A 72,089-nucleotide genomic window follows, 5' to 3' on the forward strand; every position below is an offset into this window, starting at 1 on the left:
TCTGATCAGGGGCCTGAGAAAGAACAGTGTACATACAGAGGGGCATATTTACAATGTCTGGCGCATCTCTGCAAATCAGCAGGGATGCGCCAGAATAGATGCGACACGCAATTCTCCCCTTCTGCCACCACGGATGCGTCGCATTTACAATGCGGCGCACCGTGGCACAAGGATAGGCAGATGCATTTTGCATCTTGTGGCGTAAGGGCGGCGCATTGCTGGAGTCGTGTCGCAAGCGCGACGCAACTCCAGCAATGAACAGGGGCCGCCCATACTTAACGTGGTGTGTCACTCATGCCTGCTTCAATCAGGCGTAAGGGTATGATGCAGCGGCGTCGCAAAACTGACTCAGTGAAATCTAGTAGATTTCACTGCATCACTTTTACGAGCCTTTCCTGCGACGGAACGCCCACCCTGCGACGGAACGCCGACATGAAACCTGACGCAGGTTTCATGTGGCGCAGTGCTTTACAACGTGACGCATCTGCCTAGATAGCCTAAATAAGTCGCAACATGGCGCATGGTTTATGCCGCCGCTGCGTCACAGAACTGATGCAACGGCGGGGCAAATGTGTCGCAAGGGGCTTGTAAATCTGCCCCAGACTGTGTGGTAGCGGTGGAAGTCCTTCAGGAATTTGAGGGCCAAGTGAGGGTGGTTTGTTGGCATGAAAGACTCAGACGTCCACACTCCTTCAAAAAGAATATGAATGTAAGTGATGGTTAATATGAGAAGGCTGCATGTGCCCTACAGTACTGCTTATGACTCCGCGTGGATCCCCTCAGACCCACAGTGGGAAACCAAACGCTAATAAAAGCAACAAATCCAGTACATAATCATGTTGAGGAATAGCTGTAAATAAACCCAGAGCTTGTGCATCTGCTATACAAAAGTCACCCTATGTCAACACTTCCCTCCGCACCAGGGCAAGTAGTACTGTTGCAAAGTACCCTATTAGTGCCTGGTACTACAGTAAGGCAGGCAATGTGTGTTCTATTTAGCAAAAATGAATGAATGAATACATAGTATTGGTAAAGCACAAACCTGTATGGTATCTTGAATAAAAGCTGAACCAAACACGAGATCAGGGAAGGGCCAAATGAAAGAACTGACAGGGTTTTCAGAGCTTTGTGAAAGGTAATAAGCTTAGTAAATGTCCCCAATATATTTAAGCAAAAAGTTCTAACTTTTTGCGTTGACATTGGAAGACCGGCGTCTCCCCAGTCTAACTCATCTGACACAAGGAAGTACGTGGGGAATTGTGCGCCTGAGTTCACACCATAAACTAATAAAAGGCGCTTCTTCTTTCAGATTCTGTCAGCAATATATTTTGTCGCCTGCAATATGGACAATAAACGCACAAGGAAACTGGGAGCAGCAGTGGGCATTAATCTCTCATAGCCTCATGAAGCGGCAATCTGGAATATGGTGGGAAATATGCTACGAAACATAGTCGATTCGACATTGAGTAATTTAAAAGAATAAAAAAATGAGTTAAAAGTAAGTGAAAAAATATTAAACATAATAATGGCTTTTTAAAAAAACAGGAAAAGAAATAGGTGAAATAATCCAACCAAATATGCAAAGACGAGTATTAAAGTAGGTTATGGAAAAGAAAAGGGGCGGGGGGGAGGGGCAGAGAAGATCTACATGAAAATGTCGGACAAAGAAATGGATCATTGAGGGGAACCATCTGTAGAAAGACAATAAAATAGACTGTAACAAAAGAGAAGGCATTCGAAGTCTCAAGAAGTAGATCAATATTATTGCTTCGAAAATACTTACAATTAAAGCTATTACTAAAAACAATGAAGGGGTACTCATAAGTATTGCAATGTTATCATACTTAAGATTGAAAAATGGATCTGGAAAACACATCTACAGCAGCTGCTAAAGCAAACAGCTACTAAAGAACAATATTTACCTCCATATTAGTGGCATGCTCTTCAAGCAGAATACGCATGGAAACCAGTATGTTAACTTTTAATCCTAGTGTTAACCCCTTCACTGCAAGGCCTCCCCCCCCTCGCTAAGCCTTTTTTGGGCTATTTGGGGTAGTTCACGCTTAGGCCCCTGTAACGTTTTGACCACATTAGGTATCCATGCCAAATTTGTGTCATTTTCATCCAGTTTTGGTATTTTACTGGGACATAGTCTATTTTTGCAACTTTTTGGGCTTTCAACCTTCTTCCAGTTAATGGTTTAAATGGGTATGAAAGCAATAATGAATCCTGGAAAGCTATATATTTTAGAAAAGTACACAAAATTCTGAATTCAGCAAGGGGTCATTTGTGTAGATCCTTCAAGGTTTCTTTATAGAAACTAACAGTTGAATTTAACAAAAATTGAAAATTAGTTGAAAAAAACATCTATTTGTGCCAACGTTTTCACCTTTACCTTCTTCTGATTATTACAGCTGTTTGAAAGCAATATAGCGTTACATCCGCTGGACCTTTCTGGCTGTGGGGATATAGGGATATATAGGACTTGTAGGTTTACCAAGAACCCGACGAACCCAGAGCCAATAACTGAGCAGCGTCTTGCAATGTTTTTGTATTATGTACCGGGTATATAGCAATTAATTTGGGAAAATATATACATGGAAAAATTGGTATGAAAGACACCTATGAATTTTTGAAATTGGAACAAAATATAGAGTTTAGAAACAGTAGATATTTGCACATTTCCAAAATTGTGAGTACCCATACTGGCATGAGAATTATAGCACAATTTTCAAAGTGCCTTCATTTTTACACATTGTCTTTCATTTAGAAGGCAGAAATGCATCGAACGTCAATAGGTAATAACAGTTGCTCTACAATTCTGTGTTACCCTAGATCTACCGATAAAAATGGTACCTCACTTGTGTGGTTAGGCCTAGTGACCGGGACAGGAAACGGCCCAAAATGCAACGTGGACACACCACATTTTCACAGTGAAAACTGACCTTTTTTACAAAGTGCCTACCTGTAGATTTTGAACCCTAGATCTGCCAGCACCTAGGGAAACCTAGCAAACCTATACATTTTTGATAACTAGAAACCCAGGGGAATTCAGGATGGGGTGACTTGTCTGGCTCTCACCAGGTTTTGTTACCCAGAATCCCTTGCACACCTCAAACTTTGTCAACAAAAAATCATTTTCCTCACATTTCTGTGGTGGAAAGTTCTGGAATCTACGTAAATACACAAATTGATTTTTTCAACAAAATATGAGGTTTGGAGGGGATTATGGGTAGGGAAATGTTGGAGGACCCACACAAACCATACGTTGCTGGACTCCCCCGGTTGTCTAGTTTTCAGAAATGTGTGGGTTTGGTATGTTTCCCTAGATGGCCACCGAGCCCAGGGCCAAAAACTCATGGGACCAGGTTGTTTTGTGATAGGTAATTTTGATGTCACCTCAATAAGTTTTGAGCCCTCGCCTGTCGCAGGTTCTTCACCCACCCACCCAAGTGAGGTACCATTTTTATCGAGAGACCTGCGGGAATGCTGGGTGGTAGGAAATTTGTGGATCCACGCAGATTCCAGAACTTTCCCACACAGAAATTTGAGAAAAAAGTGATTTTTTTCCATCTAAATGAGGTTTGCAGGGGATTCTGGGTAGGGAAATATTGGGGGACCCACACACACCATATCTTGCTTGACTCCCCAGAGTGTCTAGTTTTTAGAAATGTGTGGGTTTGGTAGATTTCCCTAGATGGCCACCGAGCCCGGGGCCAAAATCTCATGGGACCCCCTTGCAAAACGAGGTTGTTTTGTGATAGGTAATTTTGATGTCGCCTCAATGGGTTTTGGGCTCTTGCCTGTCACGGGTACTTGACCCACCCACACAAGTGAGGTACCATTTTTCTCGGAAGACTTTTGGGAATGTGTGGTGGGTGTAATTTTGTGGATACACACAGATTCCAGAACTTTCCACCACAGATATGTGAGGAAAATGTGTTTTTTTGGACAGATTTTGAGGTTTGCGAGGGAATCTGGGTAACAGAACCTGGTGAGAGCCAGACAAGTTACCTCATCCTAGATTCCCCTGGGTGTCTAGTTTTCAAAACTTTATAGGTTTGCACAGATTCCCTATGTACCGGCAGAGCTAGGGTTCAAAATCTACAGCTAGGCACTTTGCAAAAAAGGGGTCTGTTTTCACTGAGAAAATGTGTTGTGTCCACGTTGCGTTTTGGGCCTTTTCCTGTCGTGGGCACTAGGCCTACCCACACAAGTGAGGTACCATTTTTCTCAGAAGACTTTGGGGAATGTGGAGTGGGTGGAATTTTTTGGATCCACGCAGATTCCAGAACTTTCCACCACAGAAATCTGAGGAAAATGTGTTTTTTCCCCAAATTTTGAGGTTTGCAAGGGATTCTGGGTAACAGAATCTGGTGCGACCCAGACAAGTCACCCCATCCAGGATTTCCCTGGGTGTCTAGTTTTCAAAAATGTATAGGTTTTCAAGGTTTCCCTATGTGCCTCCAAAGCTAGGGTTCAAAATCTACAGCTAGGAACTTTGCAAAAAAAGGGTCAGTTTTCACTGAGAAAATGTGGTGTATTCTCGTTGTGTTTTGAGCCGTTTCCTGTCGCGGGCACAAGGCCTGCCCACACAAGTGAGGTACCATTTTTCTTGTAAGACTTTGGGGAATGCGGGATTCATGGAATTTTGTGGATCCACGCAGATTCCAGAACTTTCCACCACAGAAATGTGGAGAAAATGTGTTTTTTTACAGGTTTTGATGTTTGCAAGGGATTCTGGGTAACAGAACCTGGTGACAGCCAGACAAGTCACCCCATCCTGTATTCCCCCTGGGTTTCTAATTTTCAAAAATTTATCGGTTTGCTGGGTTTCCCTAGGTGCCGGCAGAGCTAGGGTTCAAAATCTACAGCTAGGCACTTTAAAAAAAAAAAGGGTCAGTTTTCACTGAGAAAATGTGGTGTGTCCAGGTTGCGTTTTGGGCTGTTTCCTGTCGTAGGCACAAGGCCTACCCACACAAGTTGGGTACCATTTTTCTCGGGAGACTTTAGGGAATGTGGAGTGGGTGGAATTTTTTGGATCCACGCAGATTCCAGAACTTTCCACCACAGAAATCTGAGGAAAATGTGTTTTTTCCCCAAATTTTGAGGTTTGCAAGGGTTTCTGGGTAACAGAACCTGGTGCGAGCCAGACAAGTCACCCCATCCAGGATTTCCCTGGGTGTCTAGTTTTCAAAAATGTATAGGTTTTCAAGGTTTCCCTATGTGCCCCCAAAGCTAGGGTTCAAAATCTACAGCTAGGCACTTTGCAAAAAAAGGGTCAGTTTTCACTGAGAAAATGTGGTGTGTTCTCGTTGTGTTTTGGGCCGTTTCCTGTCGCGGGCACAAGGCCTGCCCACACAAGTGAGGTACCATTTTTCTTGGAAGACTTTGGGGAATGCGGGATTCGTGGAATTTTGTGGATCCACGCAGATTCCAGAACTTTCCACCACAGAAATGTGGGGAAAATATGTTTTTTTACAGGTTTTGATGTTTGCAAGGGATTCTGGGTAACAGAATCTGGTGACAGCCAGACAAGTCACCCCATCCTGTATTCCCCCTGGGTGTCTAATTTTCAAAAATGTATCGGTTTGCTGGGTTTCCCTAGGTGCCGGCAGAGCTAGGGTTCAAAATCTACAGCTAGGCACTTTCCAAAAAAAAGGGTCAGTTTTCACTGAGAAAATGTGGTGTGTCCAGGTTGCGTTTTGGGCCGTTTCCTGTTGTAGGCACAAGGCCTACCCACACAAGTGGGGTACCATTTTTCTCAGAAGACTTTGGAGAAAGCGGGGTTGGTGGAATTTTGTGGATCCACGCAGATCCCTGAACTTTCCATCACAGAAATATGAGGAAAATGTGTTTTTTTAACTAAGTTTGAGGTTTGCAAGGGATTCTGGGGAACAGAACCTGGTGAGAGGCACACAAGTCACCCCATCCTGGATTCTCCATGGTGTGTAGCCTCTTGGCTCATTTCAGTATCGGTTTCACAGAAATGACGTCAGCCTGACGTGCGCGCTGATCGTCATTTCAGGGAAACCGGGGCGTGGGGCCCTCGGGAGCTGGGGAAGCTCTTCCCCAGCTCCCGATGCTGTTGGGGGTAAAGGGAGTTCCTCTGGGGCCCGCACCAGAGGGGTTCCTTGGGCCATGGCATCGGACCCACGGGAGCCGTCCGACGTATATGAGCACTTATTCGTCGGACGGCTCCCGTGCCTCCGAAGCATAGAAGGGGTTAAAGGGATCTAAGTGAGTTTTGAGACGTGCTGAAATCAGAAATGCTCAATGTTTAAAAAATATATATGTATATTAAAAAAACAACATACAAACACACAATAACACAGATGCAATGTGGTGTTGTAATTAACGCTCACAAATATTCATAATCAGGTAATCCGATCAACTAGAAAATGATCAAACGGTCAGTGGTGGAATCATCGTTTTCGTAGCTTCCCTTGTGTTCACACATCACACATCTATGTTAGCCAACAGTGCTGAAGGGGAATCGGCAAAAGAGGTCTATATGAACTACATTGATCCAGGGGTTTTCCCTTCTTATATATGACCACGATAGTCGCAAGACGCTGTGTCTCAGGTAGCACACCTTTCGTGACACACTCTTCGTTCATTCGCACGAGAAATGGGGCAATCATGGAAGCGTTGGCCTTGTAAAGGAAGGCAACTTGGGCCCATGGCTTTACCGGACTGCAAAGCGCCAATCGCTTTCGATATCTCCTCACCCGTCAGGGCGGCATCAAGATCCTCGACATCCTGTGGCTCCAAAACAGGCAGGGGCAGAGTAGTTAGTAGTTCCGCCGCCTCCACCTGAGTGGATGAAGTCGTAGTAGTATAAACCCTCCAAAATTAATCAGCGAACACACTCACAATCCCATATTTGTTGTGTATTGCCATCCCCTCATGGTCTGTGATTTGAGCTACCCATCTATTGGCCTTCTCCCTCCTATTAAGCCACGCTAACAATTTACTAGCCTTGTCAACTAAGTCATACACCCGATGTTGCATGGCTCGGTAATGGGCCCTCTCAGTCTCCTCCGCTATACCCCTATACTCTTTTTGATTAATTGCCAGTTTGTGCACGGTATCCGATGTGCTGGAGGTCGCCGTCAACCCACCACCCCGAATCACTGTCTTATATGCCTCCCAAAGTATTACATATAAGTCAACAGATCCATCATTTTCATCAAAGTAATTCTTGCTGGCCTCCGCCAGTTTATCTCTAATGGCCAGCACCTTGAGGCACCAAGGATTGAGCCTCATGTCTGGACAAGAAGGAGGGGGCACCCCCCCATAGTACGCCAAAATTGGGGAGTGATTGGAGATTCCCCTGGGAAGCAAGGAGATATCGCCAAAGATGGGCGGCCTTACCAAAGAAATAATCTATACGTGAGAGACTCCCATGCAATGTATAATGTAATGTTTGGTCGTGGGGTTACAGGTCCTCCAAACATCTATCAGTCCTCGCGCCCCCAGAAAATCTGCCAATAGTTTACCAGATGGCTCCCCCCATTTTGTAGATAAATGATCAAGATCACCATTTAAAGCTGTATTGCAATCGCCACCACCAATATGTCTCCCTCGGGTAGATTCAATATATGCGGGCCCAAGTCGGACAGTGTGGGAGATTGAAGTCTGGGGGGCACGTACAGGGACATCACATTAAGGGACCAGCCCTCCCACTGCCCGGTGACCGTTACAAACCTACCCAGTGGATCCCGCATGATTTTTGTGATAAGGAAAGGGAGGAAGTTACGTACCAGGATACCCACACCTTTGGACCACCTGGCCTAGTGTAGCCGGCGTGAGCCACCAATTTATAACCCCACCTATTAAGAGCACAATAGGAAACTCCCTGGATATGCGTTTCTTGGAGTAGTACAAGGTCAGGGGCATGTCGCTTCAAAAATTGCAGCACTATAACCCTTTTGATACGATCACCTAAACCATTCAAATTCCAAGAGATTAGTTTAAGGCGGCTCAACAGTGGAGTTGCACAGTAAAGAGCACTCATGTACGCAGGGGGTGAGAGATCCCTCCTCACAAGGGGCAACAAGGAAAAGATAACAGCGGCCCATCACTTTTCCCCCAGTGTACATTAGAACTTGAGACCATGTACGTGTGTGCAACAGGAAACTAACAATTGTATTGTTGACGACCCGAAATGCAGTAAAGAAAGCACCATCCAGTTGACTGTATAGAACATACTTAAAATAACAAAAATAAACGCCAATAAAACGCCCCGGAACCCACCCTCACCCTGTCTCCCTGCAACGTGGACTTAAAACTGCCCACCCCCCAATATTGCAGAGTGCCTGTAAACCCAAAACAAACTTACTGAGCAAGGGTGAACGCTACAAGGCCAAGCCACCCAAGAACAGGAACACATTCCCTCATGAGAACTAGCCTGTGAGCCCATTATATTGATAACAGTGCGCCCCATCTAACAAAGAGTCCGTAATTGGCAATCTTGTACAATGTCTACAGGTTACATCAGAAGACACAAATCCCAAATCATACATCATACAGTATAGTCACCCTCGCTCTCATGGAGACAATCTGTATTTGTAGTCACTGCAGCTGGGCAAGAGTTCTCGTTGAACAGAGGAAAAGTGACGAGTCACTGCCACAGGACCCAGTCATCTATTGTCTTCACCTCGATCGGCCCTTTCAAGATGGATGTCTAGCTGCTGCTGTTGGTTGGAGGGGGAACGTTCTCCATCGCCAGAGGAGCTCCAGCCCTCCAGCCACTCCCAAGCCTCCACTGGGGTCTGAAAAAAACATGATTTCCTCTCTGCCTGTACTCACAGTTTAGCCCGGAAGAGCATAGCATATTTTAGGTTTTGGTTCCGAAGGGCCAGTTTCAGTTCCAGGAAGGTTCTGCGTTTTTGTTGTACCTTATAGGTAAAGTCAGGAAAGAATGTAGTGGTAGAGTTTTCAAATTTGAGCAGTGGAGTGGTCCTTGCTGTCTGTAGGATGATGTCCCTGTCGCGAAAATTAAAAATCCTTGCCAAAATGTGTCGTGGAGGGGTGCCTGGTTTCGGGGGGCCCCCAGGCATTCTGTGAGCATGCTCCACCGAAAAGAATTGTGAGAGGGACTGGGGCTGCAGGTGATTTTGAATTAAGTCCTCCACAAAGTGGTCAGCGGTTTGCTCCTCCGCTCTTTCGGGCACCCCCAACTTTTGCATGTTATTTCTGCGTGCGCACCCTTCATAGTCTTCCAGTTTCACCTCGAAGTCCGATGTCTGAGCCAGCAAGAGCTTTACTGACGTTTCAAGAGACTTTGTGGAGGCCTGGAGTGTGGTAACAGAGTCCTCAGTCACCTTAACTCTGTCTCCCATGTTGCAGAGGTCTGCGCAGATAAGGGTAACTTCAGTCATGACCATATCGATCTTGTGTTCCAGCGCAGTCCAGACTCCATGGATTGCCTCCATAACGTCCGCTAATGTCGGGCCCCCTCTTCGCTATGCTGCTTCGCCTCTGGGTCGTCGTGCTTTTCCTCGGTGGCGTCCGACTTGTTATGCGCAAATTTCCCCAATTTTAATTGATGGGTCTGGCAGGAGCCTTTACCAGTGGCCATTGTATCAAGGGGAGGGGAACCAGTGCAGACCTCAGATAGAGAAAGTGGGGACAAAAACGACCAGAACTGCCGTCACCCAACGTCTGGATAAAGGTCCAGTGGGTCGCACCACGCTCCCAAGCGCTGGATTTCTTCTGCTTCAACAGGGGCCCCCAAGGACTGTCTATATCGCCAATGCTTCCACCATTCACTGCAAGGGCGGGTCAGTCGTATCCAAGAAGGAACAGCTGCACCCCCAGAGCAAGATTTTGCAGAGACACAGGGCCAATACGGGACATGGTGTAGTCCAATTATACAATACCCCTCCTCATAGGGGTCTCCAGCAGTGGCCACAAGATGCAGGGGCCCCCTGGCAGGGATTCCTTAATTCACACCCTCCAGATTGCAGCGTGACAATGGTGGCTCACCTCAGTCTGCTCTGCACGATGGGGGAGGGGTGCAGTGGCACGATGTAAAGCCTGCCGAGCAGGCAATGGGCAACAGTCCAAACAAGCGCACAGAGCCAGCCAGACGACACTTCAGCGGGGAGGGGAAATAGGAAGGTCCCGCGCCACCTCACTCACCGCCGGGATGCAGATGTCAGGCCCGGAGCAGAGTGTCCCAAGGAACCCCAGCACACCGGAGCCCACCCTGCACAGCACATCGATCGCCGTCCACGTGGTGTCCGCTGGGCGCCGAGGATGAGAGGCAGGTAGGATCAGGCAAGGGGGCCGAGAGTTGTGTCCAGTTTGGGGAGTGCGCAGCTCATCGCCAATGCCTACGGGACTGTTCCTGAGAACTCTGGAGTGTCATAGTAGACTGCCAGGTTGTGCCGCGGCCGAAACCCCACCTCCTCTCGGCCAGGCGTTACAGAGCCGATAACTCCGGCTCACGGTGTTGGATCTCTCCTCTCGGGGGATCGGGTGACTCCTGGGCACAGGGGGCTCCAAATTGTCACGTTTTGTGGGCTCACCGGATAAAAGTGACGGATGTTGGGAAGTTAAGATCTAGGTGGCGAGTGGAGCTCTAAGTGAGTGCGGCCATCCTGGGTGTTGGCTAGACACCCCACAGAAATTCTCAATGTTGAACTATTGGTAATGTTGGGAGTGGACCACTTGGAACACAGCTTTATCATAAACCAAAGTTTTAGACACCTAATTACACCACCAGTCCGAGGGGGAGATATTCTACTTTGCACTGTTGCTTGTAAGATTATGGGCCCGATTCACAGAACTAACTTAAGACAAAATCCTAAACTTACTACTTTTGGTATTCACAGAACAGACTTAAGACAGACTTAAGACAGACTTAAGACAAACTTGAGACAAAATCCTAACTTAAGTCTGTCTTAAGTTTGTCTTGAGACAAACTTAAGACAAAATCCTAACTTCTGTGAATACCAAAAGTAGTAAGTTTAGGATTTTGTCTTAAGTTAGTTCTGTGAATCAGGCCCTATGTCATTATTGTGATTAAGAAGGCATAAATTGGTCTTAATGAAGAGTGTCTTTTAGAGAGTGGACAATCCCCCGGGTGGATGAAGCACACATTACATAGATGCACTAAGGGCACACTGCTCACAAACAAACCACTTTGGTCATTGGTCCCTTAAAGACAGTAGAGTAGATGATGGCATAGCAGCTTCCATTCTGATCCTACGCGGCTGAGAATTTTGTGCATGCCATCTTGGCATGATGAATTTAGAACACAATTGCGTTCAAGTGCTTTGTTTCTGTCCTCAACCCTGTGGTGATTAGTATTCCTAATGAATCTAAGACAGTCTATGAAACGTTTTCTTTCTCTTCCAGATCTGCTTACACTCAGGGATTTTCAGGCCATAGTAGGAATGCAATGCATTAACCTTCATTGTGCCAGAGTGAGCAATTGTATTGTATTGTATTGTATTGTATATCGATTTGTATAGCGCGATTGCTGCCCCACGGGCGTCCAAGCGCTGAGGATGTAGACAGAGTTGGGAGGTACAGCAGAGGTTTAGGACAGGTTGGACCTAGCAAACAGAAGGGTCTTCAATTGTTTGCGAAAAGAGTACAAGTTGGGGTTGGACCGGAGTTGTAAAGGGAGTGAATTCCACAGTTTTGAGGCATTCAGAGTGAACATTCTGCCTCCAGTTCTAGCTCTCTTAACTTTCGGGACCACGGCCAAGAAGGCTTCCGTGGAGCGTAGATTCCTGTTTGGGTGATAGCGGGTGACTAGATTGTCATTTATTGCTGGACCTGTTTTCCAGAAGGCACGATGTGAGATACATAATGCCTTAAAAGCCACTCTCTGCTTCACCGGCAGCCAGTGTAGACTTTTTAGTCCAGGTCTAGCTGACTGCGTACGTGTAATCTTGAGCAGGGTACGGGCTGCGCAGTTCTGCACAACCTGTAGCTTCCGTAGAGTCAGCTCTGGGGCTCCCACGTAGAGAGCGTTATTAAAATCCAGCCGGGACTGTATCAGGCCTTGTACTGCCCCCTGTTTGGCCTCCATTGGTAAAAGGGGCAGAACTTTTCTGAGTGTTCTGAGCAGGCCGAAACATGTGGCAGATAGCTTGGTGGCCTGGTGGGTAAATGTAAGACTTTTGTCCAACCAAATTCCCAGGCTCTTTACATTCTCTTTGGGGATAGGGGGAGTACCCAGACATGAGGGCCATTCACTCAACTGAAGATGCCAATGCTCATCTGTTGGAATTGCCTATTGAACATGATTGGCTTACTTTGTAAGCAAAGCACTGCTGCAATACACTTCACTGCCATCTAAAACACCCATAGCCTACATACCTTCCTTCTTAGGGATCGATTCCGATCTCGTCGGAAGGTCTCCAAATCAGATTTGGCTTTGCCTAAACCGATCCGGAGCCCTTGTTTCTGACCGAATCGTTCCTAGTTTCGAACAACCAAGTACAATGCTAGGAAACCCCTAGTGCTGAACGAATCAGTTCCGAAAGGCATTCGGAGAGATCGAGCCTTTCCGGAGCCGATGCAAACGGCTCTATGGACATGGTTTCCTGAGCAAGCATGTATGATGAACGATTCGGACAGGCTTTCCGATTCGGTTTACCCAGAACTAAAAGGCTGCCGGAATCAATCATTGGTGGCCCATAGCAGGCCCGACTTCACCCATGGCCCTATGGATCGGGCATGTGGGGGTACTCAAGGGACCCGCCTTTTCCAACCATGCACAATGTGGCAGGCACCATAGGGTGCCCTCCACATGGTGCAAGGTTTTCACGAGCCACCCCTTTCTTCAGTGGGAGCCTGTGTTCTCGTTCAGAACAACGGCCCCCAATGAAGCCAATGGGAGCCCGACCGAATCGTGTCTGGATGCATACAAAGGCATCTTACAGTTGGACTCCCCCGATCCGAGTTGTACGAAAAGCATTCCGGAACTGAGTCGTTCAGTATGCTTTCCAAATGAGATCGGAATCAGGGCCTTAGACTTAATTATAGAACTTTATAAAATTGACTCCCAAGTAGACTACGTCTAATGAGTATGTTTGCTTTTTTAATCCTCAATTTATTTGCCTAAACAATTACATGCTCTGTTACCCTTATGTGATTTGCCTGATCAGTTGGTAAATATGAATGGGGGAGCACAACAGGTTGCTGTGTTGTAGCTATGGAGCGGTAAGGCTATCAATGGCATGCAGGCTCTATGCATACTAAGGGGAACATTTCATGCTCACACCATGACGTAGGTGGGGATAGATTTGTACCTCATCCTGTCCCATGTTGTCACAGTGGTTTCACTGAATTTGTTTCTGCATGTGGTAAAATTACAGCTAGCATTCTGGCAACAGATAATTTTGGGTAAATGAAGACAAGGCTACTTGAAATCAGATGCAAAGCTATCCCTCTTAAGTGTTACCCGGCTTCTGAGCTCCTAATTGGGCCCTGAGGCAAATGTGGCCTGATGTCTCAAGGAGAATGGGAGTGAGGGCGACAATTTATGTACATTGCTAAAATAAAATTGTGGCCTATTTGCCAGGCAGGATAGGTGATAATCATCCTGCCCATCCACCCATAAAGACCTATATTTACCTGGTATTTAACCTGTGTCCCAAATGTACAGTACAGCCCTTTCTCGTGCTGTCACTAATTCATGATCTTAGCATATTATAGCCTTTTAGCCCGCTGAGGAGGGCTATACCGGTTGTTAAAGGCCCTGAATCCGAGTAATGGGCCTGAGCTGCTGGCAAGGGCTTATAATGAACGAGAGTGCCTTCAACAATGGGTAAAGCCCAAGGCAGAAGGCTATAAGGCTATAAGGCTATTAGTACATTCCACCCACTAAGGGGAGAATGTTCTAAATTTAAATGGGAGATCCATGAAGACAAACATTGGAATGTTAGAGCTCCGGACTTATACCAGCCATTATAAGCCCATAGCTACTCCATTTTCTTCAATGGAGCTCTCAACATTCCAATGTTCTTATATGCAGTATGATATTGAAAGTATATTAAGATTCACTGAAAAAATAATAGGTTTCAGGGACGCTATAGTTAGAAATTAGAATTTAAAAACCTTAGAAATTCACTGAAAAAACCACAGGTTTCAGGGACGTTATAGTTAGTTGGACATTTCACTCATACAAAACCAGAGAAATGCGGCTGTTATAGTTAGCTGAGCGAACTATAACTCACGCCCCCACAATGCACTGCTGATGACGTCACATATTGCATCACTCATGATATGGGCAGTGACATCACTTATGACATCTAAAATTACATCACTGATGAAATCACTGATGACATCATCCTGTGAGTGTTTCTAAAAAGTTTATATATATACCCCAAGGTGTATCCGAAGAATGAGTGGGTGAATGAGTGTCTGTATGGATGATTTGTTGGGTGTGTGACTGACTGTATGAGTGAGTGATTAAACATGTCAGTGAATGTATGGGTGAGTGACTAATCTGTGTAAATGTGTGTATCAGTCTGTCAGTTGGTGTGTAAATGGCTGCATGGGTTGGTGAGCAGGTAAAGGAGTGTCTATATGGGTTATTGATTAGTTGTCTGAGTACCTGTATTTGTGTATAAGTGTCTGGTTGGGTGGGTGAGGGAATGTGTGATATTGAAAGTATTTATATATAGTGCTTACTGTGAGTTGAATAACCTCTAGGTGCTTGCTTTTAAGTTCCTTTTTAGTGACAGTATCTAGTGCATAAAACCTGTGGATCATCGTTCAGTCTCCGGTAAGGAAAGTTCCGTAAGGTACTCTACTCTTGCTCTACATGGAGAGAATAGTGGCCCCTTGAAGTTAAGCAATCAATAAGCAAATGTTGAGATACTGAAACGATCATAACTAGGGATCCTGGTTTTGTGGTATTTATTTTTTTTAAATTTCCTTCTGTATTTATCCACATTTATTTTTTACTCATTTTATCTGTATTTTATCCATATTAGGTTTTGTGAAAAAATGAAGCTGAAATATGTATTTTTCGACATTTATTTAACTAGTTAATTTACACTCGTGCCTGAACGCCTTTCAGGTTTCAATGATTTAAAAACACTCAGATGAAAAACTGCTATTTAAGGCTTTAAACTTAAATTCTTTTTTTTTTTTTTTGCCCCTTTGCCTGTTTAATCCGCCCAACTATTGGACTTGCAGTCATGGTTGACAGCATTTAGAACTATTAAAAAACAAACAGTTTCTGTTTTCATCCACATTTGAATATAAATACATACAGGAATGTAAATGGGTTGCTATCTGTAGTAATGTAGAAAAATCAGCAAAGACGGAAAATAGGGAGCCTTAATCATAAATGACTTGAGATATTCTCTGTTTAGGGTGTCTAACTCTGAACGTGTAATCCTGGCAATGCTTGATACCTGCAAAAGGCCTTGCTGCGTGGCTGGATTGTCTGAAAAAAAAGAAATACCAAAATTTAGACTTTGGAAGAGTAAGGGTAAAAAGATAGAGCAAAAAGGTTTCTGGCTATGTATGTGTTTTGGAAATTACCCTAATCCCTAACTGTTGTCACTCTTTAATGCTAATCCTTTGTAACACCTGCAAAAAAACAATTGATGGGCGGAATGCTGAATATGTCATAAATTCACCTCTAATACAGAGATCTGGGCATAAATGCATCATTTTTTTACCCACCATGCCATTCCAGATTAAACCCAGCCATTTACAAATCTGTCTTGACCCTGATTCCCATGGTAACAGTCAAGCCCGAACTGTCAGGCCAGGTCGGCCCTGGACCGGAAAGCAAGCATCCTGTGACCAGTTTTGGGGTATCCCCGTCATCAACAAGGGTAGCTTGAATCCAGTGGCATGGTAAGCACCGGTTAAACGTCTGGGCATACCCGTTCCACTCGGGGTGACAAAAGGAAAAAGAACAATTGATGGACAGAATCCTGGGCAATGTCAAACATTCACCCCCATTACAGAGATCTAGGCCTAAATCCATTGGTTTTTGTTCTACACCATGCCATTCCAGTTTAAACCTAGCCATAATCAAATCAGTCTGGACCCTGATCCCCATGGGAACAGTCCAAGCCAAACAGCCATGGCACGTCCTCCCAGGACCGGAAACAAGCATACTAGGATAGATTTTGGGGTATAACCCATCATCAGCCAGGCAAGCTTGATTCCAGTGGCAAGGTTAGCACAGTACCCACTTCTGGGCATACCCTTTCCCAATCAAAGTGACAAATGCACAAAGAATAATTTATGGACGGAATGCTGAACAATGTCAAACATACACTTTCAGTACAGAGATCTGGGCCTCAATCCATAGTTTTTTTGCCCACCATGCCATTTCAGTTTTAACACAGTCATATACAAATCAGTCTTGACCCTGCTCCCCATGAGAACAGTCCAGCTAGAACTGATAGGCCAGGTCCTCCCTGGACCAGAAACAAGCATCTTGAACCTGTTTCGGGATATCACCCCTTATCAGCCAGGCTAGCTTGAATCTGGGGGCATGAAGAGCACGGGACCTACGTGTGGGCATAGCCGTCCCACTCATGGTGAAAAAGGCAAAAAGAACAATTGATGACAGAATGCTGAACAATGTCAAACATTCAACCTCAGTTTAGAGATCTGGGCCTAAATCGATAATTTATTTGCACACTGTGCAATTCCAGTTTAAACCTAGCCATATGCAAATCAGTCTTCTCCCTGATCCCATTGGAACAGTCCAGCCCGAACTGCCAGGCCTGGTTCTCCCTGGACTGAAAGCAAGCATCCTTAAACCGGTTTCAGGGTATCACCCACCATCAGTCAGGCTAGCTTGATTCCAGTGGTATGGTGAGCAAGGGACCCATGTCTGGGCATACCCCTCGCAATCGCAATCAGTTTGTACTATGGGATTCGTATACCTCTGTGGCGATGGTATTCTCTTAGTGCACAAGCCAGCGGTTCCGCCACCAACAAGTATATTATGAGGGATAGGGGGCACCCTTGTCACGTGCGTCTAGAAACACTTATAGGGTCAGTAACTAAATCACCGATTTTAACTCTCGCTGTAGGAGTGTTATATAAGACTGCAACCATTTGTAGAAAGATATCACTGTGTCAACACTTGTCTCATAAAAGGCCATTCAACAGAGTCAAAAGCCTTTTCCATATCTAAAAACACCGCTATGGCTTGTACATCCGGGAAGGTATTCTGCATTGCCCCGAACAGTGTTCTCAGATTATAGGACAAATTCCTACTAGGAACAAACCCAGCGTGTTCCGGAGCTACGAGTAGAGGGACCAAGGGCGCAAGACGAGTCGCCAGAATCTTGGCATAGATTTTGGCATCTAAATTTAGTAGCAACAATGGCCAGTAAGAGGAGCAGTCAGAAGGTGGTTTGTCCGGCTTCAAAATAGCATCAATAATCGCCTCTCTCATGGAGGGCGGCATAATGCCATCTGCATACATCTCCTCAAACAAACAGAATTGCAAGGTGAGGGACCAACATGTCTTTGAACTCTTTATAAAAACTAACTGTTAAACCATCTACACCAGGGGCGCTGCCAGATTTCATGTCCGCTAACGCTGAGGAGAGTTCCTCGAGCTCCAACGGTCGCATTAGGTACTCACAGTGTTCGTTAGTTAGCCAGGGCAACTTTATATGTGACAAATAGTCTAAAATCTCAGCTTCCCCGCTCACTTGTCGTGTGTCATATTATGTCGAAAAGTATTGCCGGAACCGAGCGGCTATCTCAGTCTCTTCGGTTATAGCCTCTCCTTCCACACCCTTGATCTAAGAGACTAGAGTGGCTTCCCTATGTTTCTTCAGCAGCGAGGCCAGGACAGCTCCCGGGCGCTCTCCCTCCCCATATGTACGTGCTGTTGCATATTTGCCCAAATGTTTGATTTCCGCATCCGCAGCATCATGGTACTCCTCTACTAATGTTTTAAACATTGCCATGTCAGTCTCTGTTGAGCCATCCACTAAGAAGAATTCAAGTGTTTTTAGCGACCCCTCCAAGTCAGATAATCTCTTGCGCATTGCCCGAAGCACCCCAGAGTGTTAAGACATAGCTATCCCACAAATATAGACTTTAAATGTTTCCCAGACAGTCACAAAAGAATCTACCGATCCAACATTACTAGTGAAAAAGGCATCTATGGCCTCAGCCAGTTCTGATTTAAAAACTGTATCTAACAATGAGTATGGGGGGGAAGCACCATGTGTAGGGTGGAACACGTTTCTGTGGAGTATCTACAACAAGAAGTATAGGGGAGTGTGTAGTGTAGTTCCTATTTCCCTTATAGGCTCTGCGCATTGGTATAATATACACTATAGTTCTGTGCATAGGACTGAGGTTAGTATGCTCCTATCGAGTATATTAAACTTAATTACTTGTGTGCCAGCTAACTCAGAGGTCACTAGACACTTCTTGAATGAACAAGAAGGGATTAGTTTCTGACAACCGTATCAACATGACAACTTTGTTTCCTTTCAGAATCGGAACGTGTCTCAGAATCGTTGAAACAATAGATAACAGTTTCACTCAGTCAATCATGCATGCTTAGTTTCTTCAGAGTTACACAGAAAATAGGAAGACGGGCGTTTTCAATAAAAAAGGATTTATTGAACAGTCTTAGTTCTCGTGTAAGAGATATGAGCTGTCACGATCATTAGACAGTAAGCAAGCTATAATATGCACAGCGTCAGCAGCAATAAGAAGTAAAACTGCAACAACATTGTCTTTTAGCTATGACCTATATCTATATACATACACATAAATACACAGGCTAAAAGTGGATACTCATCTGGTGCTTCTAAATAATCCAACCCCAGTGTACCTAACTTGAATGTATTGCGAGGTAGGAAGCATGTGCTGATTTAAGCTATAGTTGGTCTGAGCTTAAGTTAGTATTTTATATGAGATGCCAAGAATTTCCTTAGGTTCTAGTCAGCTCCATACCTTAGAATGAGAGAGGTGGGAATCTCTTTCCAGATCGCAAACTCTAACACCCAGCAAGGCGAGTTGGAACACTGGAAGCTGGAATCTCTGCATGCAGGGAAGACAGCGTCTGTTCAGTGCGTCAGGCGGGGACTCGAACTCCTTCAGGACTTGCTGTGGTGAGCCGTATAGCCGAGCTGTGCTGTGCCGTGAATTGCTAGGGCAAGTGAAGGTATATATATACCTGGAAGGTGTCTAGGAATGCTAGCATTGACGTAAAGTCGGGCAGAGGAAGACGTCATGAATGAACCCCTAAGGAATAGTAGTTCATGCATAATAGATGAGTTCTTGGAGAAATCAATAATCCCAGCAGGGAAAATCCCAACGGCTTAAGGGTCTGGTTTCTAAGAACTCGTTATGACGTGGTATGGACGGATGTAGGTGACCATGCCTGTATTTGGACCTGCATGGCCAATGCCTAAATAAGGGCTGGAATACTATGCCTAAATAAGGACAAGTTGAATTGTGCCTATATGTGTGTGGAAGTACACTGCAGTCTCGTACTTGGGGATAGATATTCTGAGAGGCCAGCCAATAGTCAATCCTGGTATGCAAATCATGGAACGCAGAGTAGTGTGTATATCTGCCTCCGTTTCGGTTTCACTGCCGCCAAACATCAATAAGTTCTAACTGTGTCAATGCATCTGTAATAGCACAGGCCGACGCAGTGACTCGCCGGTCTGGCCCACCAGACCTATCCGGCCGTGGGTTCAAGACGCAATTAAAGTCACCACCCCACAGCTGGGTACGTCCCTCATATCTCCACATCTTTTCTGTTAGTGAAGTGTAGAATGTCGGGTTGTCATAGTTAGGGCCATAGTTGTTGACCAGTATTAGGACCAAACCCTTCCCTGAGCATCTAGATATGGCATATCTACCCTCTCGGTCAGAGTCAAGCGGCTCGTGTTTGAGGGCTGATTAAGGATTCACCCAGGTGATCACTTCACGGGGGTGTGTGGTGAAGCCTGAGACATGAGTGCGCCCGTGTAAGCTTCTTCTACTAAGCATGTTGCTGTTCAAGGGCAGGTGTGTCTCCTGTAGGAGCGCAATGTCTATCTTATGTCTTAGCAAGTAGGCCATAACTTTCCTCAGTTTGCGATGATAATTGAGGCCCCGGACATTCCAGGTTAGGGCCCTAATCCTGCCGTGGGCTTCCGCGTCTGATGTATTACTGGTCAGTAACATTGGGTGTGCAGATTTATGTGTGAGCCAAGCTGTGAGGTTAAGTCTATTTTAAAGCTGCTCTTGTCCTGTCTAAGCATAATATCAAGAAGAACTGCATAGCGCGCAGTCTCAACCCCCCACCACCCCACTCCCACGCGAAGCTTCCCCCAACTGTGCAATGGCGAAATTTCCCTGTAAATCCCTGAAATATCATGATAAACTCACATCTAACAGTGGTGCTCTCACACTAATTGATTAAACCCCAAGTAGTGGTGCACACACGTGGGCGGATGTTGCCAACCTATACCATAGCTTAACTTATTAGGCTAAATACACATTACTGTCTGCCATCAAGTCTTTGTGTGCATTAGGAAACAATTCAGTTACTTGCTCCCTGTCCCAGAGTTCCCTCCGACGAGGTCCGCCCAGCCCTGTACAAATTAGGTAAACTGTCAATATCCACATCCCATTAGTATTTAACGAAGTCTACTTTAGACATTATCGTAATCGTGGCTGTAAAGATCGCAGAAGTGCAACTGAAAAATTATACAGTCCCAACATTCCCCTCTCAGGGTCCCTCCTTATCTGGCAGTCCGTAGGCAGGTGCGCTAATCCTGGTCATCAAGACTGCCTCCTGCGGCACCCTCCGAACAGTTCTGCTCCGGGCTTCTCTGCCGTTCCCTTGTCCATTGCTTAAGAACTTTCTGAAGCATTTTAGGGTCTGTAAAGATCTTGGATTTTCCCTGTCTGTTTACTCGTAGCCTTGCCGGGTACAGCATTGAATAGTCAACGTTCTGATCGTGGAGTTGACGCTTGAGTGGTGCAAACTGCCTACGTGCCTCCTGTACGTGAAGCGTAAAATCCGGATACAGTGAAATAGCTGACTCCTCAAGCTGCAATGTCTGCTTCTCACGCTCCACTCTCAGTGCTGAGTCTCGGTCGCTGTAGTTTAGGAGTTTAGCAATTATGGGCCACCGGTTTCAGGGTATTACCCGTCATAAGCCAGACTAGCTTGAATCCAGTGGCATGCTCAGCACGGGACCCACATCTGGGCATACCCGTTCCCTTTGGGGTGACAAATGGAAAAAGAACAATTGATGGATGGAATGCTGAACAATGTCAAACATTCGACCCCAGTACAGAGATCTGGGCCTACATCCAGTGGTGGCTCACACAGGTAACGCTGTGGGGTGGTGAGGCGGGGCTGGGTGGGGGATGGTGGAGTGTGATATACGACGGGAATGTGGAGGGTAAGGAAATAAATAAAAGCACTTACTTGGCGCTCGCAGCATCGCAGAGTTGGCGCGATGCTGCGAGCGCAAAGTAAGTGTTTTTATTTACTTATTTCCTTACTCTCCACATTCTTGTCATATGTCACACTCCACAACCTCCCCCACCCAGCCCCGTCCATTCCCTGCCTCACCACCCCACAGTGTTACATGTGTGAGCCGCCACTGCCTATATCCATCATTATTTTTGCCTGCCGGTCTATTCCAGTTTTAGCGCAGCCATATGCAAATCAGTCTTGACCCTGGTACCCATGGGAAAGTCCAGCCAGAATTGCCAGGCCAGGTCCTCCCTAAGCCCGGGAGTGAAACTCCACTCCTTTTGCATAGTTTGGCAACGCTGCGTTCCGCGGAGTAAGTGAGTTACGGTTAAACTAAGCACTCCGCAACAGAGGGGAGTTGTTTTAGGTTCACATGCTCTAAATGTTGTTCCGTGCACGCAGGATGACTTGCCGGGTGCTCGCGATCGACAGTGAGATTTTTAGGGCTGTTTGCCAGTCCTATGACATTTTCTTGCCGGCCGCATACTCCAGCGAGATTTTGTGGTCAACCTACATGTCTTGGAGGTGCACCAGCGACTTCTGGCGGATGTTTTCTGCTGTATACGATCCTGAACGCACAGGATGTACCTCGGCTGGAATCAGGAGAAGATTCTCTCCTCAAGAAGCATAAAAATCTTCCCAAACTGACAATTTGGAGTTAAAAACTTCCTCGAATTGACATTTGAGAGTGTTTTTTTTATTTGTTATTCTTTTTTCAACTGAAGGCAGTGCTCCAGGATCTCCAACACCCTGTCCCTATTGAACAGGTTCTTCCCAGTTCATTGTCCATCTCCTGGTCACTTCTAATTAGGATTTGGAACTGGAAGGATCACTCTTTGTGTCTGCTCCCTATCTCTTTGGATTTAAGGGCTTTTTGTATTTGAGATTTCACTAGTAAGTGGAAAAACTGGTGTTGTTTGTTTGATTTGGGCTATGCAACTGGATTTATTTGTCCTTTTAATGGATTTTTAAAATGTATTGTGGTGGGTGGCCAGCTGTTTCAGTAGGGCACTAGGGATCACTGATTTGTTTGCATTTTATGTTTCTTCTTTTCTGAAAGAAAAATGTTTCACAGTTCACTACATTTTCCCCTTTTTGTTTAATATATTGGCAATATTAATTTAACTCACTGTGTGGCCTAGTGTGTCAATTGGCCTTCCAGCCAGTAGGCCCAGTGCTAGTCATGGGTCATTGAAACAACTGTTTTGGTGGTGTCTGAAGCATTTAGGCCTTGGATGGATTTGGATTGAAATACAACATGTCTTGTTTATGGTATTTCATGTTTTATCATGCAAACAGTGTATAGGACTAGGTGGGGTAAGGCCTTTGAAGGATGTGTGTTGTTGTAAACATTTCTTTTAGCCCTGTTAATTATCGCTTTGGCATTTCTGAATGAATGCTGTAGTTTGAGGTAAAATACAGACACAAGAAATATAAAATAACTTAGTAAATTGGATAATGCAGGGATAACAAGATTTTCGAAACGGATAGAATGAAGAGGATTTGGGGAAAAAAATAAAATTAGGAAACGGGTAGAAATAATAGTTCAAAATAAGGAGTGGTAAAAGTTAGGGTTATATATATTATTATTAACAACAGGAGGACTTACTGGGGCCAGCAGAGCCATTGGCGGAGGGTCGTTCCCCTTGAATGACCTCTTGCCCCTGGATGCTGATGTAAGCCATATTTAAAGAGACAAAAATAATTGGTGGCAAATAAATAAACTCTCCAAAAAGATATTTGGACAGGAAACTGCAAATGCAATAATATTGAACTTTCCTAAATCCGATCAACCATTAGTAGACTAGTATCGCGGACAATCCTATCTATTTATCCACTTTTCCTAAAGCTACCTAGCCCGCCAATTCCGAATACTTTGGAATTACTAATACATTGTAACAAATGATGTTTGCTTCTAAGTTATAATCTCATTTGAAATTATTCTCAACCCCCATTGATGGGCCAAATCACTAAGTCTGCATTTAGTCTTTAAATGCATAAATTGAGGCATGCACACACCAAATTGGTTTGTTGCTTGTCACTGTATGAGCTACAAGAAAGGTTCTAGGAACTGAAGTGAGAGGGTGCGCACCGCTAAATTACTAATACAAACTACCACTATCTTGGTAACAAGACAAAGGAAAGGATTATCTCTCTAGTCTGCATTACTTAAGTTCTTACATAATTAGCCCAAGTGAGCACAAAGTCGCAAACAAGTATGATTAGGTAGGGCCGAGCACCTGTCTAGAATAAAGATAGCATAATATAAGATTTGTCAACGTAACTTACCTGCATGTGAGCAGCATGCTTGCTTTTTGGGAAAAAAATATTAGCAATAACATAGAACACACAAGTAATAATAATAATAATAATAATTAGATACTCACCAAGTCCCACAACCTAGATTCCTAGCAGGTCGAGCAGGTCCTGCTCTGAGTCCAGGATATCGGACCACTTGTGCGTCAGCTGATTGTGGGTGCGCTGGACCTCGGGGCAGCGATACACTGCCCTGCACACCCTTGCCAAGCGCTGCTGGCGCTCCCAGGGCCCATACCTGGACCCAGGCCTGCCGCCTGCTGCCAGTGTGGAGGGGAAGTGGCGCTGCAAAAAAAAACGAGCGATGTCACCTCCATCTCTGAAAACTGGGCCCAGAGCTGCACTCCTTCCAGGCACCACCTTCCACAAGGAAGGCAGCTCTTGGTTGCCTCCTTTTTTGGGTCACGCTTTGTTGCCATGATGCTGAGGGGGGAGGAAGGAAAATAAAATGTTAAACTAAAAAGAAGAACAGAAAGAAGAAGTAAGGAAGTAAAAAAATGAAGAGGGAAGTAAAAAGAAAACAGTGCAAAACTCACTAAAAGCACTAAAAAAGATAGAAATAAGTGCTAAATATATCATAGGAAGGACAGAAGGAAAGATGATAAAATAGATCTGAAAAAACGTTTTGGGTAACAAGGATTGAATGAATTACAAAGGATTCCAAAAGTAGGCCCTAGCACAATGACAGAGAAAGAACAAGATGTTCACACCCATGTGCAACCACATGGTGTAGTTTGTGTGCTATTTACCCCGTAAACGCAATCCGGGTTGCCGTATGGCGGCAATGTCACGCGAACGAGCAGGACAAGCAAGTTCGCGTAGCGTGGTGGAGTGTTTTGTAGTGTTTCACGGAGTTCTGTGTAGCGAGGATACGCAAACTCCACCCAGGCTTAATCTGCCCTAGATCGGAAACAACCATCCTTGGACACATTTAGGGGTATCACCCACCATAAGCCAGGCTGGCTTAAATCCAGTGGCATGGAGAGCAAAGGACCCACGTCTGGAATGACAATTGCAAAAAGAACAATTGATGGACGGAATGCTGAACAATGTCAAACATTCACCCCTAGTACAGAGATCTGGGCCTAAATCCATAATTTATTTTCCCCACCATGTAATTTCTGTTTGAACCCAGCCATATGCAAATCAGTTTTGACCCTGCTCCCCATTGGAACAGTACTGCTCAAACTGCCAGGCCAGGTCCTCCCTGGACCGGAAATAAGAATTGTGGTACCAGTTTTAGGGTATGACCTGTCATCAGCCAGGCTAGCTGCAATCGAGTGGCATGGTGAGCACGGGACTTATGCCTGGGCATACCCATCCCACTTGTGGTGACAAATGCAAAAAGAACAACTGATGGACGGAATGCTGTACAATGTCAAAACTTTCACCCCCAGAACAGAGATCTGGGCTAAATGCATTGTTATTTTTGCCCACCATGCCATTCTAGTTTAAACACAGCTGTATGCAAATCATTCTTGACCCTGCTCCCCATGGGAACAGTCAAGCCCAAACTGCCAGGCCAGGTGCTCCCTAGACTAGAAACAAGCATCCTGGGACAGGTTTCAGGGTATCACTTGACATCATTCAGGCTAACTTCAATCAAGTGGCATGGTGATCACGGTACCCACGGCTGGGTATACCCATCCCACTCGGGGAGACAAATGCAAAAAGAACACTTGAGGGGCAGAATGCTGCACAATTTGAAATACTCGGCCCCAGTACAGAGATCTAGGCCTAAATCAATTGTTTTTTTGCCCACCATGTCATTCTAATTTAAACCCAGCCATATACAAATCAGTCTTGACCCTTCTCCCTATGGGAACAGTCCAGCCCTAACTGCCAGGCCAGGTCCACCCTGAACTAAAAATAATCTCCCTGGACCGGTTTCAAAATTTCACCCATCATCAGCCAGGCCAACTTAAATCCAGTGGCATGGTGAGCACGGGATCCACGTCCGGGCATTGACTTCCCACTCGCGGTGTCAAATCAAAAGCAAAAAGAACAATTGATGGACGGAATTCTGAATAGTATCAAACATTCACACGCAGTACAGGGATCTGGGCCTAAATCCATCTTTTTTGCATACCAAGCCATTCCAGTTTAAACCCACCCATATGCAAATAAGTCTTGACCCTGCTCCCCATGGATGCATATGGGTGGGTCCAAACTGGGGTGGCATATTGAGGAACTACGGATTTAGCTCAGATGTTTTGATTGGGGATGAATATTTGATTCATTCAGCATTCCATCCATCATTTGTTGCCAAAGCACTTTCTCGTCCTAAGTGGGATGGGAATGCCCAGATGTGACTCCCTTGCTCGCTGTGCCACTGGATTCAAGCCAGGCCGGCTGATGAGGGGTGTTAGCCCGAAACCGATCCCAGGATGCTTGTTTCCAATCCGGGGAGGACTCGCCTAGGCAGTTCGGGCTGGACTGTTCCTATGAGAAGGAGGATCAAGACTGATTTGCATATTGCTGGGTTCAAACAGAGGTGGCCTCATGAGCAAAAGAACAATGGATTTAAATTAGATCTTTTGACTGGGGTGAATGTTTGATTCATTCAGCTTTCTGTCCATCATTTGTTGCCGCAGCACATTTTGCCTTAAGTGGGATGGGTATGCTCATAAGTGGGTCCCTTGCTCTTTGTGCCACTGGATTCAAGCTAGCCTGGCTGATGAGGGATGTTATCCCAAATCCAGTCCAGGATGCTTGCTTCTTGTCCAGGGAGGACTCAGCTTGGCAGTTCGTGCTGGACTGATCCCAAGAGCAGCAGGGTCAAGACTGATTTTCATATTGCTGGGTCCAAACTGGGGTGCTGTAGTAAGCAAATGAATGATTATTTTAACTCAGATCTTTTGAATGGGGGGTGAATGTTTGATTCATGCAGCATTCCACCCATCATTTGTTGCCACAGCACTTTTTACCCTATGTGGGATGGATATGCCCAGATGTGGGTCCCTTGCCTGCTGTGCCACTCGATGCAAGCTAGCCTAGCTGATGAGGGGTGCTACCCTGAAACCAGTCCCAGGATGCTTGTTTCCGATCTAGGGAGGACTCTGCTTTGCAGTCTGGGCTGAACAGTTCCCATGAGGAGCAGAGTCAAGATGGATTTGCATATGGCTGAGTCCAAACTGGTGTGGCGTACATAGAAAAAGAATGATGGATTTAACACACATCTTTTGACTGAGGGTGAATGTTTGTTTGATTGAGCATTCCGTCTATCATTTGTTGCCACAGCACCTTTCGCTGTAAGTGCGATGGGTATGCCCATACGTGGGTCCCTTGCTCGCTGTGCCACATGATTCAAGCTAGCCTGGCTGATGAGGGGTGTTATCCAATCAAGAGAGGGGGGAGCTAGAAGAGATAGTCATCCATTCATCTTCCAAAGCATATGTCGTAAATCAAGGGGGGAATGGATCACTTGTAACTAGAAGTAGGGGTTCATAAATCTTAATTTGAAATTTTCAACAACTGGATAGGTGTTAATGAGAACCCTCAATAGCGTATTTTAGAGTGGTATGGGCGGTTTATCTTGGTTCTCCGCCTTTAGAATACGCGTCAGCATTATCATTGGGTCTCTTGTTAGTCATGCTGCCTCCACCTGGAGGGAACCACTGCTTCTTAGTAGTGATCAGTAATAGTGGTGCAAAAGTGATGATAGTGAGGTTAAAAGTGTCGCGCCCACACTGCCTTCAAGAAATGACAATTTAATCTGGTGGGCGTGTGGGGAGACTTTTTAAAAAAGAGGTGGTGCTGAGGGTTAGATTATGTAACCAGAGCACTGTAGGTGTCCATATCAAAAGGTCGACATGTTTCTGCCCATTCAGTGCCCCAGGAGGGGGTCATGGGGCATTCTTCAGGACCTATTAGTAGTGTGAGCTGTTGTTGTACAGTTCTAGAAGTTGAAAAAATGCTGTCTTCAAACAATATGATAGATAGCTAAGTCTCAAAGTTATTGTTGCCTTCAGACGCGTCCGAGTTGCGGTTTTGCCTTGGCAGCGTTAGTGTCTTGCCTCAGTTGCGGGCAGAGCACGACTTGTGCTGACGCTGGCGGGCAGGGCTCGTGGAGGGGTGTTAAAAAAACCAGCCCAAGGATGCTTGTTTTTCCGGTCCAGGGAGAATTGGCTTGGCAATTTGGGCTGGACTCTTCCCATGAGGAACAGGGTCAAGACTGATGGGCATATTGCTGAGGCCAAACTAGGGTGGCGTAGTGAGCAAACAAATGATGGATTTAACTCAGATCTTTTGACTGGGTTGAATGTTTGACTCGTTCTGCATTCTGTCCATCATTTGTTGCTGCAGCACAATCCTTTGTAAAACATCGCTTGTATCTTCCATTATTCTAACTTTGACCACACACCTACACCTTATATAACCTTGATACCACTACTCACTAAAGGCATAACTTTACCTCAATCGTAAAACTAAACCTTACCCAAACCATAAAATGACCAGTTCACTTTTACCTTCCCTTACACTATCCCCTACTCTAAACCGGGCTCAAACTTAACTTTAAAGTTAATCTAAATCAATCCTTACTTGATTTAACCCCTAATTTCTATCCACAATTTCCTCAATGAGAAGCCTAAGCTATGCAGTGAACCTTACATCATCTCTTGTACAATAAATTACTCTAACAATAACCCTAATATCTCAACAAAGCTACACATCTCCAAATGCCCCTCTACGCCTAGCCCTTAACCAAATAATTAACCAAAGGTTTTTTCAACATTTGTTAATGAATTGCGTGTTCTACTTTCTTGTATTCTTGTTTTTATTCTTGTACTTCTTTTTACTTTACTTTTTAATTAATGTTTTTCACTGCTAACCAATGGCTGCAAGCCAATGGAGATCTAGCTCCAAAGCTAGAGCCCTTTCTGGGTTCTTTCCATGGATAACATTCTGGAGAGGACATTGGAGACAACTAAGAGGAAACTTTCCTAATGCTACCTTCAAACATCAACAGATGATGTGCTGGCCAGACGAGTATGATCCACCTCTCTACCAAGATCCACCTATGCCACAACCTATACCGTTTTACTAACCCAACCTCCCAAACCAGCATTTTTTAGGTTTCGGCAGACGACGAGGGAGAAGAGGCCGTAGAGGAGGATGGAGAGTTCAATGGAGCAACGACATAACAGAGGGGGCCAACACCAGGAGCCAAACCAGGGGGCAGGTACAACTGGGTCCAAGCAACCTGTGAATATGGTAGGTAATCTGTCCAGCAAATCCATTTCAGTAGATGAGCTTCTAGTTCTTAATATAAGACTAGTTTTTTGTCTCCACATCAGAAATGGATAATTTCAGGACCAGAAGTAAACTTGCAGAGTTTTCCAGGAAGATCTGAATTAAGGCTTCCTTCATGAACAACCCCCCAGCTCAAAAGGAAGAGGGATACACCGACCTCAAGAAAAAATACACTTTTACCCGTCCGCCATCCCTCCAGAAATACTGGTTTTTGAGGAGGCGGGCACAAAAGATATTGAACAGTACAGACCCAAACCAAATACAGTCCACAATCTCTGCAAACGTGAGACAGCCGCTCTTAACTCCCTCAGCGAAAAAGAAAACATTGTGATAAAACCAGCAGACAAAGGCGGAGCAATAGTAATCCAAAAGAAGGAAGATTACAGAATGGCATGCCATTCACTGCTACAAGATGACAGGAACTATACCATTCTCCGCACCGACCAGACAAGAAGAATTCAACACAAGATAAAACTGTTATTAGAAGAAGCAAGTGAGAAAGGATGGATTAACAAGGAGAGAGAATTCCTGACCACCACGGAACCCAGCACCCCGCGATTCTACATGATCCCCAAAATACATAAAGGACAGACCTCATCACCAGGCAGACCAATCGTCTCTGGCATTGTTTCGGTCTTAGAGCCTCTGTCAAAATGTGTTGACTGGTACCTGAGGCCTTTAGTCACCAAGGCCAAATCCTATTTCAAGGATAAGGACACCTCTTGACGATCCTCAGCGATGTGTTGTGTGATCCAGCGAAAGAAATACTTATATGCTTGGACGTAGAAGCACTTTACACCATCATCCCTCAAGAAGAGAGCCTGAAAGTGAATCAAGACCTTTTAAGAACTCAAGAATGTGAATGGAATGCCCCAAGAGACTGGTTCATGGAACTGGCCAGACTATCTCTTATGGAGAATTTTTTCAGCTATGAGGACAAGATCTACCTGCAATGCCACGGAACATCGATGAGCAGTACTTTTGCCCCCAGCGTGGCCTGCCTATACATGAGTTGGTTTAAGGATCACAAAATCTGGGCCAACAACCCATACAGTAACCAGATACATCTTTGGATTAGGTACATCGATGACATCCTGGTGATCTGGCAAACAAATAACATTACCATAGATTCCTTCAAGGATTGGATAAATGAAAGAAATCCCTTCCTGAAGTTCACGATGACACATAACAACATGCAGGTGTCCTTTTTGGATGTGAACATTACTGCTGAAGAAGGAAGACTATTTACTCCACTGTACACTAAATACACTGACCGCAACAGTCTTCTTCATTTTGAGAGAGCACACCCCAGAGCTCTCAGAGAAAATCTACTAGTAGGCAATTTATGCGCATAAGACGCAATTGCTCAAAAACAGAAGACTACAAAAAAGAAACACAAAAAAGAAGCCGAGAAACTGACTAAGAAGCTTTAGGACCAGATGTACCCAAACCCAAATAGTGAACAAAGCAAGAAAAAGAGTATGTAATATTTCCAGAGACAGCCTCCGCGAAAAAACCAACCAACCAGAAAATCAAAATATAAAATGCGTCACAACATACAACTCTGAGTCAAACTTAATAAAAAAAACAATCAATAACGATTGGCGCATACTTACATCCAATTAACTGGATTTTGAAAAACCTTTATTTTCATTTAGAAAAAACCGAAGCATTCAAGACAGACTGGTCCACAGCAACACCACCAGCAGAGCGACAAACAGACAGGACACACTCTGGGATTTACCTCCGGTGATGGGCAATATCCCAAGTGGAAACTGTGCAGCTTGTCCCCTGACGACACACACCAGAACCATCGATTTGGGACTCAGGACCCCATGGGAACAAAGAACCCATACAAACTGAAACAGCATGAACGTTGTATACATGGTCACCTGCCCTTGTGGCCTAGATTACATCAGCATGACCACCAGAAAGATAACAATCTGCATCAGCTAACACAGAAGCACAATTCGCTGTGAGAGGGCCATGACCAAACTTACTGCCCCATTTCTAAAATCGCATCATGTAGACAGTGATTTGAAATGGATGATCATAGAATAGTAAACCCACAGGATAGGGTTCAACAAACACTTCTTCTAAAAGAACAAATATGGGTGTGCCGATTACTGACACATATCAAGGGCCCCAAATGATGATGTTCCTTGGAACCAGTTGAATAATCTATATAGATAACCATCTAAGTTCAGTTTCAGGCTAGATACGTGTGTCCTGTAGACCAGTTGTTCTGGAGTTACTCTTGTTTACAACACATCATCCGACAACTCTATTCAGATGCGAACACAACACATTCTTATTACTCCATAGAGAACCTTTAATATCTTCGGGTTCTAAACGAGACCACCAATCACATCACTAGACTATATGAAACCAGAAAGATTCCAGTTTCCGCAGGTATATATAAAAAAATGATGTGATTATACCCGCTATTTACATTTAAGGCACAGGTGCTTTGCGTACGAACATGGTATCTTCTTGGAGTAGAAGTATTCAGACCTCCCAGATTTTCCAAATCGAGCCCCTTTCTAGCTGGCTGATTTAAAACCCTTGCTTTATGTACATCTCAACCACTTCATATAAGCTCTTAATAGCCCTTGATCACCTTGACAGCCCTCTTAACCATGTGTTCTCCACATGAGCATCAGCTTTCTTGACGGAATTCCGCACTTCCTGGAATTACACTGGTTATGCTGAGTAAAAGCCGACACACCAGCTACATACAGAAGGAGCACGGGGCGGACTACTCCGCAACACTTGCCTATTTACAACGCAGGAATTTGTCTTCCCATACTACGGACGAGTTTACCTTGACAGATCTATCTCCCTTTTATGTTCACATGAGAACCAGCCCTTATGGCAATATTCCACTCTCCTGTGATAGGCTGTACAATAACCTGACACACTAGCTACATTTTCAATACGTGACTCACTACCCCGCTACATGCGCAGAGGTTACGGTATGGAAGGTCTACCCCTCTGGTACCTCGTGAACTTGAATACGCCTGAGCTAAGTCACGGCCCCTCTGACACCAAGCCGAGCCCCAACGAACATCCTATCACAGTGCAGCTCCTGAGTTTCACCAGGGCGGGGCCAACTGCCCCAATGGTCCACTCGCGCCTGCGAAGTGGATATTTAATCTGTGGAGCTGCACTCACATACAGTCAAAGCAGGGGAGCGGAGCACACAGTAGGTCTCATACAGGGATGGAACTTTGACGAAGTAAGTGCCTATTTCCATTACCGCAAGATGCTTGGCATTCGAATACACCCCAATGGGATTGTCATTCGTTGTCTTCGGTGGCAGTTATCTTAACAATCCTCAACATTATGTCTTTATACAGCGTGTGACAACAAGGCCTCCCCCTCAAGCTGGGAACTGGTGCCCTGTGAAATTGGGGTGAGTACCCCAAAAAACGGCAGTGAAAATATATATAATACTAAGACTGTTCTGTGTGTATGTGTGACACTGTGTAGGAACACTAATTGCGAATAGCATGAATGAAGGAAATTATGCATGTATGTTTATTCCATAGTCCATATGGTTTTTGAACAACTGTGGTGGTGTTTCACTGGTATTAACTTCGTTTTTTGATCACCAGATCAGATCACTGTCCCATTCTGGTGTTCCCCACACAACAATACCAGGCACCTCCACGGCACCTACTTAAGCGGAACAACATCATGAAGCTTCACTGCAGCAATATGCCTCCCTCTGGCTTTACCGCACATATGTTACAAAGTGTGTTTTATATGTGTTTTTGTCCATTTTCTCATTTTCTTTTCCAGGTAATTCCCGTAGAAAACAGCTGCAAGTACTAGACGTGTTCCAAAACATTCTGCAGTGTGATACATGTAAATTGCATGCCCACTTTGCACTCACGTCTTTGGGGTAAGTGACGTTTTCGCATCCCACCCTGATGAAAGCCCAGGACCATCAATAGGCCAATAGCAAGGGCTGAAACATGTTGGTGTCTAGTTTAGGTTCATAGGACCATCACATCCTCCCACCTTACTATCGTATTTTTTAACCTTCCCTCCCTCCCACTTCACTAATAAAGGATACTTTAGGAGTGGGGGAGGAATCTTATCTTTAACGTTACGCCCCCATACACAATATCTTCATAAGTGCTCCCCGGAAATATGGTTGAGCCCACCCCGACCTTTAGGAGTTGGGTTGTGCCTGATGATGAAGCATGTCACTATTAGAGTGAGTGAGGGCTATAATAAGAAAAGGGTCTCTCTCCCTTCCCACCCTTAAATTGAGGGGTGATACTAGATTGGGTTGTTTGACCTCATACCGTGCCCTTTTATTTGGAACACCTCCTCCTCTAGTTGCCTCTCTCTCTCCCCCTTTCTCTCTGTAAGGAACCATCCTGGTTCTAGAACCATAGTCGTTGTTGCTAACATTCCATGTAGCCTGGTTCTCTTTCATTTTCTCCTGGATTATTATACTTTCATTCCCTGCTAATCAATGGCAGTATGAAGAACCCATTGTACTTAAGCGGCACATTGAGAAACCACCACAAGATATGTTAAATAACCTGTGTTACAATTCTCTTTGAAATTCAAGTACCTTGGCCAAAAACCTTTACAACTAAAGCTACTGTGCAATTAACAAATCACTCAGGTAGTGAAAAGCTAGTTTTCAGAGCTGAAACTAAATACATGCAGCGAACAGGCAGTTAAAATATATACTTAACTGCAACTTGCCTCAGTAATCTTTAGTTTCAATATTACAAAGAAGAATTCAGAAATAAAGCAACATTCTGGAAATACCAATCTAGGCGTTCCATGCAATCATTTTTGAAGTGCTTAGTGTGCAACGAACTTAATACAATTGGCACCTCTGAAGAAGTGAAGAAAACTGAAAGTGAGTACAATTAAACAAATCCCTTGAGAGCAGATGCTGAGGAGCTATAAGGAATATGTTGACTAGATGGCTTTAATTAGGTATGAGTTTACATTCTTGTTTGTGGCGTGGGCTCGGAGAGCTTTTACATGGATGGGATGGAGTTCATTTGAATGTATTGTCTGTCACAAATCATGTGACCCAGAAAAAAATAGCATTGAAAAATCTCGCAAAGAGTGCGAAGGCGAATGGCTGGCCCACAGAAGTGAGAATTGCCATTACCTGAGATTTCTAAAACGTAATTGATAATATGGAGTGTTTCTGTCTTAGTAGTGAGTTTTTAGCCCTGCTAGAGGATGCAGAAGTATACAAGATTTTGAAATGGGAGCCCGCAACATTTTTGAAGCTATTTTCATGAGATAAAATAAGGGTGATATGAGGTTATCTGAATCCATGAGTAGGGAAGTGCCTCTTTTTTCATGGTTGGCCACCACTTTTTGCCTGATGCCTGATGTAATTTCGAAATGTATGTGCATGGGTCCCTGCTAACCAGATTCATAGTGCCGGATCTCTCCCAAAATACGGCACCACGTTTGGCACACCTTTAGCTACCCCTGTAAGTCCCTAGTAAGTGGTACCCATGGTACCTAGGGCATGGGTACTAAAGAGGATCCTTTGGGGCAGCAGCACTGGTTTTGCTACCCCAGGGCCTTTTCACCAAGCTATGCACTCTACCATTGCAGTCTGCATGTCTTGGTGCAGGAAAATCCGAAGAGTAGACATGGAATACACCCCTGTGTACAATTCCACCTATACACTGCCTAAGATATGGGTAAGTCACCCCTACTGCAGACCTTTAGCTGCAAGGCAGGGTGCACTATATCCTATGTATGAGCATATGCCTCTACAATGTCCAGTCCATTATGTGATGTTGTAAGTGAACAGGAAAGCCATAAAGAGTGCAAGGGCTAGATACATGTCAATACGAGTTTCCTAGCTCCATGATGGCTTCACTGATTTCTAAGATTTTTGGTACCAAACATCTTGTCTTCATAAATCTTCACTAATGCCAGTGTTGGGTGTATTAATAACTTTACACAGGAGACCCTTTTAGATGGTCCCCTGAAACGTGACCAAACACTAGTGGCATCTTTGGCTGGTTTTCACCAGCCAGGCACCACCAGACATGTTTCTGACATCATGGGGTGAGAGCCAGCGCTCTCAGGGGACAGAAACAATACCTGCTATAGGCGGGGTGTTTCACACCTCCTCCAGGACATGATGGCCTTCCTGGGCGGGAAGCTTAAAAGGCAATGCCACCCTTGGAATCCAACCCAGGAACCTACATGTAGTGGAGGAGGCCAAGTCTCCTTTCCTGTTCCACTTTTGAAGGGAGGAAATTCAGGAAATGCACCACCCCTATGGGGCAGGTGAGGTGAAACCCTCTCCTGCTATTCCACCATCTTGAGAAGGGGAAAAAACCTCTAATCAGGAATAAGGTAGTGTCTCTTTCCACACGAAGTGGTCACTAGAGGGTGTAGACACCCTAAAGGTAAGTAGCTCATTGGCTTCTGCCTGTCTTCTCTTGTAACATCTCTAAATTCAGTATTTAGGTGGCTCCCAGAGACCTAAACCTCAAATTCATTAGAACAAAGAAGACCAGGACAAAGAAGACCCGCTGCACGAGAACTGAAGCCCTGCTGCAGAAGAAAAAGGCACCAAACCCTGCTAGCTGCTCCAAGGAGTCGACAATCGCTGCCTGCTGTGTTGTCCTGAACGTGCAACCTACAATCTTCGAGGAATCGCACAGAAGCTCCGTTGAAGTCAAGGTATCACTCGCCTGCACACCACAGGCAGCGATCCCATGAAGTCCTGTTTGTTGACTTGCTTCTCCCCGAAGACCTGAACGCAGCACAAAATCAATAAGAGGTACAACAGCTCCAGAGCGTCAGATCTGCCTCTCCACTAAGTTTGGAAGCACCAGGACCTACCGGGGCCGTGGAGTACCAATACACCGGACCGGACCCCCAACTGTAAAAATCACGAAGAAGTGTCCACACCGTACTCCCAAAGCACCAGAAGTAAGCACCCGTTGAGGGACATCGAGACACCCAAGCCTCACTTCCTGAGTGGCCCCACTGTCCCAAGATCGGCTCTCCAAGTTACCTGCTCCTGACCGCAAAGACCCGAAAGACACATGATGCCTGGCTGACCTAATCGGTCTGCACCCGGACCCAGCACCAACTAACCGGCTCTGATCCCATAGTCCACAAGCCCTTCCAACCTTCTCCCTCGAAGAAGACCCACCAGACTTACCTATAATTCCACCTGTGCAATGCATTTTCAAGTGGCCCTTTCTATCTTTGTGCACCAGTTTCTAAGAGTCTCAGCACTCTGCTCCGACCCCAGGATGCTCCCAAACTTCACCTGCTGAAACTTTCGACCTGGTCCCGATATTGACCTAACACAGGAAGGTGAAGTTTGTGAAAGCATTGCCTGATTTCATATGCATTTTTCTTCTTTTTCCTCATTGATTTCTATGCGCACAAACGTGATATGTTTTCCGAACTTTGAAAAATGGTATCATTGAAAGCACTTAACTTAGAACTGTGTTCTTGGTCTTAAAAAATACTTTAAAATGTACTTTATTTTTACAAATTGGTATCGGATTTATTATTGAGTGTGTGTCTCATTTATGGGCTCTGTGAGTACAACAAATGCTTATTACTACCCTCTGATAAGCCTAACTGCTCGCCCACACTACCACAAAATAAACATTAGAATTATCTACTGTTACCTCTATGTACCATTTGGGGATTCTCTGGACTCTCTGCACAGTGTACTTTTTTAGTACACTATACAGAGAGCCAGTTTCCTACATTTGGTGGTTCAGCGGTGGAATAGAAAACTTTGCATTTGATGTAACGGCTTTGTCAATATTTGACCACATAAGTAAATTAAAAAATTGTTTATAGCTTGTCAAACTTTTGATTGATCTATTTTTGCCAAATTTCTAAAATTAGCTGCTAGGGCCTTGGTTAACTCCCTGAATTAAATTATTTTGAAATTTTAAAATTGGAACTTGATTAGGACAAAGTATTTATTGTGTAGTTATTATATTTCACTTCATAAAAAGGTCCCAACGTTAGTAAAATAATGCCTGAAAATCAGCAGCCAGGATCAGGCGCTCGACCAGACCCCTTACATAGACGGAAATTGAAAGGTGGGGTGCTCTTCTGTGTGAGGCACTGGCGCCTCCTGAGTGTGCGTAATTCAGGATATGTCCCAATCGAGAGGTGCAAACCGTGAGGGAAAACACCCTGAGCCCTTTGAATGGACCTAACGGTCCAAAATAACAATGTTTGCACTAGCCTATGCACACGCTATTCTTATCTCTACTTGCAATAAGTATACAGTAAGTGGTACAAGTATAATTGAGAGACACAGTAATTCAAGCTCTTTCAAGTAATCACAGTCGTTCGGTGTTCTTTTGATCTTTTATTCAAAGGATTTGCCCAGCCTACATGTGTTTCGTTGTGTGGAATTACCCATTCGACTTCTTCAGGGCTAAAAAACATAATCATGTGTAAAGGATTAAAAGATCCGAAACTGTAATGATGTGACACATGATAACGATCAACATTTTCACCATAAGTGAACACCTTGTGATTGATGAAACTCAAAGATCACATTGCAGTGTAATTCTATCAATGCGATGCATGGTTTAAAAATCTGTGATGCCCTCTAGCATCGCGTCTTGGTGGGTTTAAGGCAACATACAGAATTATGACTATCCATGCAATGCATGGGTCAGAGTTAAGCATGCATTTTGAAATCAGTTATCATCTTCATAGTCTAAGGCCAGCATTTTTACAAATTCAGAGGCAAAACCCGATTGTTCGCTTGTTATAATACATGGATCACAGAAATGCCTGTATTTGAAATTCATTATTACATTCCTTGTTTGTGACCAACATAGTTACAGATTCAGAGGCAGAATCCTATAGTTTGCCTGTTACCAGAAAAGGGGAGAGGTATAGAGGATACCCAATGGATAAATAGGGGTTGAATAGAGGATGCAGACTGATTACTTGAAAGAGTTTGAATTACTGTCTCTCAATCATACTTTTACCACTTACTGTATACTTATTGCAAGTAGAAATAAGAATAGTGTGTGCATAGGCTAGCTCAAACCCTTACATAGACGTCAACCATGCTAGATGCAGGGCCCTTTGTAAAGGGTACGGAATCAAAACAGGCAAAAGTCCAAAAAAGGAATATCTTCAAAAGCTCAGTTTGAATAAGATCACCCAGACTTGGCAGACCAGTCTGAGGATGATGATAATGTCAATGAAGATAATACTGAGAATGGACATTAGTCAGTCCCCTCAGATACAGATGACACCCCCTCAGAGGAGGACCTCATGCTGGATGAGAATGTTGATCAGGAGACTTAACTTAAAAGCACAGTTCCTGGAAATAGAAAGACAAAGGAAAGAGATGGACCTCGGACCTATCACTTGGTGACAGCCTACAAATTAATATGGAGGGTGAAGGTTTTTATGACTCTAAACTCCCTATAGGTATTGTCCCTAAATATTTAGATGGTGATGACTTTACCAAATGGTTCACTTCATTTCAGAGGGCCTATATAGGTAGAAAAGTAGCCAGAAAATTTGGACTCCTCTCTTGTGGAAACTATTCTCAGGTAAATGGAGGGATAGACTAATGAAATTGCTTGAAAAACATGCTGCATCTTATGACCTCATGAAGGGTAGCCTGATTGAGGGTTTTAGACTCACCACTGAAGAGTATAGGATAAGATTTAGGGAGACTCGAAAAACTCAGTCGATCCTGAGTGGAATTCGTTGACTTTTCAGTGAAAAGACTAGGTGGTTGGTTAACAGGTAACAATGTGAATAACATTGAAGGGCTTTTCAATTTAATTATGAAGGAGCATCTTTTGAGTAATTGTCACAATGAGAAGTTACAGAAGCGTCTGGTAGACCTAGGTCCACTTTCTCCTCTAGAGTTGGGGAAGAAGGCAGACCATTGGTGAAATCAAGGGTGACTAAAACTACCAGTGATGGGGTGACCAAAAGAAAGAGGCCAAAAAGATGGTGACTAAAAAGACCCCCCAAAAAACCTGCTCAGGAGAGTGGACCCAGAAACTCATCCCAGTCGAAGGGTGGGTAACAGGGTAAAAACTGGAATCCCAAGAAGGCTTAATGTTTCGATTGCAAGACAATTGAACACCAAACTGGAGACCCTAACTGTAAAAACAAAAAGAATACCTCTAGCACACCTGCAGTAAATGCACTTGTAAGTGTCCAGATGGGATCACGGGTGAGCCCTGACCATGTCAAGGTGCTCACTGAGGCAACCCTAGTCTCAAATGACGGATGGATGGATGAAGCTACCCTGGCAATCTGGCTCAGTAACCTAGAGAGATACAGACACGAGCCAAATATTAATGGTATTAGAGTGGTAGCCCTGTGGGACACTGGTGCCAGCATCACCATGGTAGCTGAGCCACTGGTGTACCCAGATCAATATCCCCTAGGACAGACCTATACAGTCCTCAACATTGACAATCAGGCTAAGGAACTTCCAAATTGGCTTGGTGTCCTTAGATTGGGAAGGGGTTAGTGGCCTCAAAAGGTTAGTTATGTCTTCTGCTATTCCTATACAGTGTCTGCTTTGAAATTATTTGGAGGATTCAGCATGTGTTGAGGTAGAAGAGGAAACCCATGCAGCTATGCTGGGAATACCTGAATGGGTGAGCGTAAAAACAAGGGAGCAAAGCAGAACACTGAGTGAAAAAGAAGTGTTGGAGCCTGAAATAATGGACTAACCTTTTAAGAGAAAGAGCAGGAAGTCTGAGAAACCAGCTTCAAAACAGACACCGAACCAAGTCCCCTCTCCTCAAGGAGAAGACTTATCAGCCTCAGAGGGAACTGAGCCTCAGGAGCTTTGGCCTTACACAGCAGAGCTCTTTGGATCAGGAGGACCCTCTAGGGAAGTGTGCCAGGGGCAGAGAACCTGTTCCACTCTTGAAGGCTTGAGACAGTAAGCTATTGATCAAGAAAAGCGAAGTGCAAGTGGTTCTCACATGACCAATTGGGAGAAGGGATTCCTTTACACTGAGGCCAGAGACCCCAAACCTGGTGCCACTAGGAGAGTGGTTGTGCCTCAGCAGCTTAGAAAGTTTCTCCTAACATTGGCCCATGACATTCCTCTAGCTGGGCATCTTGTTAAAAAACTGTAGATGTTAGTCACCCACTTCTACAGGCAAGGAATGTCCCAGAAGCTGAAGGAGTTTTGCAACTTCTGTGCCGCCTGTCAGGCTAGTGGCAAGACAGGTAGCCACTGAAAAGCTCCCTAAAATTCCACTTCCTGTGGTTGGGGTACCATTTGAAAGGATAGGGATTGATATTGTTGGTCCCCTTGACCCTCCAACAGCATCAGGGAACACATTTATTTTGCTGGTAGTTCATCAGGTACCCTGAGGCAATTCCCCTAAGGACCACCATTGCACCTGCAGTGGCCAGGCCCCACCTTGGTGTTTTTACTAGGGTTAGCTTTTCTAAGGAGGTAGTATTAGACAGAGGTACAAACCTTATGTCTGCATACTTGAAACACGTATGGGCTGAGTGTGGAGTGACATATAGGTTCACTATACCATATGATCTGAAGACAAATGAGCTTGTTGAAAGATTTAGCAAGACCCTAAAAGGCATGATTGTCAAACTCCATGAAAAACTCAGAAGGAGAGTGGGTGTCTTGCTACCTTGCCTGCATGTTGGTTACATAGAGGTGCCACAAAATGGAGTAGGGTTTTCTCCCTTTGAACTTTTATTTGGACACCCTGTAAGAGGAACCCTCTGTCTTATTAAGGATGGATGGGGGAGACCACTCCAGGAACCAAAACAAGACATTGTGGATTAAGTACTTGCCATTCATTCGAGGATGACTGAATACATGAAAAAAGCAAACAAAAACCATGATCCCGCCAAAAGGCTCCAGAAGCTCTGGTAGGAACAAAAGGCTCCCATTGTGAAGTTCCAACCAGGACAGAAGGTGTGGGTTTTGGAGCCTGTGGCACCTGGGCCCTCCAGGGCAAATGGACTGGGCCCAACCCTATCCTATCCCTTAACAAAGGGCCCTGCATCTAGCATGGCTGACATCTATGTAAGGGTTTGCGCTAGCCTATGAATCAATCAATCAATCAGTGCATTTATAAAGCGCGCTACTTACCCGTGAGGGTCTCAAGGCGCAGAGGGGGGGGGGGGGGGTGTGGTGCTGCTACTGCTCGAAGAGCCAAGTCTTGAGAAGTCTCCTGAAGGTCAGCAGGTCCTGGGTCTGTTGCAGGTGGATGGGAAGGGTGTTCCAGGTCTTGGCGGCGAGGAAGGATAAGGATCTGCCACCGGAGGACGTTCGTTGGATGGGCGGGATGGCGGCAAGGGCGAGGCTGGCGGAGCGGAGTTGCCAGGCGGGGGTGTAGAAGCTGAGTTTGTCGTTCAGGTAGGCTGGTCCGTTGTTGTGGAGTGCTTTGCGTTCGTGGGTGAGGAGTTTGAAGGTGATCCTCTTGTTGACGGGGAGCCAGTGCAGGTCACTTAGGTGGGAGGTGATGTGGCTGCGGCGGGGTACGTCGAGGATTTGTCGGGCTGAGGCGTTCTGGATGCGTTGTAGTCGTCGCAGGTGTTTGGCCGGGATGCCTGCGTAGAGTGCGTTGCTGTAGTCCAGCCTGCTGCTGACGAGGGCTTGGGTCACTATTCTTCTTGTTTCTATCGGGATCCACATGTAGATCCTGCGAAGCATGCGGAGGGTGTTGTAGCAGGAGGAGGAGATGGCGCTGACCTGCTTTGACATGGAGAGGGAGGAGTCGAGGATGAATCCTAGGTTGCGTGCGTGGTCCGTGGGTGTTGGCGCTGCTCCCAATGTGGTCGGCCACCAGGAGTCGTCCCACGCAGAGGGGGTGGGACACAGGATGAAAACCTCCGTCTTGTCCGAGTTCAGTTTCAGATGGCTGTTCCTCATCCACTCGGCGACGGCCTTCATTCCCTCTTGGAGGCTGGTTTTGGCGATGTGCGGGTCCTTGGTGAGTGAGAGGATGATCTGGGTGTCGTCGGCCTAGAAGATGATGTTCAGGTCGTGCTGGCGGGCCACTTGTGCGAGGGGGGCCATGGAGACATTGAACAGGGTCGGGATGAGGGATGAACCCTGGGGTACGCCACAGATGATGTCGGTGGCTTCGGATAGGAAGGGCGGGAGGCGGACTCTCTGGGTTCTGCCGGATAGGAAGGATGTGGTCCAGTCCAGGGCCTTCTTCTGGATTCCGGCTTCAAAATGCGATGCAGCGCGCGCTACGAAATTCGTTTTATTTATTTAATTGTTTACTTACCTGCAATTATCCATATTCTGGTTTTTAGAACCCCCCACCCTGCCCCTCCTCCGCCCCGCCTTACCGTCCCACGGAACTCCCTCCACGGGCCGCGGCTGCATATCCTTACAGGGACTGAACATTACAGTGGACACAGACCTGGGACTGACCATGCCAACGCAGATGGCCTTTCCAGGTTCTTCCACTTGGAAGATGAAGACTCTCTAGAGAAAGGTTAGTCTCATCCTCTTTCGTTTGGGGAGGTCGTGTAGGAAAGTGCCTCTTTTTTCATGGTTAGCCCCCAGTTTTTGCCTAATGCCTGATATAATTCTGAACTGTATGTGCACTAAGACCCTTCTAACTAGGTTCCCAATGCCATCTCTCTTTTCCAAAACAATGTACCACGTTTGGTACACTTTTATCTACCCCTGTGAGTCCCAAGTGAGTGGTTCCCATGGTACCTAGGGTGGGGGTACTGAAAAAGGTCCTCTGAGGCTGCAGTATTGATTGTACCACCCTATGGCCCCCTCACTAAGGCTGTGCACTCTAACATTGCAGGCTGCATGCCCTGGTGCAGGAAAATCCAAAGAGTTGACATGGCACACACCCCTGTATGCCATGCCACCCATACACTGCATAAGATATAGGTAAGTCTCCCCTACTGCAGACCTTTAGCCCTAAACAGGGTGCATTATAGCCTATGTGTGGGCATATTCGCATGACCAGATTTGCCCCTACAATATCTAGTACATTCTGTGATGTTGTGAGTGAAAAGGGAAGCCATAAATAGTACATTGGCTGGATACTTATCAACACGGGTTTCCTAGCTCCATGATGACTTCACTGATTTCCAAATATGTTTGGTACAAACATCATGTCTAAATAAATCCTCACTGACGCAAGTGTTGTATTTATTAATAGTTTCACACAGGAGACCTTTTTCAGAGGGTCCCCTGAAACCTAATCAAATACTATTGGGGTCTTCGGCCTTTTTTCACCAGAATGCCACCATCAGACATGTTTCTGACCTCAGGAGGTGAGAGCCAGCTCTCTAAGAGGAAAGAAGCAATACCTGCTCTGGGCGGGGTGTTTCACACCTCTTGCAGGACAAGATGGGCTTCCCTGGTGGGAATCTTCACAGGCAATGCTGTCTTTGAAATCCAACCCAGGAACCTCCAGATAGTGGGGGAGGGCAAGCCCCCTTTCCTGTTTCACTTTTTACAGGAGAAAAGGCGGAAACACGAATCTGATGAGAAGGAGGGTCCCTCCTCAGCCTGCACAACCCCTAGGGTTGGGCAGGCCAGGTGAACCCCTCTCCAGAAATTCCACCATCTTGACATGATGAAAAAAATCTTGAATCAGGTCTACAGTAGTGCCCTTTCTCACAGGAAGTGGTCACTAGAGGGTGTAGACACCCTAAAGGAAAGAAGACCACTGGCTACTACTTGTCTCACCTTGTAACACCCCTAAATTTGGATTTTAGGTGGCTCCCTGAGACCTGAATCTCAGGTTCATCAGACGAAAAAGAAGACCAGGACAAAGAAGACCCGCTGCACGAGAACTGATGCACCGCCACAGAAGAAAAAACTACCTACCGGAGTCGCAGCAAACCAATACCCAAGGTCCTGGATCCCAACAGTAAAAACATGGAAGAAGAGTCCACCACAGACTCCCAAAGCACAAGAAGCAAGCACACGTTGAGGGACACTAAGACACCTGAGACCCACTTCCTGAGTGGCCAAGCTGTCCCGAGATGGACTCTCAAGCTTGCCTGCTCCTGACCGCGATGACCCTAAAGGCGCACGGCTGACCTGTTCGCTCTCCACCTGGCCCCATCGGCCCCAGCACAGACTAGCCAGCTCTGCTCCCATGGCCCCCAGGCCCTTGCAACCTACTCCCTCCAAAGAGACCCACCAGGCTTCCTGTAAGTCCACCTTTGCAGTGCATTTTCTAGTGCACCTTTAGTCTTTGCTCACCAGTTTCCAAGACTCAGCACTCTGCTTCCACCCGCCAACTCCCAAACTTCTCCTGCTGGAACTTTGGATCTGGCCCAGACATCGACCTAAAACGAGAAGGTGAGCTTTGTGAAAGCATTGCCTGATTTTATATGAATTTTTCTTTTTTTCCCTATTGATTCCTATGGGTCATAATTGTGCAATAAAGTGATATATTTTCCGAACTTTGGAAAATCTTAACTCTGAAAATACTTACCGTAGAACTGTGTTCTTGGTTTTTAAAAAATACATAAAAGCCAACTTAAGTTTTTCAAATTGGTGTCAGATGTATTCAGAGTGTGTTTCTCATTTATTGCCTCTGCAAGTACAACAAATGTGTGTGTTTCTCATTTATTGCCTCTGTGAGTACAACAAATGTGTTAACACTACTCTCTGATAAGCCTAACAGTTCGCCCACACTACCACAAAAAAAGCATTAGAATTATCTGCTTTTACCTCTGTATACCATTTGGGGATTTTCTGGACTCTCAGCACAGTGTACTTCTTTTTAGTACACAATATAGAGAGCCAGCTTCCTACACCAGGTATGTTTTTTGAGTAGTTGAAGGAATTATTAGGAGATGGAGGAAGGGAAGATGTCAATCCAGAGAGGTGTGTTAATGTTGGTGAACGAGCAGATGAGGGGTGATTGGACGATGAACCTGAAGAGGGAAGCAGTAAAATGGTTGTAATCATAGCATGTATCTTCAATGCACGCACTAATACTGATAACACTGTGGAGGAATCTTGCATTGAGGAATGCATTAGTAGTGGGTGAAAGGTGGAAGGTGTGTTTTTATTTTGTCTGATCTCTACAGTATTGGCAGAAAGTGGGAAGGGGTGTGTTTGTTTAATGCACTTATTGACTGTTTTGAGTACAATGTTACTTTCTTTGTCAATTTCACAAATGATTTGGGTATTTGACTTGTCATTGTCAGTGAGGTGATCAGCAGTAGCGCATGTAGGTTTAAGGACGTGAATACTTTCAGGAAATTTCAAAACCCCCAGGTTTTCTCGAAATGTTTGTATTTGCGTTTACAAGAGTTACGGTTTTCATAGTTCAGAATGGGATTGGGTTTTGGTTTAAGCCTATTCATGGGTTGAGCTATATGGATGTCAATAATTTAGGACTGTGACCATTTTTTCAAATGTGAAACACCGTCCAGTCACATGAAGATGGAAAGAAGGAAGAAGGGAAAAAGGAAATCATCTATGCAAACTTTGTGGATAGTAAAAAACATATTTTTTAAACGCATATCTCAGTTTACTGACATTTGCAACTAAACAACGCTTCTAAAATACAATTTTTAAAACTAGCATAGGCAAAGCCAAAGGATTTGTTGTGCATTTTGATTCCTGATTGAAATATTGTAAAATACATTTTTTGAAATAAGCATAGGCAAAGCCGAAAGATTTGTTGTGCATTTTGTTTCCTGATTGAAATATTGTAAAAGAGCCTGATGCAGTGAAAACAACAAAATAAAAATTATTGCTTTCTGCATGAAATGCGCCTATGAGATAAATAGATAAATGTGTGGAGGTTCAATGTACTTTTTATATGTAGAATATTCCCCAACGCAAGAGGTTCACAGGAGTGATACACTGAGCAGCCAATAACACGAGGTGAGACAGAATTACCTCTCTGGGTGGAGCCAAATCCCTACCAATGTATGTATATATTAAAGAATTTGTAACAATAGGCCGTGCTGACAGCACTGAGAAGCCAGACCAAAAAATACATTTTCTGATTTGTTTATTACTCAATGGTAAAACGTCTTCATATCGAACGTTTTGATTAAGCAGTTTAGATGAAATGGCGTCCCAGAACTTATAATCTATGGATCTATTTTTCTGTAAAATCATGTGTTACTCTATATGATATGGTTTTATCAATATTATTTTGAGTATTAGTGTAAAGTAGTCTCTATAGTTAAGGAAGGTATGTGGCTGGAGAGAAGAAAGAATATCTGAAAATACTTGAAAAATGAGGTCTGTATTGTTTTCAATGTTGCAAGTGAGTATGGAGATATCAGTGTCGAGGCTACAGGAGGAGGACAATTACAGGAGTGTGCCTAGTAATTTTGGCTTTGGGTGAGTAAAGATTGAAGTTGCCATAATTGGTTGTGTTATTGATGGAAGCTGAGGAAGGTATACTATGTCAAAATTGTGGAGCAGATATATTGAGAACATAAAACATCAAAAAGTTAAATGCATACAGGCTAAGTATAGATTTACTAAACTTAAATCTACATCTACGTGCCTTAAATATATATACATCATCAAGGTACATATATGTGAAATTAAGTATAGCAAGACTATACCTAACTTCATGATATATTTTTGTTCTCTTCATTTTGGTCCCACAATATTTTTTTCCTCGGTATGCTGGTGTGAAACTGAAGAGGGAGATGAGGCTGGAGAAGCAGTAAATACATTTCAATTGTATCTGAATGGCCAACAGATGAAGTGGAAAATGGCAGGGTATGTGTGGGAATGTGGAGTTCCAATGAGAGGGCGTGGTGGCAGAGGGGAAAGTGATGAGTAGAAGAGAGTGTTAGACCTGTCAGCAACAGGGTGGTCTTCCCCAAATATGTTGCCTTACTCCTCCTGTTTTTGCTAAATTCGTTTTTTGGGCCTTATGACTCTCAGCACTTTATCACTACTTATCAATGCTAAAGTTTTTGTGCTCTCTCCTTTAAACATGGTAAAATTGGCTTTCAGCCAATTGGCACATTTAATCTGCTTGTAAATCCCTAGTAAAGAGTTACTAAATGTGCCCCAGGCCTGTAAATTAAATGTGACTTATGGGACTGCAGCACTCATTGTGACTGCAACTTAAGTAGTCTATTAAACATATCTCAGGCCTGCTATGGCGGCCAGTGTGTGCAGTTGTAAACTGTCTTTTTGACAGGGCAAAATAAACCTTTTGCCAGGCCTAATCCATCTTTTTTTAATACATATAAATCACCCCGGTAGGCCGTAAACAACCCAATGCGGCTGAGTGCAGTTATTTAAAAAGCTGGACATGCTCTTTTTAGTTTTACATGTTCTGGTAGTGAAAAACTCATGCATTCATTTTTCACTAATACAAGGCCTACCTCCCCATTGGAAAACATTGAAATTACCTTATTACATTAAATACGTGCTCACTTTCAATTAGAAGCAGGTAGAAATGTTGAGTTTGGTGTCTAAGGAATTGTAATTTTAAATAATCTTTAACAGTAAAGTCAGGTTTTAAGTCACCATTTTGAAAATGCCACTTTTAGAAAGTTGGCATGTCCATTTGGTGCCTGCAGCCTGGATTCTGGGTTACATGACTAAGTGTAGCTGGTCTTTGTGTATTGCTCCCAGACAATGAGACAAGGGGTAAATAGGTGATGTCAGGAATCGCCATCTCAGTCATGAGGGGGAAGAGCTGTCCCCTACTACACTTCCCATCACAAAAACCCTGCCTCAGCACACTCTCAAAGCTTTTCACACTAGTCTGTTGTGTCCACAGACAAGTTGGGGCCAGGTCAAGGGGGCAGGAAATACCAGAAAACTCTCTACGGAGAGGAACTTCAAAGCTTCTCTCTCTTCAAAGTTGGCACCAGGTATAAATAATGGACCCTAAGACCCAACTCATCAGCAATCAGAAGTAGCACTGCCCTGCTGCCTAAGTGAGAAGAACTGGACCTGCATCCTGAACCCAGGACCACCAGAGTGACTCCAAGGGCTAGTTGGCTGGCCTCCTAATCAGAGGCTTTGGGTCAAAAAATGCTATACCCATCATGACTCCTGCACCTGAACTCTGCCTGCTGTGATTCCTAACCCCCAAATGGCTCACCGCCACTCCTGGACCCTTGGGAGTGATGCCAAAGGTGGTTTTTCAGCTCAGCTGTGGTCTCTACCAGAACCAATCCAGTGCAACGCAAACCCAATGCAGCTCTTCACAGTGCCTCACCCGAACAGATGCAGAACGACGCATCCACCATGCAAGCTCACACCGCAGACGTCGCAGCTCATCAGAACCGTTGCTACGTGATGCAGATCTAGTAGCTTCTTATCTGAACTGGTGCAGAGCAACATAGCATTGACGCAAGTCCACAGCGCAGCCCTCGCAGCTTATCAGTACTACTGCTGCATGATGCATCTTCCACGTGAACCTTGCATCATTCTGCAACCAAGATTTAAGATACATTTCTCAGCAGGACCAACTTAGTCCCTGTATCTGGCCCATGCTCCATTGCAGGTGGCCTGAGCTAGTGGCTTTTTTCTGCTCCAGTGTGACCAGATAACTTGGCGCTTTAAAGCACTACTTTTACCTAAACATTTCAGATTGCATATCATTGATTCCATTGATTTGGAGTTTTGTCGTTTTGGTGTCAAATAATTTATTAAATGTTATTCTACTTTTCCAGATTGCTGTGGGATATTTTTGTCTTTTGTTTTCACTTCATTACTGGTTAAAGTGCTGCATAAATGCATTATGCATTGTATCTAAGTTAAGCGTGACTGCTTTTGTGTCAAGCCACCAGAGGGTTGGGCACGGGCAGCTTGAGTTGGGTTTCACCCCCTGAGCCAGTAACCTAATTTCCTACAGGGAAGATTTGTGAATGATGGTAAGCCCAACACCATTTATTTCGAGTTAACTTTGCTATTTATGTTATGTCCATCATAGATGAGCTTGTTGAAGATGCAGGTGTACATGGTAGTGAACCAAAGCTGCATGTTTTCCTATAATGTTCACAAGCTTCGCAAAGTGTGAAGCTGTGAAAGGGAAAAAAGTCGGGGCTAAAACGAGGCCATGCATGTCATCCAGAATTATCTTGTGACATCAGCTTATTATATGCCTGTCAGTGACATGGTATAATGTTGCTTGCGGGTGGCAATGCTACAGGAACAATTTTCAGAGTGGGGGTGCTGTCATAACTGCTACATCACTGAATTCACAAGAATTGTGAAAACTCCAAGCATCACACAAAGAACAAGTATAGCAAATGAACTCCGTCCATTCAGCAGGAGATGGGTAAGGTTGTAGTATGTTCCTTAAGTTGCATTTTGGAGCACACTGTCACAAATACATTACTAAAACATGGTGTGGTAGAGCTCTGCTATTTGCAGGCAGCACATTTTCCATTGAAATTATACCTTACTATGCACAGATGTACCATTTTACTGCCAAAACTGTATAATGCACAAATAATAATGTGTGTTAAACAATTTTCGGCGAATATGGATCATTTGCGCATTACCAAGTGTTTCGATCCTATTAAAATGTTTGTTTCCTTCACACTTCAGAATAAAAAATTGACTTCATTTATACTTTCCTAACTGCTGATTTATTTTGAAATATGTGTACAGTTAATTTATTGGTATTTAAATATTGTTGCGTGTTAGAAAAAAATGACATTGTACAGCCTTTCCTTTCACACTCTCTAAATACTTTTTTGTCACAAACTTTTGTGCAAGTCTATGAAAATGTCACAAATTATATTTGGCAGCAAAATGTGATTTGCCAATAACTAGTATTATTTTTTTTAACCAGAGCATATGCCTCACCTATACTAAAGAGACAGACAGGAGACTGGTAATAGGACATATTTTATGTGCCAAACAGCTATATGCTGATATTTTGAGAGACTTTTTAACACAAGATGGATGATTAGGAAGAAAAATTGGGCAAAATCCTGTAATGCATAATTTTGAGAAAATCCATGAATTTTGTGTAATGCCCATTAGGGAATTTTGTAACTCTTGCAGGTGTAATTAAAATATCAACCAGGCCTATTTAGTACAAGGAAAATGCCAAATACCCTTTCTAACCACCCAGCATGCACATTCAAAATGTGAACAGGGTATGCACAGCCTCCATACCCACCCCTCCTTCCATACCTGTATGCTCTGTCGATGCACACAACAAAGAACAGAGAGGAAAAAAACACAATTATGAGTTTTCAAAGAGAAAAAGAAACATTAGAGACAAAATGCAAACTCAGTTGAGCCCTATTAATTTTCCACAGAAATGAACTCCTAAAAATCGTAGTAAAGTGTTTGAGCCCCAGGTGTGCAGCTCATTGGCACGGATATCAAAAAGAAACTCTGCCTATGGTATGCCCATCACAGCACCTACCGAACAAAGCTATCAGCACAACTTAAAGTTGCTGGTTGAACATTGCATCAGCCCTGGAGGAAGATCAGAAGCACTCCAACATAACAAATGGAAAAACACCCAAAATAAATGCAGATTATTTCTTAATGAGATGCTGCGAACGCTGCAGACTATGCCTACCTGGGGCTCAGAATGAGTGCATCTGGGAGTTTTAAACTGGTAATAAAAACACTACAAGAAAAAGCTCTGCGTGCTTCACCGCCGTCAAGAAACAATTAGCATATTTTAACATGCAGTAAAACTAATGTTAAAGCTCTCTGACAGAATAATATTACCTATCTTAGTGTATGGAGATGAAGTCCGGGGCCTACCAGTAAACGAGGAGTACACAAAATGGGAAACAATTGCAAACAACTCATATAGGAAATATGTTGAATTTAACAAACAGGTATTGCATGTAGAGTGAAGCTGGACAAATCATAAGAACTGGTGTGATTAGCTTTACTAAACCGTGTCAGATATTTACAACACCATTGTGACACATGAAGGCATCCAGAAAACCCCACCTTTGTGACCGACGTTGAAGGCCCACACAGTCTACCTTTCAAAAGACCCACTGTCCCCAAGAGGCCTAGGGAGCTCTATGCAGCACACAACAGGCCCACGACCAACAACGCGGAACAGATCTCTTGACTCTGTTAGTATACTGCATTGTCAGAGCACATTCTGAAGGGGAGGATGCTGGGATTGTATGAGTTTTGAGTAGGACGCTGAATGGATGTTGTGGTTAAAGGTGTGGATTTCACATAAGCCTACACTGATTTCCATAGTCACTGACACACATCAAATAGAGACACATCCATAAATCAGACCTCCAGAAACCACTAAGCCATTTCTTGTGATCCCCGAACCTATCATCCCTTCGTTCAAAAGACACTTACAATAACACCAGAAGAGTAACTTGTATGCCCAGACGTGGCTGCTGTACAACATGGACTCAAGCTGTACCGTAGATTTCCTTGGTGGAGAAGAAGAACAGACTGCCTGTTACTGTAGTTAGAATTCCCATCTGCCTAACAGAGGAGAATTGTGTATCCTACTCTGTCTTGAACTGGAACCCTGCTCCAAAAAGAAACAAAGCATTTGCATAGCCAATAGGCCTCGCTTTTGGGACCTTATAAGTATTTAGTTATGCAGCACAATACCCTTGGTGCAACAACATCAACTGTTGCATGGCTAAACACTTATAAGGTCTCAAAGGCAAGACCTATTGGCGATGCCAATGCTTGTTTACATAGTGTTGCTGGGAGGCATAGTGCACACATTACAAAACCTTAAATATGGGAAATTCCCCAATTAGGTGGCATGACAGATGTTATGAAACTGTAGTTTTAAATGTAGACTAGTGTATTATTTTATGATCCACTGGATTGAATAAGTCTTGTCCTTAAAATTGGCGAAATTATGAAATAGGGCAACCAACAATTATAATCAGTTGTTAATGAGTGTGAGCGAGTGAGTTAGTGTTTGATAGTGTGAGAGTTAGTTAGTGATAGAAAGTGGCAGCCAGAGAGTACCAGCGTGAATGTTTTTTTGCGAAGTTGTTTTTGTGAGTGTGTTAGTGATATTCTGAGAGTGTGACTTTGTAATTGATAGTTTGTTAGTGAGAATGAGTGACAGATTCCGTTAGTGAGAGAGAGTAGTAGAGTTAGCTAGTGTGATAGAGTGTGAGTGTCAGTTATTGAGATAGTTTTTTTAGAGTTATTGATAGTTTTGGAGATGTATTTTGTTATAGTTAGTGAGAGTTTGTTAGTGAGAGTTAGTGAGTTATTTAGTTAGCGATAGAGAGTGCTAGAGTTAGTTATTGAGAGAGAGTGGTTGAGTTAGTCCATGATAGAGAGTGGCAGAGTTATTTAGTGATAGTGAGTGGGAGAGTTATTTATTTATCCCAACTGAGCGTGAGAGCTAGTTAGTTATTGAGAGATATTGGCATAATTAGATAGTTATTGAGAGTGGTTGATTTAGTTAGTTTGTGATAGAGAGTGTTAGAGTTAGTGAGCCAGACCAAGTGGGAGAGTTAGTGAGGGAGACACAGTGGGTGAGATAGTCAAGTAGTGAGAGAGATTAGATGAGTTATGTAATTAGTGATAGAGAGAGAGTGAGTCATTTATTAAGTGTGAGATATTTTGTTAGTTAATTATTGAGACTGAGTAATGTTTGTTTAAGAACGAAACTACTTAAACAAACATTACCGGGCTATTGTTTCAAAATATATAGAGCACGTGCATTTTTCGATTTATATTGCATCGAAGTGAATTCTGTGGCAAGACGTACTTTTTCACGAAAGGCAGCTTTGTCTCCAGCTGACACATGGTGAAACAACAACCCGGTAATGTTTGTTTAAGAACGAAACCATGTGCAAGCTGGAGACAAGGCTGACTTTCGTCATCCTGATGTGTACACTCGCATTTCCTTTGGACTTCACAAACCTGCTGGAGCAAGGTGCCTTTCGGTGATTGCATTGTTCTAATTAGAAGGCTGGCTTTGCCTCAAGAGTTGGATAAATGTGTTTATATTTGTTGACCCCAAATGCCTTAAAGCTGTTTAGAGTGCTGGAGACCGCAACCCAATATTTGCGAGGAAAGCATGTCTCTGGCCAGAGGATATGTTTCTTTACGCCCGGTAAGGAAAAAGAAGAGGTTCTGGAGAGAGGGCCGTGTCATCCTCATTAATACCAGATGGGCTTACATCTACTGTCTACAATTAACATTACTGAAAAATTGAAATTTGACGGCTTAGACAAATGCCCTTCCTTGAAAACAAATATGGCTTGTCGATAAATAAGTATATATGCACCCTTCCTAAAATGAGTAGAGATCGCTTGTATCACTTACCTCCGCGTATATAATTAGCGTGACGCATTGGGTGTAAAAACAAACATTGGCCAAACGCACGCGAGCGGCAGCGAGACGCGATCTGTGGTGGGGGGAAAAGCAGGAGTTGTGTGCGCGCGCTAAAAGAAAAACAAGCACGTGAGTGGTGCATGCGTGAAAAGAAGCCCGGGAGTTATGTCGCGTGCACCACGAAAGTGATCGCGACCGGATTCACACGATAAAGCCAGATGGCAGCAGTGCACGTCGCGTACGCTTGTGCGCATAACAGCTAGCTGGTGGCCGGAAAAAGCATGTGGGTAGTACTTTGAAAACCCGCTTACTAAATGTCTCGTCAGAGCAGCTCATGCGCTGGCTCAGGCGAGACCTAGAAAGGGGCCAGTTGAAGTCGGATAGCAAGCTTGCCCTATGGAAAGTCTGTCCTGGAGCTGAAGCATGCAGACAGACCTGAAGTCAGAGGACGTTGTGACTGGAATTAAAAATAGTGACCTAGCTACAACTGAGCATTTCGACTGCCCAGTTGTTTGTTGAACATCTCTACTAAACACTGAGAGTAGAGATGGGTCCTTGGCACAGGACATGGTTCTACTGCTGAGAAAACCCAGGAAGCAGTTGTCACTAGACATGTTCCTGTGGACCTGAACTGAAGTTTTCGGCAACCTCCCCTGCACTTGGGACACCATGAATTCCAATCTGTTTTTGGTATAACTATAGATACTCACATGAGATTTCATCCATTTTTGTAACTTTTCACTTGTTACGTTATATCTGTGTAAGTAACTTGGGGGCAGATTTATGACGACTGGCGCATCCCTGCATATCAGCAGGGATGCGCCAGTTATTATGCGCCACAGCTGTGCCACCATGGATGCGCCGCATTTATAATGTGGCGCACCATGGGGCAAAAACGGCATAGATGCGTGATGCATCTGTGCCGAAAAGTGGCGCATTGCTGGAGTTGCGTCGCAAGCGCGACGCAGCTCCAGCAATGATCTGGGGGGCCCTATCTGTACAATGCTGCGTCAATCCTTACGCCTGCTTCAAGCAGGCGCAGGGTTTTGACGCAGCATGGGCCTAAAAGTGACTGAGTGAAATCTTGTAGATTTCGCTCAGCCACTTTTAGGAGGCGTTCCTGCGCCGGAACGCCCCCACCTGCCCTGGAACGCCTACATGTGGCGCAGGGCTTTACAACGTGACGCATCTGGGAGATGCGTCACGTTTGTAAATGCCCCGCACCATGGCGCAGGATTTGCGCCGCTGCTGCGTCACAAAAGTGACGCAACGGCGGCGCAAAAGTGACGCAAGTGCAACATAAATCTGCCCCTTGGTACTTAGGTAACATTACTTCACATGCTAGTCATCATACTCTTGTCAGGGTCCGATCATAGGCTGAATCCGAGAAACCTAATCCACCTTCACAGTCGGACGTGAGACTAGTGTACAGTTATGCGCCATGGACAGTAATGGATAAATGGGAAGAGAAAATAAAGAGAACTGCTCAAGAGGTTCTTCTGGTCTTCGATGGTAACTTGTGTTCAAGAGATTAGTTTAGGCTTTGCAATAGAAATCGCTTGCTTCTAACATAACTGACAATTAATACCTTTGGGGTCATAGGAGTAGAGTTAAACAGTGCTGTTATTATAGAAATCACATGATGGTATTGCTCACCAGTATTCCCATCAAGGAAATCATAGTATATAATGATGCATAAGTATATATTGTATAGTGATGGATAAGACGGACAATGAACCAATTCTCTTCTCCAGGTAGCAGACCAAAAATTTGAAAACACTTCAATACAAATAGGGGCTTTGGGCCACTCCGCTTCTACCATTGGTCTGTATGAGTGTCCTTTGCACTTTGCTTCCATGCATGACATCCTACAGCCTAGGTCAATGTGTGAGCCCACTTCAACAATTGGGTCTCTTGCTCTGTTAGTGACACCATTTGTCTGATTACATCTACGCATCTGCTGGAAAATAAGTGTTTTTCACTGCTGGGCCAGTGAGTCAGTCCTTTACTTTTCCATCTCCTCCTCTTATTGAGTCCCATTTATTAATGTTCTACTTCTCTTTTTAGCGCGTACTACAACTACCCAGATAGTTCCAACAGACTTTAGCTTCTAGTTTGTTTCTACTGCAGTATGCTGCATCCTGTCCGGCCACTGCCTCTAAATCAGTTGACTGTCATGGTAAGGAAGAAGCAAGAAAAAAGAAATGCCCTCCACATGACATTTTCCCATATTCCTAATAGCACTGAGTGAGCGCGTGAAGTGACCGATCTCAGCACTTGTTTGGTTGCTTCTACAAGATAATCCTGACAACAGTATGGCAAAAGGTTGCCCTCCACACTTGAACTCTCATTGAATTTGGTCATCCATCCTTCCTTCTCTGCACCCTTTTCCTTCTCACCCTCATTCTTCCTTCCTCTCTATTCTTCTATCCATCTATCTACCATTTCCATCCATCTTTGCGTACTGAGTTCCATCCATCTTCCTCGCCAACTACCCTCCCCACCCATCCATCCCCTCCATCCATCTCGCCACCAAATTCACCCTTTCTGCATCCATCCATCCATTGTTTGCATGGATGGACAGAACATTTCAGTGAAGGCTCTGCTATGACCTTTCAATCAATGCAAACGACCCACTGCAACCTCTTCACACTCCATGACTCCCCTCTTTTTTTCTGTTCATGATCACTTGTTTCATTTGTTACTTATCCTCACAGGTCTATTGTACTATTACCTTGCAATGGTATTCATAAAGTTGTGTTCAGAGACTAGTATCAACAAGTTCAAAAGGGCTACAAAAACACATTTTAAAGGTTTCATGTTACACACACTGCTAATCGCACCTACCTCCCACTCAAGCTGCTTAAGTGGAGGGTTGCTGATGCCCTTGCCGTTAGTGTGGTGATGTGAGTCTGGAGTGCTGCGCTGTCATGGAACTCCAGTCCTTCTGGGATTCCAGGACGGGCAGTTATCTCTGGGCCCCTGTAGGAGAGACATGTTGTTGTGCTGTCGCAGCTAATAAAACCTTTAAACCCACTGGAGACGTGCCTGAGTGTACTTCAGTATTTTGGCAACGAGTGGGCAACAAAGAAGATCAATACTTCTATTATCCAGGAGCAATAAAGTGGAAACGAGAGAAACGACGAAAAGACAGGGGCCAGAGAACTATCGGATGAACCCGAAATTATGAAGCTGTCAACTGCTTATTGGGTAATGTACATCATTACTGTGAGGTGAGAGATTTTCTTTTCTCCTTTATTCATCGTTGTGGACACCAAAGATCAGGGTGCACGAGACAAGCGGCGCGAGACAGACTGCGCGTGACACACGCTAAATACACTGCTTTTTTAAGCACGAGACTTACGTAGCGCGCCGCGCATTTAGTTTGTTCCTTGAATTCGCACGCACCGGTCACAATCTAGAGTATTCTTTCTCTCCGTGAAAATAAAAGCTTACCGTGCGAAATACAGCATTTGCCTGGCAGCGGATTTCAGCGCTGACAGGCACAGCTTATTTGGCAATTTCCAAGCTTCCTGTCTGTATCAAGGCTCGCACTGAATTCTGGGAGTCCATCAACACAGAAAGAGGACTTTTACGTGATCCTTCATTTCTTGGTATTACTTTCAAAGAAATTCTACAACTGCAATTTGCACGCTTTGCAGTCTACTATTTGTGCATTAAACCATCAGTGATTTGCACACTCAATTTCAAGCTTTTAAATGTAATATTTTCACAATAAAGTGCAGATCACAGCGATTTGCACGCTTTATTTTTTGTTTTTGTTTTTGGTGTTCAAGCTTCTTAATTTTGTGTCTTCACCAAAAGGTACAGATCACAGCGATTTGTATGCTTCATTTTTTTTCCTTTTACAACACAGTCTTCACAGCGATTTGCACGCTTGTTTTTTTTTTTTTTTAAATTGACTACATTTTTTTTCCCTTTAACATTCCATCAATATGCAGTGTTCAAGCGCCAGCGCCGTTTCAAGAAGAACCTAGAGAACCACCGTTGGAGTGGAACTTATGACTAAGATCTTTTAAAGCTTACCTAGGAGCAATTGATGCTCAAAAATTCAGACCAGAAAGACATAAATGTTTAATGTATTATCACTTGGGCGTAGAAGGACAGAATGTGTATGACCACTTACCTGAACATGTCCCTGCAGAAGACGAAGATTTAGATAAGTTTGAAACAGTAGTTGCACAACTTGACAAATACTTTTCAAAAACTAAGAATATGGTCGTACATAGGTACACATTTTTTACGAGAACACAGCAACCCAATGAAAGTATAGACACTTATGTTACAGCCTTAAAAAAGTTAGCTTCCAAATGCTAATTCGATAATTTGACTGCAGAATTAATACGTGATCAATTAGTGACTAGATGCCACTCTAAAAAAATACAAGAAAGGCTACTTGCATGTAAAAACATGACATTAGATCAAGCTATAGATTTAGCTAAAAGTATCGAAGTTTCTTCTATTGATGTAAAATTGCTTGAAGAATCCCTAGCCAAGTCCACAATTTCAGTTGTGGTAGTTATTAAACCTATCACCAAAGGTTTCTCAGGCAACACAAGATAGAACATTTTCTAGACCAAATAACTTTTCTCAACAGGATGTACTGTTATAGATGTGATTCACCTTCACATGTTTCCTCTTTCAAGTTCTGTCCAGCATTGGGTAAACAATGTAAAAAGTGTGGAAAATAGGTAACTTTCTAAAAACGTGCAGAGCAGGAAAACCCACAAATGTTCGTTGTGTTCTGAATGAATATGATGGGAACTTTCATTAGGGAAACTACGAAGAAAGTAAGGAATTGTTTTAGGTGTAAGGTGTGTCAATTTAAATGACGAAATCCTGGTTGTTGACCCTAACTGTAGTGTGTCTATCGAAACACACAATTCAACTATTAGTTGTCACTGGCGCACGCATAACCATTATCCCTTATGACCTTTTTGAGAAATATTGGTATGGTTAAGCTTTAATTCCACCAGGCATCCTTACTGTAGCATTTGAATGCAGTAGAGTAGACCTCATTGGTTTCTTTTGGGCTGACATCAAAATCACAGATGAATCAATTAAAGGAAAAGTATATGTCGCTAGAAGAGGAATCAATGTTTTAGGTTTAATTCACCAAGCTGAATTTGGCATTACAATAAGACCAGGTCTGGATCAACCTATTTCATTTGAGAAAAAGAGATTAAGGTCAGTGTGCAACAGTAAAATTGTATGGGATGAAAAATTCTCCAAGGTCTTTCAAGACAGGTTACGTAAAATTTCAGATTTTGTTTACTGCATCAAAGTCAAACACAATGTTTCACCAGTCAAACATAAATTGTGGAACATCCCATTGAGTGTAAGGGGAGATCTTTCTGCAATGCTTAATAATATGTGTGCACAAGGCATCATTGAGAGGACAGAATGAACTTTGTTGTTGTCTCCCATAGTTTTAGCAAAGAAAAAAATGGAGAACTTCGCATGTGTATTGATATGAGGAGTGTAAATGAAGCCATATGGGAAGACAACTATCCCCTACCTAGAATAGAAGATCTAATAACTAAAGTTGGTCAATCTAGTTGGTTTAGCAAATTAGACTTAAGAGCAGCCTATCATCAAGTCGAACTAGCTGAGAGTTCTCGTCATCTGACAGCTTTTGTAACTCCTAATGGAGTTTTTCAATTTTGCCGAATGCCGATCGGCATTGCTTCCACTGCGGCTGTTTTTCATAGACTCATGACAGATATGTTTAATGGCATGGAACACGTTGTAATCTTTCAAGATGATATTTTAATATTTGCTGTCACTGAACATGAACATGATTATGCATTGAATAATGTTTTGGAAAGTTTGGAAAAAAGGTGTGCCACACTACGAAAAGACAAATGTATATTAAAAACAAGAGAAATTGAATATCTAGAACATATATTTTCAGAACAGGGTGTGAAACCTAAACCTAGCTTAGTGAAACATATTGTAGATGCCCCTGCCCCACAGAATAGAGAACAATTATTGTCATTTTTAGGTTTGTGTGAATTTTACACAAAATTCATGCAACACTTTGCCACTATAACTGAATGTTTCAAGGTTTTGCTCAAAAAAGGAGAAGAATTTGTTGGGTCAGATTTGTGTCAAAGCACCTTTGAGAGAGTTAAAAAGGACATTACTTCTGCACTGGCTCTACAATCCTTTGTAGAGAGAAGAAAGACTATTGTCACTGTGGATGCATCTGAGTATGGTTTAGGGGCAGTTTTCACTCAGCTGAATGACACGTGAAACAACCTTAGGCTTCGCTTCCAGAACATTGCGTTCACCTGAACGCAAATATTCTGTCATAGAAAAAGAACTTTTGGCGTGCGTATGGAGTGTGGAAAAAGTCAGAGCTTATTTGTGGGGAAGACCATTCATCTTGAGGACTGATCATCGTCCTTTAGTGGATATTTTATCTGGGAGGAAATTAAAACGCACTACTGCTTGCATAGCCAGATTTTCTACTAGACTATTAGAATTCACATTTTCTGAAGAATACATACCTGGTGAGAAAAATACCAGGGCGGATTGTCTCTCCAGACGTCCGATTGAAGACTCCAGCGAATATGATTGGGAGTCAGAAATTGAAGAATGCTTTGTCGCCCACATTGGCGACTCCAGCATTTGCAAGGAAGAGAGTGAATGGATACAAGAGGTGAACAATGCTTCGGGTTGGCCGAAAGAAAGAAGTTTGCCTGATTAGTTACAAATATTCTGGAAGGTCTCTGATGAATTGTCATTGGAGAGAGGTAAGCTAATGCTTGGTGATAAATTAATTCCACCCATTTGTTTTCACAAACGCATAATTGAATTGGTGCATTCAGGCCATTTAGGTTTGACAGGCACCAAAAGAAGAGTAAGGGAAGATTTTTGGTGGCCAAAAATGGACTATGAAATTGACAATTTTGTAGATAATTGTGAAAAATGCAGAGTAAGTGACAACGTTTTGAAAACTGAAGGAACAGTTGAATCTTTCGCTACTTGTCCAGGGAGAGTATGGCAACGTGTAGGCGTAGACTTCTTAGGACCCTATCATATCCTTCCCAACTGCATGAGATATTTCATTGTTATGATAGATCACTTGTCTAGATGGGTGGAGGTTAGAGGTGTAATGGAACCTAAAACTAAAAGTGTGATCAATTTTGTTCAAGATGTGTTCGCAAGAGAAGGTATTCCTGGAGAATTCCTAACTGATAACAGTGTTCAGTCCACTTCTCTTGAAATGAAGTTTTTTTTTTTTTAAATGTCATATCAACCATATTAGAACACCGTTATATCATCCCCAAAGTAATGGAAAAGTAGAACGTTTTAATAGAGTCTTAGTTGAATGTATTCAATCCACTTTGAGATGTAACATGGACGTTGAGAAAGCAATCAAAGAATTGATTTGGTGCTACAGAACAAGTCCTCACAGTGTCACGACAAAGACCCCATTTCAACTTATGTGTGGCAGAAAAGTAACCACTGAGTTATTCCCTTTCTGGATGACCACAATTATTCAAAAAATGTGAGTGCATCTTGGAATGCAGCAAAATACAATTCTGATCTTTCTAGTGCAAAGAGGGTAAGCATTGTCAATAAACAGGTTGAGAGTAGACGACTGGTTTTGTTTCAAGAATCCCTGTTTATTGGGGAAACTTTCTCGAAATTCAAAGAACCTATACAAGTTTATGAACTCAGAAAAACTGCTGCCAAGCTATCTGGCGGTAATTGGTGGAACATTTCTCGTTTAGCACTTGACCCTAGTGTTTGTAAAGATGTCAAAGACAGAAGCAGTTGCAATCAATCACCCAAACAAGTTAATGGGGGGGATATGCATGGAGTTTTGAGGAGGAGCATTCGCACTAAATCCACACAGTAAGTGGCAAGATTTCATTTGTGAATAAAAAGGTGTTTTCTTTTTCCCTGTTTTTGTGTTTGAGGGAAGGAAGGAGTATTGCTTATATATTTCTTTCAGCTCATTTTATCTTAGTTAGGTTATTTCCTCATTTGTTACCTACAGTTCTGTTTTGCGGTCACCTTCTTTTTAATGGCACTGTTAATATGTTCTTCAATGTTTCTTTCATTAATTGTTATTATTTGTAAAAGGGGAGAAGTGTGGTGATGTGAGTCTGGAGTGCTGCACCGTCATGGAACTCCAGACCCTCTGGAATTCCAGGATGGGCAGTTATCTCTGGCCCCTGTAGGAGAGATATGTTGTTGTGTTGTCGTAGCTAATAAAACCTTTAAACCCACTGAAGACGTGTCAGAGTGTACTTCAAAAATACTTGCAATGGTATTCATAAAGTTGTGTTCCGAGACCCATATCAACAAGGTCAAAAGAGCTACAAAAACGCATTTAAAAGATTTCATGTTACACATACTGCTAATCGCACTTACCTCCCACTCAAGCTGCTTAAGTGGAGGGTTGCTGATGCCCTTGACGTTAGCTATAGTGTTTCAGCGTTTTACCATTTCAAGATGGCCAATTTGTTTGCTCTAAAATTGCCATGATGTAATTTTTAAAACAATGATACAATATGTACAATGTCATTGCAAAATGTCACTTGCTGCATTGTTACTTTTTGTTATGGAAAGAATATGCCTACCATGTTTAGGTGGCAATATGCTTTCTTTTTTCTACTTTTATTCTATTATTAGATCTTGTATGAGTGCAATGACTGAAAAGAAACTTTCATTTATAAGCCGGACCTATATGCATTGCCATTGCTTGACTTTGACATTAACTCAGTGTGTATCGCCATTTATTTTAAATTGACTTGTTTTTTTCTAAAACAACTTCTGGTAAGGTGAACAAATGATCCAACCATTGCCATGTATGGTTCAGAAATAATTTTGCCAGCATTGCAGAGCAAAACCTATCCCTCTTCTTGCATTTGCAACCGTACTGATGCTTGCAAGAGTCCTTGTGCTGGCATTTGTACAGATCCTCCAGTGTCTTGCCGAGGTTCATGACAAAAACTGCAAAAAAAACTACATACATCTAAGGTGGGAAGCTTCTAAGCCTAGGTGAAATTTAAATTAATCTGGTGTAATTCATAAAATTATATGAATTTCAGCTTCATTTGTTATATGAAATTCCCAAAATTATGCCACTTTGCGTAATTATGCATCATTGGCGGCACAATTATAGCACAGGAACAATGGCTGTTGTTCGCATCACTGAAATACATTCAACAAGAAATTGAGGATATTTGAGGGAGGGTAAGTTAAAGGTTGCAGGACACTGCACATGAAACAAAAGTGACTGAATGATTTGTGTATGTCTGACATTTTGAAGGGCTCAATTACTTTTGTAGTACTTGTGCCACGTCCCAAAGAATCCACAAGCTGTGAAGTCTCCAAACTGCTCACCTTTGGTGAGAAACAGTAACTGGGCTGCCCGGCCTCACTAGTGTTGTAAACATTGGCTGAAACAAAGAAAACCATAACCTCATGGGCCACAATTGAGCCACTAGAATGACCACCGATTCTTCTTCTGTGATCTTAGCCACGTTTTTCAGAAGAAGTGGGTTTTATGGAAAAGACACTCAACATCTGCATTGGACAAGCATGTCTACTCTCGCGGAGGCCCCAAAACGCTTTGAATATGGTCAAATAATAGCTACTCTTTTTTAATGCATTGTTGGCTAATGTTGAGACATGGTCTAAGTGGCGGCTGCTACTTAACCGGGGTGGAATGAACAAAAAAAGAAAAATCACTTACCTGCTGTTGCATAGTCACCCTGTGTGCCCTGTGCACCCCATTTGTTGCTGAATGGTACTGGTGGTAACTGACTGTCCCTGGGCTCCGCCTAACCAGGCCCAGGACCAGTGCTATATTGAAAAGGGAAACACAGTAAAAACACACACATATATGAGGGTACACCATATATTATGGTAGACTTATAATTGGCATAACCTGCCCTGTAAGTCCCTCGTACATATTAGGGCAGGGGGATTAAAGTACTGTTGAGTCCCTAGTACATAAAAGAGCAAGGCAGTTTAGAGGCCAGCAGCTGTTTCCGCAATTGTATGTGTGCACAGCTGAGAGCCTGATGTCATTTTAAAAGCCGTCCTGTGTTGCAGCACTGTTTTTAAATGTAAATTGTGCCCACATTAGCACATTGCATTTTCCCCATTGTAGATGCTGAGTCCCATAGGATAACATGGAAATGGTTTATGAATGCATAACTATTATTAGGAATCAAACACAATATAATTCAAGGACTTCAGAGAATGGCATTGATAAATCCAACAATATGCTATTGTTGGATTTATTCTAAAGTATGCAGAAAATAAGTTATCAGACTTTCTTGTCTGTAAGCCAAAATTCAGCCTTCTTGTAGTCTCCAATGATTGGTCAGAGTTAACAGGATTAGCCTGGCTGCTTTGATGAAGTGATAAGTGGCACCCCCATAGAGAGGCTATCTGTTGGAGAGCGCTGTGCTACACAGGAATGCCAGAGTAGGGGGAGGGTTCGTAAAGCATGAGCTTCAAAGTAGGAGTGGAGCAGGCAGAGAATGCCAGGTCTATCTATCCCCCAGCCCCTCTGACCCATCCACATGGCAGGCTAAAGGCAGGACTTTGCAGATGGTAGGGGAATGGGAGCTATGGAAATGATGCATAGTGGAGGTTGGTTTAGTTCGTGTTCCTCTGCTGAGATTTCTGCCATACTGAATTTTGGAAGAATAGTGCTTTCTGAGAGAAGATAATGGCACCCTTTTGAGAAAGTGCCCATGCTCTGGGGTGCTGTCCTTCACGTTATTGGACAGGAGTGCTTGCATGCTGGGCCCCAAAGCACACTGAATAAATATGTGAGAGGAGCAGAGCCTCTCAGATCTGCTGCTTGGACCTAAAAGAAGAAGAAGGCATGCCAAGCTGGAAACTTGATTTGTACCAGCTGGCCCTCCATTCTGATTGGCTGCAACTGTTGCATTATCTGAGACTACAGCCCTTTGGATGTAGCTTGCTTCAAGAGGAATAAAGAGTGGATTTCCTGCAAGCTACAGGTTAACAGAGCTTACCTGGATCATCACCACCAAGAATCCTATGCCTGGAGTGCATACAGTGAATTTTTAAGGGTTTTGTCCAGGTGCATTGTGAGAATTGTGGTCCCAACCTTTCAAGGGCCATCTTACCATAACATGTGTATTTGTAAAGCGCAGGTTTACCTGTAGGCATCTTGGCACTGAATAACAGATGTTTATTGTTACCCAATTCATTGCTACATATTTTATTGACCTCAGATGGATGAAAGGCCCTGGGATAGGAACCTGTGACAATGAGGTCAAACACAGGCCTCTGCAGTGGACGCATTAGCTACTGAGCCACCAGACGATTGCATTGTGAAAGCAAGCCAGCGAATACTCACTGAATCCAGACTGTTGAAGATTATTGAATGGACTCAGCATGAAAAGCTTCTGAAAAGTTATAATCATGACGGGGCCTACAGCGAGGGGTATCTGAGCAGAGCTTTATCGCGGTCGGCCTGAAACTTTGACTCTGTCCTGATCAAGTGCGACCATATGTCCCAAAGTGGTGCTATAACTTTCCAAGTGCTTTATAATGCTAAAGTTTTACAAATTCAAATCTCTGGTTCCCAACATTGGATTTTTGTCATTTTGGTGTAATTTTAAAGATAAAAATATTTCCTATTTTTATAAATTGGTGTGACATTTTTATTGTGTTGTGTCTTACTAATTTACTGAATTGATGTATTTAAATGCTTTACATACCTGTCTCTTAATTTAAGCCTGCCTGCTCGCAGCCAAGCTACCCAAGGTTGAGCATGAGAATAATTTATTGAGACCTATACTGAAGACTAAACTGTGTTAGTGGCCTTATTGTCAGTGGAAGATGCATATTACCACTACTAATAATCTGCTTTCCAACACCTGCAGGCCGGCCGCTGCATGTCGGTCCTCTTCGGTTGACTCATAAAAGGCTGAAGCAGGAAGGACATCGGCTCCCACGCTCCCCTAGCCAATCACAACGCTGCAGTCACCAGCTTGACAGCAGCTTTGTGACTGGTCTGAGCGCCGTGGTTTGGCACTCAGACAGGGACTGGGACTCTGTGCATGTTCCCCATTGAAGCTGTGCATTACAGCCGGGAGGAGAACATGCTAAGTGTGCATGCCTATTTTGCCGGCCCAAGACATCCGGCTAAACCATCATGAGCACTTAGAGAGTGCCCACCACTCCTCCCCGTGGTCTGGCCAGCCCAGCCCTGCCCCACACCTAAGCTAGAACAGAAAAATAAAATGATAATAACATTGCGTTATTATAATTTTATTTTTACTTTTTTAACTGCTCACAGAGCAGTGGGCAATGCTCCTCGCTTTAGCGGAGGAGCCGCCACTGATGGCCTAATCTGCCAATCAAATTGGACATTTAGGATTGCAGTGGAAATGCAGAGGTTAAAGCTGCCTTGTTAAAATCAATCTGTCATCTGATATTGTTAACCTTCTAAATCATTTGCTGTCACTGTGGTAGGTGAGGAAAATGTCAAAGCCGGTGGCGATGACAACAAATCCAAATACGCATGAGCAGTTTTTGTGGATTTATGAGACAGATCTGTGTATGCGCTTGAAGGAACCTGACCATCAGACTGTGCTATTGGCAGCCGGGTCAGTGAACCGTTGCACCTGGAGCAGACTTGTGTGGAGATATAAACGAGGTGAGGGGGGAATTGTCCACAGCCTGGGAAATACACGTGCTCCTCCAGGGGCACCAGTGGCACCCGGTATTTTTAGCAGGGATGGGCAGGTCACACGCACACACATACACAATTACACCCACAATTGCATTCACACACACAAGCACCCATTCACAACACTCACTAACACATTCATACATATACACATTCACCAAACATTCAAAAACAACAGCTTAGAAGGGAAGCCTCAGAGATCCCAGGAGAGTTGGGACTGATGCCTCATCTCAAAGGCTGACCTTAAGTCAGTCAATGAAAAGTGGCAGCAGTCCCAACCTTATCACAGAGTGGGATGGGGTCAGTTTAAAGCTGACCCCACCCCACTCTGTGACGAGGTGTCACTGATTGACACTCTCACCTCAGCACTTTATGGATTAAAACTGAAGTGTCCAGGTCTGAGGCAATCCAGGACGCTCCCTCTTACCATGAGGGGAGGGCCTCAAGGCACTTTTGCCAGGCTGAGGTCACCCGCACAGTGCTGTGAAATCCTCCAACTGGCAAAGTTCTGCTCAGGCTGCCAGGCTCCTTTGCATTTAGCGCATAGACAGCCCCTGGCTGCCTGACCTATACAAGAATAGTGTCTGTCAAGCTGACCTTCGCTTTGCAGCTGAGGGGCACATAGACCTTTTATGAATCAAACACCATAGGCCCTGCCTGAAGGTGCACAGAATGATTTGCAGGATAAAGCTAAGCAGGAGTCAACTGTGTGTCTGTTTGATGGTTCCTGGTTCATGGTTACCTACTGGTGCACCGTTCTCTAACTCTTTGAGAATTAGTCATTGACTTCATAGGACAGTAAAAGAGAGAGTTACTAGGGAACTGGATCAGAATATGATGGGTGGTTTGATTGTCTCAGTTCGCTGTCTTCTACCATCGCTAAGGGAAGGAAAGGGAAACATAGACAGAACAAGAATTTGGCTCCGGTAAAGCCTATGCTTTATGCTTTTGCTATGTGTGCCATGACGTTGCAGTGGAACCTCATCAGACGCATATCCAATAGCTCCAGTTACTAAAGTTGTTGGGGGAATGTCGAAAATGTATTGATTGCATGTGAAAAAAATAGCCACCACCAAGGATTCTTCTCCATTAGTCTCCTGCGGTCCAGGGTCACAACTGGCCTAAATATTTTCACTGCTCTAAACATCCACCCAATATTTATACAGATCTCACTCCCAACTGCTAGGAAGTCTTCCTTGGACCAACAGCAATCAGCATGTGTTCCGTACCCATCCCTATCCTCCCACTAACCTAGGGTGTTTTTGTAGCTTGCTGATGGAGCTGGTGTCAGTCATCACTTGGTCTCCGCACTGGTAGATATAGGTACTGAAGTCGGTGGTTTCTAGGACAATGGGTAGTTGCCATGCCTCTGTGGTTGGTAACTGCCTTGTCTCAGCTTTCAAAAGGAAACCATTGTGCTGACTTTTTCAGAATTTTTAGTGGAGCTATTGAGGGTGCATCATGAAGTGGCATTCTTCATAGGCCATCGTTATAAATTAATTTAGCCCACCACAGTAATTCCCTGATGCTGTGGTCTACACATAACAGTCTAGGTGCATAATCGCTTTCATGTCTGCCCTCCCATACCTCTCTTTGTTCACCTGCCTTTGGATGGATCAACCAATATCACTGCACCTGGCAGGGGGCACTCAAAACCGACCTTTCACTTTTCACTTTCACCACTGACCTATGAGTAAATACTCTACAAAAGGGCCTGTATATCTCCTCAGTTACCAACACCTCTTAAAGTCCAAAGCTTAAGGTCTCACTCTTTTCACACTTCAATGGCAACTTATCTCTATTTTTTACAATGGTAACATTATGTTTCAAATAATGTGAATCTGGCACTTCTCATTTGTCTCTTTGACTGTCTCTATCCATACTCGTTGTCCCTCTTTCTTCTTCCTTTGACCCTCCTACACCAAATTATTTAAGCCTGATTATATTCCCCATAGCCCTCAACCTCCTCGGTGGTCATCCACCAACTGTATCCCCTGGCTCCTTCCTCTACCAACTTCTACTGCAACTTCTAACCCTCATCCACCATGGTGCTTACCCTCCTTTCTTAAACTCCTTCCCTCCAACCAAAACTGCCTTTGTCTCTTTACATACCTCATCTAATGGCTCTCAATATGCTTGTTCTCACCATAACTTCCTCCTCCTTCCCATTCGCTTTAGACCACGATCCAACACACTCACCGTCTTTCAAAAATAGTCATTGTCTCTTCTCTCCAGACAGAAAGTCTGCTTCTAGTTCCCATGTGACTCTCTTCCATTACTGCTCTCCTTGCCCATATACTTAACGCCTCACACCTACCACTGTGCCAGCTCTCGCACAGCCACAAACTCAGCCCTCAGAGCCGCTATCTCCCTTTGATTCTCATTCATTACTTATTCCTTTGTCCACATTCTAAATAGTCTCTTCTGCCCCATGCCAGCTCTTCCTGTGAGTTCTGACCTTATCCTACTTCTGTTCTCCATTGTCAGTTATTGAAAGTAGATCTTTAAATATCACACGCAGTATAGAAAGGCATTTCTTGTCTCCTCTCCGGAGTCATACCGGTCTCCTTCTCCATAACCTATTTCCTTTCAGGTTCATACAACGAAGAAATTTGACATCTTAGAGGTGTCTCCCCCATCACCACAAGTGGCTGGTGAGGACTAAGAGTATTATGATATCACTAGCATGTATATAGGAATCTGGATTACATAATGCAAATCTAGCTACAAAACAGCGTTGTGATGTACAAATAGGTGGAGCATCTTAGAGGAGGCTATACATTTTAGGGGAGAGAAGAGCATGAGGAGCAGTCATGGAGAAGGGTCAGAGGAAGGAGCAGATGGCAATGGAGGTCAAATTGACGAGTTGGAGTATAGCCTATGCAGGGTAAACATTGGCAATCCGATGAACCAGGATTATGTTTGTCCACAGTTACACAGGACACCAGTATATTTAAAGAAGCAGTGAAATAATGTATTATAGAGTAGTCCTAGCGCCAAGAAACAGAATACCAATTTGTTTTTTGAAGCAAGGTCTGCAAAACATTTTTTTTTTTTACTTTATTTATTATTTTTCATCAGTACAGCAGTTCAGCTCATCAGTATTGTACAATAGCAGTCTGGAGACATGCGGTATTGCAAACAGGACCATAACATGACGAAATATTTTCACATTTGTCGTAGTGTCATTTTATCCTCATACACAAGTCCATTTCCTTTTCCAGTAATGTTTGTCTTGAAATACCATCTTTTATATACAATATCTCAGTAATCACACAACAGGTATACATTCCCGTGCACGGGAGTCAATCATCCTAGATGAGGGTCTGCCGTGGCTTAAACTCATAGCCCCTTAGCCTGTGGTATCCATTTCCCATGTTCACACTACGGATTCCCTGACTTCTTGCTTGTTGGTGCTTGGGTGTGTTAGCAAATATGCCTGAAGTGGGGCCCATATATCCCTTGGGCGTGAAGTAGTCGGAAGCAATTCGGCATATAGGCACGTCTGATCTTGCCATAGAATCATATCCCAAATCCATTCTTTAAATGTAGGTGCCCTCCCTCGGCCCCAATGACACGCAACTCTCCTTTTCGTCAGCATAAGACCAAAGGACACAAATTTGCAGTGCTTTGCCTGTATCTGTTCAGTATATCCAAGTATTGCAACCAAGGGGGTTTTCGGGATGTGTATAGAAACCATAAGATCTAGGGCAGTGAGTACCATGTGCCAGTATTCATGTATGTTTTGACACTCTCAGGCAACGTGGAGAAAGTCAGCCGCCTCTTTTCTACACCGTTCACATTTACTCGTATCACGAAGCCCAAACTTATGTAATTTTAATGGGGTGTAGTAGCTACGCTGCAGGAATTTATAGTGTATGATGCGAAGGCGGGTATTCTATGAGAGCTGCTCCGTTTGTTTACAGCAAAACTCCCATTGCCCGTCTGTGAGCGGCTGTTCTAGTTCATCTCAAAGGCTGACCTTAAGCTCTTGCCATTTGTCTCTTGCCGCGCTTGTGAGATTTGAAGCGTCTGCATACATACAACGGTATAGATTGGACACTAGATGTGAGGCCGTAGGAGCTCGTAGTACCTGGTGTAGTGGCGCAAGTACCGCCGGCTCCATTGGATACTCTGGTGCACAATCTCCCATCCCGAGGCGCAAGCGAGTATAGAGAAATGTCTCCATTATCGTGGGCGGAGGGTCCTTTAGCAATTGGTGCATGGTGCAGAATTTGCCGTTTATATATAAATCGCCCCAGTGACGCATATTACGTATCTTGGCCATTTTTTTAAACAACCCTTCTTGTAGGAGGGGCATCGGTGGATGGTATGTTAGCGGAAGCAATGGTGAATATAGATGTGGTGTGTGCAATCAAACAGCAATACGGTGCCAGGCCTTAAGCATGCATTCCACCGAGTTGGGCTGTTATTCCCGGGGTTTAATTGTTGAGTATATAACCCCCTCTAATGGGATAGGATCTGCGAGCCAATGCTCGGTGGCTACATGAGGTGTATACAGCGGTGGGTTGAACCAAAACTGAGCAAAGTGTGCTTGGGCACATACATAGTATAATTTGAAGTTGGGGACGTCAAATCCTCCCTGTGCATATGGTCGCATCAGTGTGTCCCAATTTATCCGCGGTTGTTTGCCTCCCCAGACCAGTCTGATCAGCTCCGTTTGGAGTTGAGAGAAAAAATGCCTCCCCTGATCATATGGAATGTTTAAAAACAAATACAAAAATTTAGGCAGAATTACCATTTTGATCAGTGAGATCCGGCCTGCCATGTTCAATGGTAGTGCAATCCACCGTGTTACACATCCGGTGATATGGACCAGTGTGCGTCCATAGTTCTGCCGCATTAGTTCTTCCCGGTCTACCGTAATAGTGATCGCTAGATATCATACTTCGTCAGTACACCAGGCCAATGGGTAATCTATGTCACAGGGTGTGGCCGCTGCAGTAAGTGGAAAAATTTGGGATTTGGTCCAGTTGATATGGATGCCTGAGAGGCCTCCAAACCTGACAATCTCTCTTAATAATGGTTTTAAATTTTGGCAAGGCTCTTTTACATAAAGTGTGACGTCATCTGCGTATAGGGATATTAGTATGGGGTGCAATAGACATTGGAGCCCTTTTTCTTGGTGATGTTGTCTAATTTTTGCCGCTAGAGGCTCCATTGCGAGGGCGAACAGCAGGGGAGACAGCGGGCACCCCTGTCGTGTGCCCCTCGCCAGAGTGATCGGGGATAAGACATGCCCATTAATTTGTACCCTAGCAGTCGGTGCTGTGTAGAGGAGTTTGATATAGGTCATAAAACCATTAGGGATCCCCATGCACTGAAGTATAGTGAAGAGGTAGTCCCATTCGACTGAATCGAAGGCTTTCGTGGCGTCCAGAAATACCGCCACAAGTGCCAATCTGGGGTCTACTGTTTGAAGTAGGGAAAAAAGTGTTCGTAGATTGTGGGAGGTAGCCCTGCCAGGTATGAAACTGACCTGATGGGGCAATACTAATTTCTCCATAAGGAGCAGGAGTCGGTTGGCGAGTACTTTGGCGAGCATCTTGGCATTTGTATTTATCATCGATAGGGGCCTATAGGATTCTCATCTATCTGCAGGCTTGTCAGGTTTTAATAGTAAAATTATGAGCGCTTCTCTCATCGTCCCGGGTAGAAGCTGTGTTTCCTGAGCCTCTAGAATTACCTCTTGTAGAATAGGGAGGAGTTGGTCAATGTATTTTTGTAAAAATCTATTGGGAGGCCATCCGGCCCTGGGGCTTTCCCTGATTTCATTTGCATGATGGCTTCGCGGATCTCGTCGTCTTCAAATGGCGCCGCAAGGAATTCCCTTTGCCCATCTCCCAGCCATCCCAACGCAATGTCTTCGTGGTAGTTAGATAAATCCGGGGAATCGGTGTGTCGTGATTTATATAGATCTTGGTAAAACTCAGTAAAGGTATGTAATATGTCCCGGCTATCTCTGTGTCTTATCCCATCATCTCCCACCAGTTCTAGAACATAATTAGAGAATCGGGGTGGCCTCACCTCTGATGCTAACGCTCTGCCCGGTCTTTCCCCCTCCCCATATTTTCGGG

General features: G+C 44.0%; 1 long non-coding RNA gene across 4 annotated transcripts; it reads right to left on the reverse strand.

Annotated features, from left to right (window-relative positions):
• Positions 1-14,993: 14,993 nt before the first annotated feature.
• LOC146860078 (uncharacterized) lies at positions 14,994-56,826 on the reverse strand. Of its 4 annotated transcripts, none has more exons than XR_014978783.1 (4): positions 56,727-56,826; positions 44,259-44,344; positions 23,851-24,064; positions 14,994-15,424 (listed from the first exon to the last, which is right to left on the reverse strand). It is a non-coding gene; the product is annotated as an uncharacterized LOC146860078 (long non-coding RNA). The 4 variants fall into 4 exon arrangements; XR_014978781.1 differs by having other exon boundaries at positions 23,851-24,202; XR_014978784.1 differs by lacking the exon at positions 44,259-44,344 and having other exon boundaries at positions 56,727-56,825.
• Between the last annotated feature and the right edge of the window lie 15,263 nt (positions 56,827-72,089).

Source organism: Triturus cristatus, chromosome 3_1 (genome assembly GCF_964204655.1).
Source record: "Triturus cristatus chromosome 3_1, aTriCri1.1, whole genome shotgun sequence".
In the NCBI taxonomy this organism is placed as follows: domain Eukaryota; kingdom Metazoa; phylum Chordata; class Amphibia; order Caudata; family Salamandridae; genus Triturus; species Triturus cristatus.